The sequence below is a fragment of the Nicotiana tomentosiformis genome, chromosome 10, assembly GCF_000390325.3.
Source record: "Nicotiana tomentosiformis chromosome 10, ASM39032v3, whole genome shotgun sequence".
Lineage (NCBI taxonomy): Eukaryota > Viridiplantae > Streptophyta > Magnoliopsida > Solanales > Solanaceae > Nicotiana > Nicotiana tomentosiformis.
The window spans coordinates 76,308,523-76,371,457 of record NC_090821.1 but is presented as its reverse complement, the minus strand read 5'-3'; the positions used below and the strand labels follow the sequence as shown (position 1 = coordinate 76,371,457).

The 62,935-nt window shown below is 36.7% G+C and overlaps 6 protein-coding genes across 11 annotated transcripts; 5 read left to right on the top strand and 1 right to left on the bottom strand.

Annotated features, from left to right (window-relative positions):
- Positions 1 to 2,360: 2,360 nt before the first annotated feature.
- Positions 2,361 to 7,167, top strand: LOC104107837 (protein DETOXIFICATION 12-like). 3 transcript variants are annotated; one of them, XM_009616746.4, is made up of 6 exons: positions 2,361 to 2,804; positions 5,314 to 5,858; positions 5,955 to 6,041; positions 6,142 to 6,198; positions 6,279 to 6,517; positions 6,715 to 7,167. In XM_009616746.4, the coding sequence occupies exons 1-6, from the start codon at positions 2,553 to 2,555 to the stop codon at positions 6,984 to 6,986; spliced, it is 1,452 nt and encodes a 483-aa protein (XP_009615041.1). In that variant the 5' UTR covers positions 2,361 to 2,552; the 3' UTR covers positions 6,987 to 7,167. The 3 variants fall into 3 exon arrangements, with proteins under 3 accessions (XP_009615041.1, XP_009615044.1, XP_009615043.1); XM_009616749.4 differs by having other exon boundaries at positions 2,602 to 2,736; XM_009616748.4 differs by lacking the exon at positions 2,361 to 2,804 and adding an exon at positions 2,877 to 3,010.
- Positions 7,168 to 9,465: 2,298 nt separating this feature from the next.
- On the top strand, positions 9,466 to 15,525 carry LOC104107835 (uncharacterized). 2 transcript variants are annotated; one of them, XM_009616744.4, is made up of 4 exons: positions 9,466 to 9,621; positions 9,728 to 9,821; positions 11,633 to 11,842; positions 14,645 to 15,525. In XM_009616744.4, exons 1-4 carry the CDS (start codon positions 9,547 to 9,549, stop codon positions 15,355 to 15,357), a joined length of 1,092 nt encoding a protein of 363 aa, XP_009615039.1. In that variant the 5' UTR covers positions 9,466 to 9,546; the 3' UTR covers positions 15,358 to 15,525. The 2 variants fall into 2 exon arrangements, with proteins under 2 accessions (XP_009615039.1, XP_009615040.1); XM_009616745.4 differs by lacking the exons at positions 9,466 to 9,621; positions 9,728 to 9,821 and adding an exon at positions 11,248 to 11,409.
- Positions 15,526 to 15,802: 277 nt separating this feature from the next.
- Positions 15,803 to 20,847, bottom strand: LOC104107834 (sec-independent protein translocase protein TATC, chloroplastic). Its single transcript, XM_009616743.4, has 4 exons — positions 20,501 to 20,847; positions 18,289 to 18,596; positions 16,944 to 17,234; positions 15,803 to 16,302 (listed from the first exon to the last, which is right to left on the bottom strand). Exons 1-4 carry the CDS (start codon positions 20,745 to 20,747, stop codon positions 16,093 to 16,095), a joined length of 1,056 nt encoding a protein of 351 aa, XP_009615038.1. The 5' UTR covers positions 20,748 to 20,847; the 3' UTR covers positions 15,803 to 16,092.
- A 3,743-nt stretch (positions 20,848 to 24,590) lies between these two features.
- Positions 24,591 to 37,343, top strand: LOC104107833 (origin of replication complex subunit 4). Of its 3 annotated transcripts, XR_011411626.1 has the most exons (17): positions 24,591 to 24,787; positions 25,109 to 25,199; positions 25,316 to 25,372; positions 25,526 to 25,573; positions 27,397 to 27,447; positions 27,534 to 27,577; positions 27,780 to 27,843; positions 27,922 to 28,008; positions 28,344 to 28,435; positions 28,515 to 28,596; positions 29,032 to 29,117; positions 29,220 to 29,329; positions 29,834 to 29,926; positions 30,004 to 30,068; positions 30,165 to 30,308; positions 33,588 to 33,706; positions 33,796 to 34,255. XR_011411626.1 is itself a non-coding variant. In XM_070187556.1 (16 exons), the coding sequence occupies exons 1-16, from the start codon at positions 24,678 to 24,680 to the stop codon at positions 37,221 to 37,223; spliced, it is 1,260 nt and encodes a 419-aa protein (XP_070043657.1). In that variant the 5' UTR covers positions 24,591 to 24,677; the 3' UTR covers positions 37,224 to 37,343. The 3 variants fall into 3 exon arrangements, 2 of the variants coding, with proteins under 2 accessions (XP_070043657.1, XP_070043656.1); XM_070187556.1 differs by lacking the exons at positions 33,588 to 33,706; positions 33,796 to 34,255 and adding an exon at positions 37,188 to 37,343; XM_070187555.1 differs by lacking the exons at positions 24,591 to 24,787; positions 25,109 to 25,199; positions 25,316 to 25,372; ... (11 more) ...; positions 30,165 to 30,308; positions 33,796 to 34,255 and adding an exon at positions 30,822 to 33,500 and having other exon boundaries at positions 33,588 to 33,633.
- A 4,403-nt stretch (positions 37,344 to 41,746) lies between these two features.
- Positions 41,747 to 42,214, top strand: LOC138900418 (uncharacterized). Its single transcript, XM_070187161.1, has one exon. It carries the CDS (start codon positions 41,747 to 41,749, stop codon positions 42,212 to 42,214), a length of 468 nt encoding a protein of 155 aa, XP_070043262.1.
- A 496-nt stretch (positions 42,215 to 42,710) lies between these two features.
- Positions 42,711 to 43,175, top strand: LOC138900417 (uncharacterized). The gene has a single exon (XM_070187160.1). The coding sequence runs from the start codon at positions 42,711 to 42,713 to the stop codon at positions 43,173 to 43,175; it is 465 nt and encodes a 154-aa protein (XP_070043261.1).
- The last annotated feature ends 19,760 nt before the right edge of the window (positions 43,176 to 62,935 follow it).

Below are 62,935 nucleotides of genomic sequence, written 5' to 3'. Positions count from 1 at the left end.
TTACATGTTATTTGAATTATGTGCCTTAATTGTTATTTGACATTTAGCATAATAAATATTAAACTACCTATTTGCTCCATGATTTCCATAATAATTTGCTATTTGTCATTGTTTGCTTCATAATTAAACCATAATTATTGTATGCTTGTTGTCTTGTAATTTTATATTAATAATTATATTTATTGGGAAAATTTTTTCTATAAAAATTGGTAAATGAAAATGTTGGAGGAGCGGGTTGCACATTGCAACATAATTAATTATAATGAATATATTGGAGGATCAGGTTGCACACCGCAACAGACTTATTAAAAGTCTATATTGGAGGATCGGGTTGCACGTCGTAACAGACTTGTTAAAGAGTTAATATTAGAGGATCGGGTTGCACGCCGCAACAGACTTATTAAAAGTCAATATTGGAGGATCGGGTTGCACGCCGCAACAGATTTGTTAAAAAGTTAATATTGGAGGATCGGGTTGCACGCCGCAACAGACTTGATTAAAATGAATATATTGGAGGAGCAGGTTGCACGCCGCAACAAAACTGAATGTGGATATATTGTGAGAGCAGGTTGTACGCTGCAACAGAAATAATGGAAATGATAATTGGTTATGACTGTTGAGTTGCCTTCAGTTATTATAAATGAATTACCTGATTTATTCTTATTATTGTTGTTGTTACTAATATTACGTACATGTTAATGTAAGTGAACCGCCTTAGCCTCGTCACTACTTCGTCGAGGTTAGGCTCAGCACTTACCAGTACATGAGGTCGGTTGTACTGACACTACACTCTGCACTTCTTGTGCAGATTTTGGAGTTGGTCCCAGCGGCGTACCATAGACTTGCTCGGATTTCAGTTATCAGAGGAGACTTGAGGTATAACTGCATGGCAGTTCTGAAGTCCCTGTCTATTGTACTTTAGCTGTGTGTTTATTTTCAGACAGCTTTATTTTATTCAGACCTTTATTTGTATTTATTCTAGAAGCTCGTGCACTTGTGAAACCAATTCTGGGATGGTATTTAGACACCGTTATTACTATGGATTATTTCAAAATTGCTTCCGCATTTGCTTCCTTGTTATTAATAAATTTAAAAATTATTTTAAAAACGGTTAATATTATTCTAACGTTGGCTTGCCTAGCAAGTAAAATGTTAGGCGCCATCACAGTTCGAAGGTGGGAAATTCGGGTCGTGACAGGAGCAAACAACACACAATACAATCTATCCAAATGTTATAAATATCAAAACGATACAGTACAATACAATACCATACGATACATTATGAAACTATACATAACAACCATCCAAACAAGCTGTAACTTTTCCATACTGTACTAATAACGTAGAAACTTTATACATTATCATGTCATCTAAAAAATACTATCCGTAGCCATTGAAATTAGTGATCTGAAAAATGAGACAAATATCGTACGATAAAATATTAAAATACACTAAGGGGTCGTTTGGTAGGGTATATAAGAATAATGCGGAATACGGTGTATTAGTAATGCAGGAATTAGTAATGCATGTGTTAGTAATGCAAGCATTAGTTATGCAGATATTATTTCTTATAAACTGTTTGGTGTGGTGTATTAAAAATTATAATGCATTGCATAACTTTTTAGAAAAATAGTTGTTTACAAAAATGCCTTCCATATTCTCTAGCTTTAAGGGGCTTTAAGGATAATTTTGTCTTTAACTATACTAATGCATGCATTAATAGACTTGGTATTACTAATGACATAGTTTTCTATGCATTACTTATACATAGGCTAATACCTAGTATGATGAATAACTAATGCAAGTATTAGTTATACACAAATTAAAAAAATGTACCAAATAAGGTATTAGTAATGCACAGAGCTAATGCTTGCATTATTTTTTCTAATACTTCCCACCAAACGTTTCCTAATAGCTTAGATGAGACATGTTATACTATTACAATATAGTAAAATACACTGATTTGGCAAAAATAATTACACTATTCAAGCGTATCTTAGAGCCCGTTTGGCCATAATTTTTTTTCACTTTTTTTTCAAAATCCTTTTATTTTTTTTTGAAATTGTTAGGCCATAAAATTTTCAATTTTCAATTGAAAATAAATTTTGAAGTTTTTCGAAAATTTGAGAAACTCCAAAAAGTTGTTCTTCAAAATTTTCGCTCAAATCACAAAAATTCAAAAACAACCCAAAATTATATTAATATCCAAAAATAATTCTAATTATCAAATACCATTTTTACTTAATATTTCGTCCCCAAATTTTAGACCTTATGAACATCTTGGGAAGCACGTAAAAAAGACTACTGTATTATTTAGTTAGTATTAGTCAAATACCGCCAAATCACAACCCAAGACAGTCAGCAGAAGACAAACCAATACCCAACTCAAACAAACCATTAGCATCTTTTCTTTATCTTTGCTTAACAAATTCTCAAACTTTCCTGTCTCTCTCTCCGCACACCGCCCCAGTCCTACCTTTGTCCTCTCTTAAAAGAAATTCAAGATTTTCACAATCTTTTTTTACAAATTCAAGACCTTTTTTTTGTTTAAAATGGAGAATATAGAAGAGGGATTGTTATTGAAAGTAAAAGAAGATAAGGGTGTAGTTGAATTGAGATGGGAAGTAATTTGGGAAGAAGTGAAAGAAGTTGGTTATTTGGCTGGACCAATGATAGCAGTGACACTTTCACAGTATTTTTTACAAGTAATATCAATGATGATGGTTGGTCATTTAGGTGAACTTTCTCTTTCAAGTACTGCTATTGCTCTTTCTCTTGCTGGTGTCACTGGTTTCAGCTTTCTTGTAAGTACTTCTATCTATGATTATTTCTTGAATTTAAGTTATATATAGTGACAGTATTTCGAACCATGGAGTCAGCCATGTATGCTTGCATCAAGGTAGACTGCCTTGGACCCGGCGTAAACGTGAGATGATTCGTACAACCGGACTGTACTATTTTATAGTGACAGTATAAACAATGTTTAGTACAATTTAACTGGTTATACCAGGTTCTCGCACTATTTTTTTAGTTAGCTTGTAGTAATACTTAGTATGAAGAGTTACCTATAGTTGATAATTAATATGAAGAGGTCACACAACTTAAACTCTTTCTTCTTTATGTCACTTGTACTGTGGTAGGTTTACAATTTGGGGAACTTATAATGTTTAGATGTCTATGAGGTTGTAGTTCAATGTTTTTGCAGCAAAAGAAATGGTCTTTCTATGACAGTCTAAAGAATTTTCTATTGGTGCAATTTAGCTAGTTATAACAAGTTCTCGCTCATTTCAGGCTATTGTATTATACTTAATGCCTATAGTTGTAGGTCCGTTTTACCTGACTAATAATGTAAAAGAGTCAATACCTTATCCGTGGGTAGAACTTAAACTCTGTCTTCCTTATGTAACTTGTAATGTGTTAGGTTTACAATTTTGGCCCCCGAGAAGGATAAGATGCGGGAGTCGAGGTTGAGATGATTCGGGCATGTTTAAAGGAGAAGCACAGGAGCCCCTGTTCGAAGGCGTGAGAGGTTAGGGGTGGTTTTGAGAAGGGGTAGAGGTAGGCCAAAAAAGTCATGGGGGAAGTGATTAGGGGGGGACATGGCGCAACTGAAGCTTACTGAGGACATGACTCTTGATAAAAGGGTGTGGCGGTCAGGGATTAGGTTAGTAATTTAGTAGGTAGTCGAGCGTTCTCCATATGTCTACTCAGCTCGATAGCATTAGTGTTAGTATGGTATCTTTTTATTCTTAGATTGTTATTAGTACTTGGTGTTTACTTGCTTTCTTGGTTTTGGTCTCAATGGCAAGGTGTGCGTACACTCTACCCTCCCCAGACCCCACTAATGGGATTCTACTGGGTTGTTGTTGTTGTTGGTCTTCTTGTTTTGTCTTGTTGTTATTACTATTGCCGTTACTTTTTTTATTCTTTCTTTAGTCGAGGGTCTATCGGGAACAACCTCTATGTCCTTCTAGGGTAGGGGTAAGGTTGCGTACCCTCCCCGAACCCCATTCGTGGGAACTCATTGGATTGTTGTTGTTGTATAATGTTTAGATGTCTACGAGGTTGTAGTTCAATGTTTTTGTGGCAAAAGAAATGGTCTTTCTATGACACTCTAAAGAATTTTCTATTAGTGCAATTTAACTGGTTGTAGCAGATTCTCGCTCTATATTTCAGGTTATCATATCATACTTAATGCCTATAGTTGTAGGTCAGTTTTACCTGACTAAAAATGTAAAAAATCAATACATTATCTGTGGCTAGAACTTAAACTCTTTTTCCTTATGTAACTTGTAATGTGTTAGGTTTACAATTTTGGGAACTTATAATGTTTAGATGTCTATGAGGTTGTAGTTCAATGTTTTTGCGGCAAAAGAAATGGTCTTTCTATGACAGTCTAAAGAATTTTCTATTAATGCAATTTAACTGGTTGTAGCAGGTTCTCGCTCTATATCTCAGGTTATCATATCATACTTAATGCCTATAGTTGTAGGTCAGTTTTACCTGACTAAAAATGTAAAAAATCAATGCATTATCCGTGGCTAGAACTCAAGCACTTTCTTCCTTATGTAACTTGTAATGTGTTATGTTTACAAATTTGGGGGCTTATAAGTTCGACAAATTTGCTGTCGAACTTAATTCAGTGCTAACTTTCGCTTGTAAGCTCTTCTTTTAACTAAAGAATAAAGTTATGAATATTGTGAAGTAAAGATATTGAAAAATATGAGATGAAATGCATAAGGCGGAAAATTATGTTTCGAGAAACAGTGTATTATCGTCTTGAGAGTGTAGCGAAGAAATGGAATGTCATAGTTATTAGTATAGAAGCTCTTCGATTTCTTGTTTAACAATTCATCTTTGCAACCATCTATTAAGTGAACATTAATATTCTTGAACCTTCATTGCTTTTGATCATTTGAAGTTATCAGCTCGGTCAGTGGTCAAATATATCAAACTTAATACATACTTCCTTTCTTTGAATTAAAAGCTTTCGAGACAGAAAATAAATGGATAAAGATGAAAATGGTTTGAATGACTTGAAGACAGGGACTGAACTAGGTGGGTGGAAGGGGGTTCGTCCGAACCCCCTTTGCCTGAAAATTACTTTGTGTATATTATCGATTAGATGTGGAATCCCCTTAGCTTCTTCGTGTGTTTACTTTTTTTCTTTTTTAAATCCCTTTGGTGAAATTTCTTCTTCCAGCACTGGTTGAAGAGTGTTAAACTTTTTTAGATGGACTAATTGTTTAGGAACAACCTTTTTTTTTTTTTTTTTGGCATCTCCGCTGACAACTATTTATATATGCCTTGTAGTTAGGAATGGCCAGTGCACTAGAAACTCTTTGCGGGCAGGCTTTTGGAGCTAAGCAATACCAAAGACTTGGTACTCAAACATACACTGCCATTTTTTCTCTCTTCATTGTTTGCATTCCCCTCACAATCTTGTGGATGTATATGGGAAAATTGCTTACCTTCATCGGCCAAGATCCTCAGATTTCTCATGAAGCTGGAAAGTTCATTAAGTGGCTGATTCCTGCTCTCTTTGCTTATGCAAATCTTCATCCGCTTATTCGGTACTATCAAATGCAAAGTATGATTGCTCCCATGCTCGTAAGCTCCTGCGTAACAATATGCTTCCACATACCGCTGTCTTGGATGCTAGTGTTTTGCTCTGGCTTAGGTAATATTGGTGCGGCAATAGCTATTGGTATATCGATGTGGTTGAATGTCATAATCCTTGCTTCATACATGAGGTTGTCTCCCGCTTGTGCAAAAACCCGCGCACCAATGTCTTGGGAGATTGTCAAGGGAATGAGAGAGTTTTTTCAGTTTGCTATCCCTTCTGCAATCATGATTTGGTACTTCAACTCCCTCATCCACTCATTTTAAGAATTTAAATACACTTTTGGTTGTGTCTTTCTACGAAATTTATGCTACGTGTTGTATTTTTGTAGTCTTGAGTGGTGGTCATTTGAGCTGCTCATCTTGCTATCAGGCCTATTGCCAAATCCCCAACTTGAAGCTTCAGTTCTGTCTATATGGTATGTTTTGCATCTCGCTCTCGAATGAGTAAACTCAGTTAGTAATATGATCCATGAAATCCAAGATTTTGCTAATCTTTTGGGAATTTTTACAATGCAGCCTGAACACCATTTCTACGCTTTATGCAATACCATTTGGTCTCGCTGGTGCTGTAAGGTTTGTCTAAGTATTTAATCCAGCTTTCCACTTCCATGTGGTTTGTTTGTCAAATATAAGCATAACCTGTTTACTTTCAGCATAAGAGTTTCTAATCAATTAGGAGCTGGAAATCCTCAAGGAGCTCGCGTATCTGTGCTTTCTGCAATGCTCATGGCGACCACAGAGACAATACTCGTAAGCACAACTGTCTTTGCTTGTAGAAATGTATTTGGTTACATTTTCAGCAATGAGAAGGAAGTTGTGGACTATGTCGCAAACATGGCCCCTCTTCTATGTATATCGGTCATAACTGACAGCTTGCAAGGAACTCTTTCAGGTTAGACTTTTTCCACATCAAATTACTACACTTAAGGTAACAAATACCAGTGGCGAGGCCACATTTACCAAAAAGGGGGTTCAACTGAATCTCCTTTTGCTGGAAAATTGCACTACGTATATATTGTTGAATCCGCCACTATTAGATACATGACAAGAACGGGCGTATGACTAATTGCGGCTTTATGCACATTGTAGGTGTTGCGAGGGGATGTGGTTGGCAGCATATCGGAGCCTATGTCAATCTTGCTTCATTTTACCTTTGTGGAATTCCTATAGCTGCTTCATTGGCTTTTTGGCTCAACTTTAGGGGAAAAGGCCTGTGGATCGGCGTACTTTCTGGTGCTGCTGTGCAATCTATTCTACTCTCTGTGATAACATGCTGCACAGATTGGAAAAAACAAGCTGCAATGGCAAGGGAGAGGCTTCATGCTGATGAAAAATCATCTATTGATAACAGGTTGATGTAAATGAGAGGGCTATAAATGAATTGTACTTCTCTTATTGAAGTCTAGAACAAGTTACAGAATACTGAACTAATAAAAAATAGAGAGAGGATCCAATTTTCCCTTCTGTCCTCCAAAGTTTGTACTTTAATTTGTATGTCCTCTAAATCTGCAAAATCAAAGTTGAGTTCTTTTTCTTCTTTTATCACGTTGATTGATATGAGTTGAGCTTAAACGAAGAATTGAGGATTCATATAGCTGATCCTAACTTGTTTGTATTGAGGTTAGTTGTTGTTTATCACGCTGATGTAAATTTGGGCAATTTACTGTCAAGCATGAATGTCACATGAGGCATTAAACAATTGCTACACTTTAGTTAGGGGCAGCCAGGGGCGCAAGGTATCTTGCGTTCGCGCAGGGTACGAGGAAGGGTCGCGCCCTAAAGGCTGCGATTAGGTGCGGCAAACGGGCGGGCTGTGTCGGATATGGGTCGGTCAAGAATGAGTAGTGCAAAAACGGATAAATTATCCGACCCGATCCACATTTAATATGGATAGTTAAACCCATTATTGTTTATCTATTGTCTAAGTGAATAATATGGTTCTTATCCATATTGAACCCGTTTTTTAAAAGTTCATTATCCTACCAATTTTTATTTTTAATGGATAATATAGGTGGATAACTGTTTTATTTTAATCATTGCTACCACTAGATGTGATGTAGACAATCTACCCTAAAGTAAGTATTAATGGTTGCTTCTTTAGTTTGAACTTGTGACCTATAGGTCACACATAATTTTACCGTTACTCCAATGTTCCGCTTCAATTGCTACATTTTAGCTGGGACTTATAAATGTTTTGTTCCTTAAAAATTGTTAATTAGCTTGATTAGGACGATCATATTATTAAATGGATAATAATAGGCACACGTGATATTTTGTTATTAGCTACCAGTTTCAGATTTAAAAGATAATAGAGATATATTTTAATGGAACAAAAGTTTTTTTTATATAAAAATTAGAAGGGAAAACAATGCTAATACCTGAAGGAATAACTCATAATTGTGGGATTTTACGACAAAATAGAAACATACAGAAAAGAAGTAATTTAAACTTCAGCTAGAAAAGCAATTATCATAATATGGTGCAATTATAAATTTACAGTTTTCAAAAAATGTACACCAGTAATAAGGGGGGGATTTTATTTATTTTTCAATTAGGACAAGAAACGAGAAAATGACAAAAATAGTTCATTGTATTTAAAATACGGCAAATGGCCAAATATACCCCTTTACTTTCGAAAATGGTCTAAGAATACCCCTCGTTATACTATTGGGTTATCTATACCCATGCAGTCATACTTTGGATTTAAATATACCCCTCATTTAAACGGAGGGACACGTGTCATCATCCTGTTGGTCAATTCTAAATATCTCCTAATTAATTAAAAAGACCCATTACCCATACCCGAAAAATAATTTTTTAAAGCAATGGTTTTTTGTAAAAATTGGAAAAAACTAAAATTATTTTTACTAAAAACTGAAAAAATGATTTTTTTTTTTCCAGTTTTTACAAAAAAACTGCTTTAGAGAAAACTGAAACCTATTTTCTAAAATAATATTTTTATAAAAACTGAAAAAAAAAGGTGAAAATCAATTTTCTAAAGCAATGTTTTTATAAAAACTGGAAAAAACTGATTTTCTTTATTATTAAAAACTGAAAAAAACGAAAATATTTTTTTCAGTTTTTACAAAAACTACTTTAAAAAAAGCTGAAAAATATTTTCTAAAACAATATTTTTGTAAAAACTGAAAAGCAATTTTCTAAAGCAATATTTTTGTAAAAACTGAAAAAATAAATTATTTTTTTTCAGTTTTTAGTTAAAAATATTTCAGTTTTTAATTGCTTTAAAAAATTATTTTTCAGTTTTTTTTTCCAGTTTTTATAAAAATATTGTTTTAGAAATATTTTTCAGGTTTTTTAAAGCAGTTTTTTTGTAAAAATTGGGAAAAAAAATATTTTCATTTTTTTCAGTTTTTAGTTAAAACAAAATTAGTTTTTTCCAGTTTTTACCAAAAAAAAATTATTTTTTGTGTATGGATAATGAGTCTTTTTAATTAATTAGGAGACATTTAGAATTGACCAACAGGACGATGACACGTGTCCCTCCGTCTAAATAAGGGGTATATGTGAACCCAAAGTATGAGTGCAGGAATATAGATAACCCAATATTATAACGAGGAGTATACTTAGAACATTTTCGAAAGTAATATTTGACCATTTGCCGTTTAAAATAAGTTTAAGATAGTCCCTTATATTCATAAGCAATTTTGATCTTATAAGTTCGCTAAAAATATATTTTTGTGTTATTTTCTGTCAATTATATGTAACATGAAGTGAAAAACACAAAAATCAAAATCAAATCGCATTATCCTAATGCGACATATGCAAAGCAAATCGTGTTAACGACGTCGTGTAAATTTGCCAGCGATTGATAATAAAACCCAATCGTGTTCTTCCGCCTCAACTCTTCTGCAAATAGTGTAGCAGGTTTTGCCTTTTAAACTTTTAGGGGAGAGAAGAGAAATGGGGAAAGCAGCAAAAGAGCAATTGAATAGAGCTCTAAATGAACATCTCAACACCATTCATGAAACTCTTCAGGTTTAATTATATGACTCCTTTAATTTTCTTTTTCTTTTTTTGCATTCCTTATTATTTTTGTATCGCGTGATTTATGATTTTTTTTTTTTTTTTTTTTGCTTTATAGGTATTGAATCAAACACCATCATCGTCACTTGAAAGAGTAGGCTGGAAAGAAGTAATTCAAATGGGTGAACAGCTTTATAAACAAGCCACTATGGGTCAATCTTTTTTTTTCTCTCTCTTTTATGTATTTAATTTTTGCTTCTTAAAGTTCCAATTTTTATGCTTTATATATATATATATATATTCCATCTTTGTGCTTGTATTTGGTTTTGATGAAATGAGGTTATGTTTTTCTTTTAATTGAAATAATGCAATTTATGCTTAATTATTAGTATAAATGTAAGATGAAGGTTGATATTGAAAGTTCTCTTTCCTCCTTGAGCATTTTTTACTCCCTTGTAATGTTTTGATGAGCTTAATTTTACCTAATATCCTTTTCATTTTAGGTGATATTATAGAGTAAGGTTGGTTCTTATTACATAATTTTGGACATCAACACGATAGAGAAAGATATATGAAGGCTCAGTACGTTAGGCATAATGACTGGACTTAGATTGAAAATGAATAGAACAAGATACAAAGTAGTTCTAAATGAGTGGTTTCCAATCTATCATGTGGACTAAAAGAAAGGTAAGTGTTGCCGCCAGAGCTTTGATCTAGTGCTTAGAGTACAACTTCTGATGTGTGGGTTAGGCACACGTCACAACACACTGACAAATGCTGGGTATTTAAGTGGATAAGGGTAGAGGGGCGGGGCCATTATCTACCAAGTTTCGAATCGTGTGCCAGTGTCCCTCAGAGATTTCTCGGTTAGCTAAAAAAAAGGATCCACTAAAGTTAGGGCTGCAAAGATATCAACCCAACAAGATATGCCGCTAAGTGAGTTCTAGATCAAGTATCTTTACATGGTATCATTTTTTAGCATTCATAAGGACATAACCATAGCTACTAATCATGCAGTACGAGCTCTAGAATTTACTTCAGAGCCAATCCAACAAGAGCGATTACATATTTGTCTAAAGCCTTTAATAACTACCAGGAAGCAGTTTGTTCTGATAGTACTTCGTGAGCTTGAAGTAAAGTGTAGAACTAGAAAAAAGAACAGCGAGCTAAAAGAAAAGAGATAATGTGGTGCATGAGAAAGGAATTAAAGGATGGTTGAGAGAATTTATTAATGGCAGGAAGGATATATATATATATATATATATATATATATATAGAGAGAGAGAGAGAGAGAGAGAGAAAAGGATAGGTCTTTGTTTTACAATGCTAGGCATGGACATTATCTGTTTCCATATTAGAGAATCTATTTAAGTCATTGTCAATTCGATGTTGTGTGTTTATGTTTGATAGTGAAGCATCAGCAGTTATATGTTGTAGTTAAGCTAATATAGACTATCCATAAAAGAGGAAGTAAACATTGATTTGGTTATCAGAAACCTATACTACAAGAAGAATGGTGTGACTTAGATATTTAAACGCTTAGATGTGATTAAACAAAAGTATCATCTTTAAATGCTTAGATGTTTCAACTTTTGTCTGGGACGAGCGATGCATGTTTCATTTATACATTTAAGTGAATGTCATATGTTACATTTAATGAAGGGTCTTTTTGGAGTGGGGCATGATACAAGCTTTGCACCGTACCAGTTTAAAAGAATATTCATCAACTTTTTGTCATGCACCCGCCCCTATCCAATGAGAGTTCTTTGGCAACTTGGACCTGTGGTTGGCCGAGAATTGGTAAATTTGTTTGATTAAATCTAAAGCTGAAGTATATAGCTTCTGTGGTATTTCTTGCTAGCATAGAAATTCGTAGGTATTCATTCACCGGTTTTTTTTGTTTTTTTTTTTTTTTGGGGGGGGGGGGGTTGTCCAATTTTGATTAACTGGATAATGGTAAGTTTCAGGCATTTACCTAGGAGATAATGTTGGTAATTGACAATTATTTTTCTTTTTGGTGCAGTTGGAATGCTTTGGACTGGAGAGACTCCAGAGGTTAAAGCACTCGAGGAGAACATGGCTTCATATTTTAATATGCTGCAAGGGCTTCTTTTGCTCTCCCACTCAAGTACAGTGGGCGCAGGACCTACCCTGTGTTCTTGCATTCATGCATCCATTAAGCAAGTTGTTGATAGCAGTTTCTTGTTGATGAAAGAGTCTGTGTCCTCATATGGTACTCTCTCTCTCTCTATTTATTTATCGATTTATGCCCAGGCCAAGTCCATGAACATATGAAAAGCTTACAAGTACAGCATGTTAGGAAGTGTTAATGTATCTGAAATGGATAAAAGGTTCACTCATCATATTGCTTTGTGAAAGTGCTTATCTTTTCTGAGTTTATGCATATGTGGCGCATCAGCATTTATCATACAAACAAATTATCAACTTTAACATACCTTGAATACTTTCTTAAGCATACATGGGTTCCACATCCCAGTATAATCTCCCTTTTCTGTCGCTTGTTTGACGAGAAAATAGATAGAGAGCATAAAAGGCAGGACTAGCTAGTTTTATTTTTTACGCTATGATTGAGCCACTACACCTGTAAGTTACTTCTAGTGTTATTTTTAAACTTGGTATTTCCTTAAAAAGAATCATAGTGGTCTGCCTTTTTTAGGATAGCATGTTGGTAATTATGAGCCAAATTATCCAAGTTCAGCCAAAGAGCTTATTGCCCCAAAGGTACTAACAACTACCTAACAGTTGAACATCTATACTTGCGCGTCCAGATGCTTGCTGGCGTGCTTTGTCAAAATTTTAAAAATTGCATAAACATCACATGCTTGAAACACCTCCTCCCACAAAACATAGAAAAGGGACGCAGAAGGAAAATCAGATAATGGTATATCTTGCAAAAATAAATTGCAGAAAGGCTGAAAGGGAAGAAAGAACCCGTTCTGCCGATACCACCATTCCCCCCCCCCCCCCCCACCAAAAAAAAAAAAGAGATTGAGAAGTTTTGTAATGGTACCAAATGTGGAAAAGAAGTGGATAGCATTTCATATGCTAGGGTGTAAAAAATCCTGATGAAAATAAATTTTCTACAAAACTTTCTATGGAGAACAGTGGGGAGGAGAGTAAGTGATGTGCCAGGTGCAGAACACAGTAGTAAAACAGCAATGTTAAGTGTTAACCTATAAGCTAAGTATAGATTTACAGCCCTAAGTATGCAAGTTATTTTCTAAGTTGCTCGGACTCGGGTGCGGATCTAGAGGTCAGATCCTTCATGATCTAAATTTAAAGATTCGGGGGTACGGATCCAGGTACGGATACGGGTGTGGGGATTCAGCTAAAAACAATTCAATTATTTAAAAATAGAGTTATAAAAATATGTCTAAATTATGAGACATTATGTGGAAAACTTACAAGGTATTCCAAGAAGGAGAAAATATTGAACAAGAGTAGAATTTTAAAAGGAGATAAAAGGAAAAGGAGTGACATAGAAATTTATATATACAAGGTATTCCATTTTCTTCCATATCACCCTAGCTTTTGATTTGTTTTCAAAAATCATTGTATCTGTCCCAAATTTTTCCGTTGATTTTGGTCAAAGTACCCAAAATCGGTTGACCAGATCCGACACGGATCCCACACCCATATCCACACCCATATCCACACCCACGTCGTGTCGACACGGGTGCGGCACTGAAAGTGAAGAGTCCGAGCAACTTAGGGTTTTTTTAACTCTTGACAGCATTTAGCATCCAAAACATTGTATAGTTTGAGACAAAGTGACACTTGTAAAATAACTAAAGATTACGTCTCTGATTCTAAAGACATAAAATATGTTCCTTCACGAAATCACATTTTGGTCTTTGGTCGGCTTAAAGTGATAGAAATGTTCTCCGGGAAATATTTTGTACAAATGAAGGAAAATAGCTGAATTTCAAACAGATTAGTTATTTTCGACTACAATATATCTTTCATTCTGTTTTATGATTATTACCAAACTAGTTGTCAATTAAAGCTGACAAACTTCCACCTGAACGATAATATCAAGGCAAGTTCTATCCGTCCATAGATAAATATGCTCTTTGTAATTTGTAGAGGGATCCAAGGGTTATAGCAGGATCCCTCTACAAATTACAAAGAGCATATTTATCTATGGACATGATAGAACTTGCTCTAGTGGTGAGCACTCTCCACTTCCAACCAAGAGGTTGCGAGTTCGAGTCACCCCAAGAGTAAGGTGGGGAGTTCTTGGAGGGAGGGAGCCGAGGGTCTATCGGAAATAGCCTCTCTACCCCAGGGTAGAGGTAAGGTCTGCGTACACACTACCCTCCCCAGACCCCACTAGTGGGATTATACTGGGTTGTTGTTGTTGTTGTATCCAAGGGTTATAGCAGGTTCTCATTCTATCTTTCCAGTTTCTAAATCAGGCTTAATGCAAAGAGCTATCTATAGGTCAATTTTAGCTGATAGTGTAAAAAACAGATGACAGTGTTGGTGCGTCAGTGCACATAACTTAAATTCTTCTTCTTTGTATAACTTGTTATGTGTTATGTTTACAGTTTTGGAAACTTACAAAGTTATCTTTATATATATTTCACTCTGTTTTATGATTATTGCCAGATACTACCTCCCCCTCCCAAATGACCCGCATCTACTCTCCATCACTGTCACCTATCACCAACCTTGCGTCTCTCCCAGATACTGTAGGAAGATTTTGGCAATGGTTTTCTTTGATAAAACATCTGATGAAAACAATTTTTTACAGACAACATTTTTGCTTCTTACCAAGTGGACCCTATTCGGTTGATATGGTTTTCTCTGTGCTATTCAGTTAATTGTTTTGCTGTAGTTCCTGCAGTTCAATTGCACATCACATTTATCTTCTGCTTCTAGTTGTGGCATATTGCCTTTCAGGTTCATTCATCGCATGTATCTTCTGCATCTAGTTCTTGCATATTGATTCTCTTTAACAGCTGTTATAATTCATGACCAACCTTATTTGCTGCCCAAAATGGATGTGCAGGATCTAACAACAAAAAACAGAAATTATCGATCCCACAGTTGGTGGGCACTGTCTGGGAAGCTTGTTCTGCTCTTAAGAAGACTCCACCCACCAATATTACTGCTATAGGTCGAGCAATGACGCAACTTGCCGTTTCCATGAAGGATGTACTTCGCGAAATGAATGAACTGAAGCCAGCATCATCTGAAGTAGCAGATGAGTTTTCTGTTCAAGATTCTCCCGAAGGAGAAAGCAAATCCGATGATAGTGATGATTCATTTGGTGGTGATCTAGGCAATGATCTTTCTCCGGAGGAGATGAAAATTGCTCATTTAACTACTGACGTGGTGTCGGAAACACTTGTGGTCATTAAAGAACTTATTCGCTCCATTACTAGCTTGCTTAAGCAGGAAAGTTCCGTGGATAATGCTACTTTTGTAGCCTCTCTAGAGAGACTATTAAAACTTTCTCAGGAAATTGGATTGCAAGTTGATGAACTTGGAGCTTCTCTTTATCCTCCACAAGAAATTTCTGCATTGAGGGCTGCTACAAAGAAGATCTCAAGTACTATCGATGAAACACAGGTGGAGTTGGAAAAACTTAAAGGATGTTCAGAAGATTTTGTTAAAGCATGCACTGGTTTACGGAGTTCATTGAAACGGCTAGAAGATGAATTAGATCACTCAGATGCAACTGATCCAATGTCTAGGATGGAAAACCTTGTTATCGAGTAATGTTAGTAAAGAAAGGGTAAGGGAACGGGAAGGAGAAATAGATGCTCAATGAGCTTCTTAGTTTGTAGCTATGAGTATTGAGTAAAAAGTTTTAACAGTTCGTTGGATGTGTTTTTGGTTTTTGTGACATTTTGCCATTAAATGAATATATAGTTATTAAACCGTCAAGCTAATATAGAGTTGTAGATCGAAACTTGTAGCTTGATTCTTTACTCATTCCATACTGTGAAGAATTATAGGAAATTATTCGATAACACTTCTTTCTATTTATTTCTTAATGATATTCGACGATCAAGACAATTTTGTTTTAGCTGAATTTTGTAAGAGGATTGAATGATAAGTTGCACCAATGAGAAGTTCTAAACAAGATTATGCCATTCACGAATTGTTTTAACTCTATTTTGTTTGTACCCTTTGCATCATTTCTGTGGCCAGAAAGAGTATATAACGCGAAAACGATAGCCCATGACTTTTTTCATTCATATATTAGTGAAAAGATCCATCAAAACGACTTCGGAATGGAGTGTCAACTAAGCTCCTAATTATACACACTGGATAATTTTACATGGATTATGACAATAGTAAATGGTATTCAAAAAACAGATCATATATCCTCCACTCAAATGTCCTTTTTATGCTACATGACTTTTGGTCCTATGCATGATCATTCTACTAATACTTCTTGGTATATTGATGCAAAAGAACAGAAGTTTTGACCACATAACGGCGATCACTCTATCGACCAGAAAGCTTAACCATCCACGCTCCACCCAAGTAAAGTCCCAAAAGGGGGCCAGCTAGAAGCATTTGGGTAAGGGGATCAGTTGATGGTGTGAGTACTGCAGCAGCAACGACAGCACCTACCACCACGTATCTCCAAATCGACAGCATTTGATCTCCCGACACCAGACCAGTTTGTCCAAGAAGCAGTTGAATGACAGGAACCTGTAAAGGAGATGCATTATAAAATTGCCAATTGGATTAAAACAATTTGGATATCATGAGGATGCTGATCAACATCATACAATAGTATTTGCAGAGACAAATATATTCAAAGCTACCCTAGGTTGGAAACCATGGCCACATTCTTGACTGCTTCACCACTACGAATCATCATACTTACTTTTTTTTCAAAACGGTGGTGTTTGGGTCAGTTTACGCGCATCTGGACTAATTCACTAGGTACTTGCTACCTCCCACCAGCACATGTATCAGGAAACTCTGCTAATAAAGGCTTAGGTAGATGAGAAGATATCGCCTAGCCTTTTGTGTCTCTACTGTGATTTGAACCACAATCTCACATGGTTTTCACTCACTTCATCGACCACTAGGCCACACCTAAATCTGCTTAAAAAATCTAATATTCGCTTCTATTTTCAACCCGAAACACTGCTCAATTATGGCCAAGGTGGTTTTAAGCAAGAACTAGTTGTAAGTCAAGCCAACCAAGAACACAAAAGTGAAGTACGGTCAAAGATTTGAGCAGCTCGAGATTGAACAACTAAATTTACTTGCACTAAACTGTTTACCAGGGTGTTCTTATATACTCATGCAGAAAGGAAAATATGCACAAGCAAAAGATTTACCTGGAAAGACAATCCTGTGCTGAACATGAGTACGAGCACAAATTCAAAGTATTGATCAATGGACCAAAAGGATTCGACAGCCCCTTCTGCATAATTGACAAAGAAATTCAAGGCTGCTGGAGTGAGAACCAAGTGTGAGAAAACAATGCCGGTGTAGAAAAGTACTGAAGATCCAAGGACAATTGGTGCCAGGAATCTTCTTTCTGACATTGTTAAACCAGGAAGAACAAAAGCTATGATCTCGTAGAGAATCACGGGAGCCCCTAAAAGAAGGCCACTATATCCTGAGACCTACATCAAAAGTGTGAACAGAATAGTTACTACACTGAACTTGCCAAATTAGTATGAATGCCAATGTTCGATTTGATCCAAACAACACGAACATCATGACATCGTGATCAACTCCAATCTTATGTTTGAACTTTTTTTTTCTACTTGAGCATTTAGCACTACATCATCAGCTGTATGCTAGAAGTCGCATGAACAAGTATAGCTTGTAAACAATTATTCAAGGACAAGTCCCTCGCAAACAATTATAAGCACATTTTTAGGATACGTCAGAAGATGCCAACTTAATACTTCGGTAGCAGAAAATTTATACAAGAGAGAGAGAGAGAGAGAACAAAACAAAAACAAAAAAGCACTTCAGTACTACAAGTCCAGTGAGTTAAAGCATTCAATTAAGCAAGTTTAGCTTTCAGCCTATTGGATTTCTTTTCCAAACAGCCCCAGCTTTCCTTCACTTTAGTATTAGTATGCCAACTTCCCTATATCAAAAGTAGCAAAACACGTTGTTCAATAGCCTCCATTTCTTTGACGTATTCAGCACAAACTATCTGAATACACGTATCTATTTATAGGTACATTAAGACTACTTGCTTTTTGTATTTAATCACTTGTTTGACTCATAAATGGTTTTGAAGATGAAATGTAAGACAAGGAATAGTTTAAGGCAAGTGGATTGAGAATTCTAGATGTGGCCATGTGGGTTCAACTACTAGCTAGTTTCTTTTAATGTCAAGGCGTGTAAAAATCAAGGGCGATTGAACTTTTACAATCTATAAGTGGTAAGGTACTCGTTATCGAAATGTTAATTATTCTATAACGGCCTAAATAGAAATTATGACATTCAATCATAGAGGAGTGTATAATTAATTCAGTATATAATCACGATAATGAGCCAGATATCAGGCACTAAGGACAAACTTTTAACCCTTAAAAAGAACTCAAACACAAAAGAAAGATCCACCTAGTTCGCAAAATAAGGTTCAACAACTTCGCTGTAGTAATTAAATGGTCACTGGAATGAGTGACAAAGAAGATTAAATTAAAGATGCAGTCTAACCTTTAAAGTAGTGAAAAAGAACTCTCCTGGACCTAGTTGCAAAAATCGAACACCTTGTGCTAGAACAGGGGCTTCAAGAATCAAGATAAGTTCTTTTGAGAAGGCAAAACATCCCACTATAGCAGCACCAACGGCCAAAACAGACACAAAGAGTCTCTGACGCAACTCCTCCAAATGATCGAATAGAGTCATTTCTTTATCATCAGGTAGGAGCTCTTTACTAGGGTAAAGGAAATCATAAACAATACTCCCATCACTATCTGATTCATCATTCTTAAATACACTCTCGCTTGAGCCATCAGCAACATCTGAATTTCAAAAATAACATGCATTATTACGATAAAATTACACCTAAACTATTTTGCATTCATGGACAATCACCGGCTCACAGCACAATGAAGAAAGAGAATGAAAGAAAGGAACCATTTTATGTACGATAGGGGTGTTCTTCTGGAGAGTTGCATCATAGAGGTGTTGAATATTGCAAAAACAATTGTACAACCACAAAATAGGCAAAGTATGTATAAGAAAATAAACTAGTACGCAAACAATTTTGTGCAGATTAGAAGGAGAAGGGTAAGATATTGTTTTCAGTAAATACCATTAGACAGTTCAATTTGCTCCACTTTTTCCCCCTATGCACCATTATCACTTTGGCACATCGTAACACTTTTCTCTTTTCCAAAATGTATAACATGCATATATGCATATTACTATATTAAGGAAATTTACTTCTCGAAAACGATTAAAAAGATAAGCTTTTATATAAATGACAAAGAACATGTGCATTTTCTCACATTTTCTAGAAAAAAAAAATATGCATACTCACAAATTATTGACCCTTGGGCAAGGGCGAGCAATTTCAGTAACTTAAAAGGTGCATCGCGTTGCACTCAACCACAAACAGAAGTGTGTTTATTATCAGCAATCTAGTTAACCCTAATATGGGGAATGACCACTCAAGTGCTCACATGGACTACAATATATGGACGAATATCCCTGGAGCTATTCGGTGGACTGTGGGGTAGAAAGAAACAATAGGACTTTTGAAGGGAAAAAGGAAAACTTAATTAGACTACAAATGCCTTTTCAGCCTTCTGGTTTAACATAACTGATGTAGATGCAGCAGAAACCATGTCAGGCTTCCTCAGCTCATTACAAACACTATAATGAATCGAATTTTTGCAATCTGTAACTACACATCCAGCACTTTATTTATGCTGGGCAGTACATATTAAAAGTACTGATCTTACTTATCAAGAAAGAAAAGAAAAGGAAAAAAACATAGCTGAAGGAACTCTCAGAACCTCTAGAGGTTTGAGACCGAAAATCCTCTTTCTCCTTTCCTATTCTTGATAGTGATGGAAGCATTAAGCAGGATGCTGAATTTTACATAGACGCGAAATGGATTAAAAGTTTCAAGGTTAATAAAGTTAACAGGGAAGTCGTGAAGATTTCCATATACTATCAGCAAACGAGATCTTGGTGTTATATTATATGCAAAAACTCTGCTCAAACAACCTCAAAGCTCCTCTAATAAAACTTACAAGTTGCAATTAACAACCACAGATAACTAGTGAAATTATAGGTAGGATAAACTAAACAAATACAAGCATATGCCAAATTCTACTTGCTTAGAATACCCCAAAACCCAAATTTCTCCAAAATCACCATATTATAGTCTTACCAATCAGAGCAATCCTCTCTATGATACATAAGAATAATTAGATACATAACAATAGAAACCCATAAAACAAGCCCTTATAGAAATCACTTCAAGCAACAAAGAAACATAACATAATTTAGCTAAAGGTTACACCTTTATATAAAATACCATATCAAAAATTCAAGAAAACCATTAAAAGTTTAATAATTTACATAATAATCATCTGGGTATTTCTTTTTTTCTTCTTTTTTTAGTATCAAGAATTATATATGCATATCTTCAACAGCTAAACTAAGACTAGTAGCATTTGCACCAATAATATAACTTAGCTAAAGAACCAACTCAATTAAAAATTACACCTTTATACAAAATACACATAAAAAATTCAAGAAAATCATTAAAAGTTCAACTTAGCTAAAGGACCAACCCAACTAAAAATTACACCTTTATACAAAATACCCACGTCAAAAACTCAAGAACACAATAAAGAAAGTGCAATCTTTACATAATAATAATTATTTGGGTAATTCTTTTTTTTTTCCTTACCAGGCCTATCTTCAACAGCTGAACCAAGATTACTAGCATTTGCACCATTAATTTCTCTTTGCTTCTCTTTAGCATCTTCAACAGCTGAACAAACAAGTCTATTGAACCTTTTCAAGTCTTTTCTGTTAGAAAGATTCAATTTTGGTCTTTTGGGGTTAATATTTAGAGCAGTTCTTGAATTTATGCATTTGAAACAGTGAGTTTGAGTTAGGTGAAGATTTGAGATTAGAGCACTTGAACTTCCCATCTTTTTCTTTTTTTTTCCTTTTTCTGATTTGGTTTTATTTTGTGTGTGGTTTTGTTCAGAGGAAAATGATGAAAAAGGGTCTTTGAATAAGCTGAGGGGATGATTGGTTCTCACTTGTCTTTGCTAAAAGAATATCTTCAGATCCTGGCGTACTCTAGTGGTAGATTTGTATATACTCTAACGTGCGCCTTTCTGCAAATGTGCTTCAAATCAAAGGGTGTTTTATTTATTTTATTTCAAGAAAAATAATGTTCACGTGATTTTGGTACAGTCACAAAAAATTTCAAGGTATTCTTTAAATATTTATAGTTAATAAAACTCCTCCTAATCCATTTTAGTTTGTTCTGGAAAATAATATTTCATACAATAAAATAAAAAATTTAAATACAAAAAGTTAAATAATATATAGGATAATTGCCTCTTGCTCTCACCAGTACAAAAAATTACTCCCTTACTCAAATTTTATTTTGTCTCGAAAATATTTAAATGAACAAAATAATCCTTATGTATTAAATAGTAATTACTAATTTCTATACTACAATACTTGGATTATTATCCATGCATAACTTGTTGACAACATATTGAAGAGTTTGGAGCAAGTTTGTTTCAATATCCAAGATGGATAATAAGGTGAGAGAACCATGACGTCATAAATTCAAGTTTCGGTAAAAGCTAAAAGTACGAGGTAAAGTTTTAAGAAAATTTCACATAAGAACAACTGAGCTCCTTACTTTTCAAATTTATAGCCCACATTTTAATTTACAATCAACTAGCCCTAAAATAATAGGCTAAGATTCAACATACAACTCCAATAGGTTCTCGGAATTATTATTTAATTTTTAAAAAATATTGCTCAAACTTTTAAATTAATTTTCAAATCAGTAACTGTAACTCAAATATTAGTTCAACAAACCAAATCCATTTGGGTGGTAAAAATTAGATTTTTAATAGGAAAAATTTCACATACGAACAACTAGCTCCCTACTTTTCAATTTTATAGCCCACATTTCAATTTACAACTAATTAGCCCAAAAATAATAGGTTAAGATTCAACATTCAACTCCAATAGGTTCTCAAAATTACTATTTATTTTTTAAAAAATGTTGCTCAAGCTTTTAAATTAATTTTCAAATCAGTAACTGTAACTCAAATATTAGTTCAACAAACCAAACCCATTTGGGTGGTAAAAATTAGATTTTTAATAAGCTTGAATATATGGGTTTAAATTTCGAAGTTGTTTTGTGAGAAATTTGGAGCGAGTGTTATTTAGACTTGTTGGAAATAGTATAAGAAGGTTGTATATAAAATTTGAAGTCATTTAATGGAGATTTGGATTGGTTTTGAACAAGAATTGTAACTAAAAATTGTGGAAGATGTTCGTCTACAAACGCTTGTATAAAGGTATATAAAAGTGTATATTATTGTATAAGATGTGTTTATACACTCATATACACTATTATACAAGATTATACATAATTATATAAAAAACTGATTTCGTATTATTTCTTGCGTCTTTTCTGAAATTTAACTCAAATCTTGCTTAAATCTACTCCAAATCACTTCAATATTAAATTTTGAACTCATTTTGATATTTTCAATCAATTGGAACTACACCCAATCCAAATAACTAACAGACTCAAAAAATTCTATTTTCGAAAGGAAAGCTTTGAATGGCCTTCAATGGTGGATTTCTACTCTTCAATTTTCTTACATTGCAACGAGGTGACATAGGGGAGGGGGGAGCAGAAAATACACAAACCCTTGAAGTATATGTAGAAGACGAGAGAAGAAGGGAGAGTGAAAGCAATGGTTGTGAGAACACAAATTTAACTCCATAGCTTTTAGAATCAATGGTTGCAAGAACACATATTTTGAATTTGCTAATGGTTTCAAAATATGTACAATATGGACTAGGTCGGGTAAAACTTAAAAACATGAGTCATTTTTTATTATGGTGTAAAATCACGTGTATTTTCTTGTAATTCTTACTAAATTTTTCTTATTTGCTTGAACTTTGATGAAAAAGTTTCTCAACACTTGTGCTGCTAGAAGGTACCCGGTCGAAAAAGGGCTTTTAACATATTTATCCGGTCGGCTAAAATAACTATATTTGTTAGCTAAATATACAAAAAATATACACTAAGTATCCATAAAATATGTCTATCATATATATTAAAATATATATTAAAGAAAATCAAGAGAATTCTTATTTCGGGTTTCATTTTGCTTTGGACCTTTTCTTGGGGGAAGTGCACAGATAGCCACTGATTAGAGATGTCTTTACTTTTTAGTCACTATTTTAAATGTATTTACTCTTTAGCCAATGCTTAATAAATTTTTACCCGCCAGACAAAAATACCCTTGTGCTAGACATAGATGTAGTATAAATATTAAGGACATGGTGTCCTTAACTTCATGAATGTTGTGTAAATATTTAGGATAAAGTGTCCTGTATTTGCACCTTCTGCTGCTAAACTTTTAGATATTATGTTCTTAACTTCATATGTGCAGTGTAAATATTAAGGACCTGGTGTCCTTAACTTGCATGTGTGCAATATAAATGTTAAGGACATAGTGTCCTTAACTTCATGAGTGATGATTAGAGATATCTTTACTTTTTAGCCACTATTTTAAATGTATTTACTTTTTAGCCAGTGCTTAATAAATATTTATCCGTCGGACAAAAATACCCCTGTGCTAGACATAGATGTTGTGTAAATATTAAGAATATGGTATCCTTAACTTCATGAATGTTGTGTAAATATTTAGGACAAAGTGTCCTGTATTTGCATCTTCTGCTGCTAAACTTTAGGACATAGTATCCTTAATTTCATGTGTGCAATGTAAATGTTAATGACATAATATTATTAACTAGTATTTGCAACTTCTGTTGTTAAACTTTAGGACATCATGTCCTTAACTTCATATGTATAATGTAAATGTTAAGGACATGGTGTCCTCAGCTTCATGTATGCAATGTAAATGTTAAAGACATAATGTCCTTAATTTGTATTTGCACCTCTTGTTATTAAACTTTAGGACATCATGTCCTTAACTTCATATGTGCAGTATAAATGTTAAGGACGCAGTGTCCTTAACTTCATGTGTTCATTGTAAATGTTAAGGACATAATGTCCTTAACTTCATGAGTGATGTGTAAATATTAACGACAAAGTATCCTATATTTGCACCTTTTGCTGATAAACTTTAGGACATCATGTCCTTAACTTCATATGTGCAGTGTAAATGTTAAGGATATGGTGTCCTTTTCATGTGTGTAATATAAATGTTAAGGACATAATATCATTAACTTGTATTTGCAATTTCTGTTGTTAAACTTTAGGATATCATGTCCTTAACTTCATATGTGCAATATAAATATTAAGGACATGGTGTCCTTAACTTCATATGTGCAGTGTAAATATTAAAGTCATAGTGTCCTTAACTTCATGTGTGCAATGTAAATGTTAAGGACATAATATCATTAACTTGTATTTGCAACTTCTGTTGTTAAACTTTAGGACATCATGTCATTAACTTCATATGTGCATTGTAAATGTTAAAGACACGGTGTCCTTAACTTCATGTGTGCAATATAAATGTTAAGGACATAGTATCCTTAATATTTTACACATCACTCATGAAGTTAAGGACATCATATCCTTAATATTTACACATCACTCATGAAGAAAGGGTAAAAAAGACTTTTCGTATTAATTTTAATAGAGTAGTGGCTAGTTTTGCTCAACATTAAAAATACTGGCTAAAAAATAAATACCACTTAAAAAAGTGGCTATACCACGCCATTTTTACCCTTTTCTACACAGAAGGCCCAGTCCAGGGGCCTTCACTCTCAATGCCCTCATTCCCGCCAAGTTTATTTCTCCACAACTTTCTCTCCCAAATTCTCTTTGTAAAAATTCCATTAAAATGGGTGTTGAAAATCCAGCAGAGCAAGCTCAGGTTCTGCTCAGAACCAGGATTTGCAATCCCAATTTCATTTTTACCCTTTTCTCTGATTCCCCTGATAGCAATTACAGGTACAAAAAGTTCCCATTTTTATTCTCATTTTTTTCAAGATTTTTCCCACTATAAATTGAAAACATACAAAAGAAAAATGGCCGAAGTAGTTTTTGAAGAACTTATTCAATACCCTTTATGTGTAATTGTGTTTAGCTCTTCTTTCTTTCAGCAAATTGAAGTATATAATGACAAGTTCTGTAAAAAACTCCTTTTTTTTTATTTTCATTTTTTCTAGATTTTTACTCTCCAAATTGAGTACTTATTTTGTTTTTCGGTCTTTTTAAGAATTTATTGAAGACCCTTTATTTGTAATTGCGTTTAGCTCTTGTTTGTTTCAGCAAATTAAAGTATATAATGTCAAGTTCAGTAACTGAAGCATGTAACAACTCAGTTCTACTTCTTGGCCCTCGTGGTTGTGGAAAAGTTCCGGTCAGTAGACATTTTAATTCTTTTGGTTGATCTTTTGTACAAAATATAATTTTGTGCTGTGAAATTTGATAAATATGTAAACTTGATTAAAAAAAAATTATTATTATTTATGTCAGATTTTGGAGCTGGTTATCAAGGATTTGCTGCAAGAATATCCTGATACGATCTGTGTGGTATTGATTTAGTTTAATGAATTATCTTTATTATATCTTCACTTTTTGGATTTTGCATTCTTTTGTGAAAATTGGCAGTGACATACTTCTGTACAAAAATAAATGTCTTTAGACTTATGGTTTTGTTGTAATTAATCGCTATCTTGATTACAGATTAAACTGAATGGACTCTTGCACAGTGACGATAATTGTGCTTTGAAGGTGTGCATACAAATTCCCTTTTTTTAGCTAATTGTTTTTTGGTACAGGTTGGATTTCTGCTCAATATAAGTTGTATAACAAATTTAAAATAGGGAATATTATCAGTGAGGATTCATATAGTTGACCCCAACTTGTTTGGGGCCGAGGGGTATAGTAGTAGTAGTAGTTGTTGTTGTATAACAAAGAGTCTTGTTTATGTTGTTGTGTTACAAAGCACAAGCTTGAACAAAATAAACGCAGGTAGGACTTGACGAGCTATGGCAGGTCGAGAAGGGGAATGTTGGTTCAGCGGTCTAAACCTAGAAGTCCATCTTATAGGATAGAATTGTTACTAAGAAAGGAATTGTAGTTCTTCGTTCATTGATCTGATTAGAATATACAAGGCTATTAATGGACAAATTGGATGTTAATCTTAAGAGCTGACGTATGTGCAAATGCAGCTAAAACTCCTTCTGACTTTTCTAGACTTCAAATAACTAATCTAACTGTTTATTGATTCTAAGAGGTTTTGTAACTAACTTCTAACTTAGCTTCTTGCAGCTACATTCTTACATCTAAATCAAGTTAAGTTTGCACCTCATGTTCATATTCTCAGCTACTTTCATGCCTTGTTCTAAACCAACCTTCAGCTCATATATCCTTTGAGTTTATTGCCAATTTTACCTGTATCAGTTCCTTCCCATTGAGATCACCCTTGTTAAGGTGAAATATGGACTAGAAGTTCTAACTCCTCCAGGATCAAAGAGAACTGCAAGAAATTATTCAAGATCAGCAAGCTAGCCTCCTTTCACCCAATAGCAGGGAACAGCTCTTGTCTATTTGATCTGAAGCTTTTCTCCCAATACATTAGCATTCTGCATTTTGACTCAACTCGTAAGGCACAGTTACATTGTGAACAAAGATGGTATTAAAACTTAACAAGTCTTGGTTGATCATATTATTCCCTCCTTCATAACGATAGTATCGTGTACCAAGAGTAAGACTATGGAGATCTTTTTTGACTCCTTAGGAGCAGTAACCCTACTCCATTGGCAGCAATTGGTAATTTTGTGTTTGAAAATAACCCATCAAAGTAATCTAAATCATTTTTCCAAAGGAAAGATGCAACTAAAGGCTTCTTAATGAATTTAACGATGGATCCTATGTTTGGAAAGAAGAAAGGACGACAAAGTGCATCCATCTCAAAAAAAAAAGAAAAGGGAGGGAGTGCCAAATCACTCCAATTTCTTTTTTAATTTTTTTTTAAAAAAAGTGCACATTTACCTATTATGCTTGTTGTACTGTCTTTATTTCATATGTCATTGTGCATGTATATATAAAGCATAATGGAGATCAGAATTATTTTTATTGTGGAATGGAGATATGGGAACAATAAAATTTCTTGATTTCTCAATTACAGGCAGAAGACTATATTGCAGCAGAATGCAGTTTGCTGAGTTTATAAGAGAATTATCAGGAAGGTTTCAATAAAAAGGGTTAACTATTAAGTAAAGAGAAACCATTATCGGTTAAAAGTTTCGTGCTTAAATTGATACTAAATTTGTATTCCTTACAAATTGATAGCTAAAAATTGATTGAGCAAGAGTTAGTTTCAAATGGAATATGTAGGGTATCATAGAAAAATTTTCTTTATTTTTTTAATATATCGCAATATTCAAATATGAAGTGCGCAAGTAATATACGGGATTCACCTGCATCTTCTTCTACTTCTGGTTTAACTGCTTTATCTTCCTAAATCTTTAACCCCTTTGAACAAAGTGTTACATCTTTGTCCTTGTTATATTTGTCCGTAATGTTGTTGCTGATATTATTTCATCTTGCAGGAGATTGCAAGGCAATTATGTATGGAACATCACTTGATGTTCTCAAAAATGGTACTGTCCATTCTGGTTATGATATCCGTTTTACATTTTAACGAAAGGCATCAACCAGTCATCGTGTTTTCCTTTTCCTTTAACAGGCATCATTTGATGATAACTCCCAGTTTGTATTATCCATGTTAAGGTGAGTCTATATGGCTTGTATTTTCCTTCTTTGCTTTACTGCCAAAAGAGAATAGGCTCTTTTCAAAGTGCCTGAGAATGTTGAAATTAGATTCTTTTCCTTTTGAAAATGAATGTTCAAGTTAGTTAATCTTCAAAGATAACGTGTACTCGTTTTTTCTTCTCCTGGTGGATTTGCTCATTCTACTGTAATATTTCATCAGGGAGTGCGGGTTGGCACATAAAACCATTATCTTTGTGTTGGACGAGTTTGACCTTTTTACACAGGTAAGATTCTCATATAGTGAAGAAAAATATGAGAAAGTATGTCGAGTTTTCAAGGATGGATGTCTCTGTAATTTGCAGGGTAAACAACGATTACTCTATAGCTTGCTAGATGCAATGCAGTCTGTTACGTCGCAAGCTGTTGTCATTGGTGTGAGTTGCAGATTGGTATGTTCCTTAGTTTTAGCATTATTATTTTTTGTTGCAAGTTCTATTTCTCTATGAACCATACATTCCTCAACATCATTATGTCCAGATGTTTTTGTTTTTTTGGGACTTAAAAATCAAATGTGCATGCTCGTTTTCATTTTTTCTTTTTTCCTTTTAAAAAAAAAAAAATATTGAGTATCTTGTTTTGAGTTGCTGATGAGCAAGATCAAATTTGATTGAAATAGTTGCCTCGTCATTAATGCACATTTGAGTCATTTACTACATATAGCTACCACAGGAGAACTTTTTGAAGTAATGAGTAAATTAAGAGTGGTGAAACTTGTGTTGTGCAGGATGCCGATCAACTCTTAGAGAAGAGAGTAAGGTCTCGTTTCTCACATAGAAAGCTGTTGTTTCTACCCCCTTCGCAGGAAGACTTGCAAAAGTAACTTCTCATTGCATGCCTTGGTTCCTCATTTACTGTTTGCAAGATATTTTATTAATACTGACAATCTGTATATCAGAATTTTGCAGTACGCTTTACTACTGCCAACAGAGTCAGAACTTCCTCCTCAATATGTAACTGCCTATAACACAAAGCTTCTTGTATCCTTTTCACTCGTTACACTTTTCATTGTCAAGGAATGAATTAAAGTTAAATGATACACACAATACCAGGAAAAATTGAAGAGAGAGAGAGAGAGAGAGAGAGAGAGAGAGAGAGAGAGAGAGAGAGAGAGAGAGAGAGAGAGAGAGAGAGAGAGAGAGAGCAATCGACAAGATGTAAGTAGAGTGAGGCTCAAAAATGCTCAGCTAAGTATAGGGTATCCTATAGAACAGCGGAAACAACTCATTTGTGCTATAAGCCTAGATACTCCAAATACTTGTCCTCTTGTAAGCCAAGGTTTAAAATAGTTCATTTCCTTTTGGAAACCCCTCTTTTAGGTTAGACATAAAAACAAGCATCAAATTTGCTATAATTTTACGCATCGCAATCAGTATTTTGCTAGCAGATATTAAATTATCCTTAATATTTATTAGAATACTTTGTCGGATGACAAATTCAAAGACATCATTACGTCATTATGCGATTCTGATTCAACTTTGAACCATCTATTGAGATTTCTGTAAGTCTACCTATCGTTCAACTACCTATTTGCTGCATTCACAGCGCTTTATCAAACATCTGTTCTTTTAATGAAAACTCATTGTGTGATGATTTTCATTAGGTTTGCTGCTGTGTGCCATATGGATGCAAAATCTGGATTTTTATCACTTGATAACTTTAAGACAGCACTCTCAAGTATTCAACGGCAACCCAAGTTGGAAGCCTTGAAAGGTATGTCATTATGTATTCTGTGTTGAGTGATGAATGTTGGCTAGCTTCTTCTGGAAAGTTTAGGGGTAGAGCTAAAATAGTTCGGACTCCTCACCTTCTTTTCCACGTCACTTCCTCTTAACTTTCCTTCGACACTCGACTTCTTCAGCTATTCCCATATCTTCTCTCACTCTTCTTCTCTTCTGTGACAGAATAGTCGTAAACTTGCGTGGAAATTTGATTAGGCCCCAATAGTACATACTGTTGGAGATATGGTGTGAGTCGCTCACAAATAATAGTTTAGGTTTTTCATATGATGTCCTCTTATATATAGACAATAATCGAACGGAGTTCTTTTGTAGAACTTCGCCCCTGTTCTCATTAAATATTTTTTCTTTTGCGACCTTTTTATATACGGTGTGAGTCACTCACAAACCATTTTATAATATTGATACTCTCCACAGCTAGGCCACTACCGAGAAGAATCAAACTGAAAACAATGTGATTTTCTATTTGTTGATGCAGATTGCTCCATTTTAGAGCTATATATTCTTGTTTGCTTGAGGAGGTTGGAAGTCAAAGAGCAAGAGACGACCAACTTCAATTCAGTAATGAAAGGTTTGACTATTACATGCTCCCTTCTTATGTTAAGAGTGTGAATGTTATGCGACTGACCATGTTATCATGCCTTCCAGAGTACAAAAGCGTACATGATTCGTTCCAAACAAGTGATTATTATGCACGGAATGTATGCCTCCGGGTGTGTATAGCAAGGACTTAAATACAAATATTTTTTGTCTAATGTTCAACTTTGGATCTTTAAAGTTATACTGACAGATATTTACTTTCTTTCCAGGCATTTGAACATCTTTTACAGCGCCAATTGATCTCTTTGGTTGACAACAGAGGGCACGGCCAATCTGTTGAGTTTCGTCCAGTGAGGCTTTTGATCTCATCATATGAACTACATCAGGGACTAAAATCATACCGTTCATGTCCGGTAAGTTACTCTCGAGAACAATTGTATTCTTTTAGTCTGAAGTATACTAGGGTGGTTGCGGATGTCAATCTCATTATGGAAACAAGCACACATGTCAGTCAGTCAGTACAAGCAAGAACAACAACAACAGACCTAGTGAAGTCCTACAAGTGGAGTCTGAGGAGGGTAGTGTCTACGACCTTACCCCTACCCTGGGAGAATAGAGATGTTTTTGATAGACACTCGGCTCAAGAAAGATGGAAAGAAATAGTAGAAACAAGCGATATCAACAACAAGGGTCAGAAAGTTAGTAACAGCAAATTAACAGCCAGAAAATAGATGGAAGGAAGCAGTAGCAACAAGTAGAGAAAATTTGTCCTTGTCACGACCCAAACTAACCTCTGTCGTGATGGCGCCTATCATGGAACTAGGCAAGCCGACTCATTTCCAAAACAAACCGATATTTCCATTTCAAAGATAATTTCAAAGTTATTTAACATAAAACCTCTATTTAAAGAGTTCAAATCAAAGAAAAACAGAAGTGCGGAAAAGAAAAGCCCGACATCGGGGTGTCACTAGTCATGAGCATATACTACAATCTGTCTAACAATATCAAGGCTAACTCAGCCCGAAAAATAGCTAAATACAACTAGAGGAAGATAAGAAGGAGAAGAGCAGGGGCTGCGTTCGCCAAACAGCTACCTTGCTATCTTCAAGAAAATCTGCAACCAGAACACTCAATAACCGCTACCGTGTCCAGCTACACCTGGATCTGCACACAAGGTGCATGGAGTAACGTGAGTACGCCAACTCAGTAAGTAACAACAATAAATAAAGATTGAGCAGTAGTGACGAGCAGTGTTTAAAAAAGTGCTCGCTTCATCGCTTTAAGCGAGAAGCGAGGCGAAGCGTGAAAGGCAGCGCTTCAGCTTGCTGAAGCGACCCAGGTCAGTAAAAGCGACCGCTTCTCTGTAAAAAGCGAGAAGCGGGGAAAGCGAAGCGAAGAGAAGAAGCGTCCGCTTCTCTGTATTAAAATACCCAACCATATTTTATTAAAAACAAGTTTTTTGGATTAAACACTGATCTTCAACAACAGCGACTAGTATTCTTCAACTTCCAACAGCAGCGACTTCTTCTTCATCTACTTTTGATTTCTGAAAGAATCTCAAATCATCAACTAGGGTTCTTCTTCTTCTTCTTCTTCTTCTTCTTCTTCTTCTTCAACAGGTATGTTCTGAACTTCTGATTTCCATTCTTCTTCTTCTTCTTCTTCTTCTTTTTCTTTCTAAACGTCCAAAAAGCAGTAAAATGCTGGCGAATTTTTTCCAGAATTTTACTGCCCAATTTTTCCAGAATTTTACTGCCCAATTTTTCCGGTTATTATCAGAGAATTCCTATGATTTTTTATATCATTTATAGTTTATTCTTAGTTCTTATTGCCTTTCTTATGTGTTATGTAGTTGTTCTTTTAATGGCACCAAAAGAAGATAGGAAAGATCCGGCTTGGGCTTACTCTGAAAGAGTTTGCGAGACCAACAAGATGGCAATTAGATGTCTTTTTTGTGACAAGATTTCAAGTGGAGGAATCTATCGTCAAAAAGCGCATCTAATCGGCGGTGATCCAAATGTCGCATCTTGTCCTAAAGTTCCGTCGCATGTGAAGGAAGATTTGAAAGCATTCCTTCATAAAAAGAGAGAGTTAAAGACTCAACTGATTCATGAACAAGAACTGTATAATCTTGATGACGATGATGAAACAGAAGAAGGTGACGATGCTTCGTCGCTTCCACCAAAATCACAAAAGCGGGGAAGGATGCAACCAATGTCTTCTAGTTGTGGATCTACTGGCAAGACCAAAGGTCCTATGGATTGTTACTTCTCGCAAAAATCTGGAGATAAGGAAGGAAAAGGTGGTAATCCTCAAATTGATGCCAAAACGATTTTGAGGGATCGTGCAATTACAATGTTTGCGCGGTGGATGTATGATGCAGGTCTTCCTTTTAATTGTGTTAATTATACTGACACTTTTTCTGCTTTTATTGAGGCCGTAGGCCAATATGGTCCAGGAATGAAGCCTCGAACATATCATGAAGTTAGATGGCCATATCTAAAAAAAGAGGTGGCGGAGGTGAACAAAATCGTGGAGGAGCACAAAGTAAAATGGAACAAGTTTGGTTGTTCCATTATGATGGATAAGTGGACGGCGAGAAATGGAAAAATGATCATCAATATCTTAGTGAATTCTCCTAAGGGAAGCCTGTTTCTTGAGTCCATTGATGCAAGCGACTCTTCGACTGATTCAACCAAAATGTACTCTTTGTTCAAGAGTATAATAGACTCTATTGGAGCAGAAAATGTTGTTCAAGTTGTCACGGACAACGCCAGTGAAAATGTTAAAGCTGACGATTTGATGTCTGCTGGGTACCCGCATATTTATTGGACTCCGTGTGCAGTACATTCCATTAATTTGATCTTTGGTGACATTTTCCAGGAAAGACCCTTTAGTTCAATCTTTAATCAGGCAATTAGAGTGCATTCCTATATTGTTCAAAGGCCTTTGTTATTGAATATGATGAAGAGATTCACTAAACAAAGAAGCTTGGTGAAACCCGCAAAGACAAAATTTGCTACTGCTTTCTTGACTTTGCATAGGATGTATGAGCAAAAAAGCAATTTGAAGAAGTTGTTTGTTTCAGATGAGTACACTAACAGTGCCTATGGAAGGGAAGCTCGAGGGAGAGAATCTGCAGATATTATACTTTCTCCTTCATTCTGGAACAATGTGGTTCATGCATTGAAGATTGGTGGTCCTTTAGTTAAATTGCTTCGTTTGGTGGATGGGGAGCAAAGGCCACCAATGGGCTACCTGTACGAAGCAATAGATAGGGCAAATGAGGCTATTCAAGTCTTGTTTAGTGATCAAAGAAAATACAAAAGAGTCTTTGAGATCATAGATAAAAGGTGGGATAGTAAGCTTCATAGCCCTTTGCATGCAACTGGACTTGTTTTGAACCCGAAACTGTTTTATGACAATGAAGAAAGGATTCTAGGAGATGAACCTTTGTGGAATGGATACTATGAATGTATTGAGAAGTTGATACCTGAAAAATCCGTGCAAGATAAAATAACAGAGCAATTTAGTATTTATAGGAACGCTGAACAACTTTTTGGAAAAAAACATGGCGATTAGACAAAGAAAGACGAAGTCACCAGGTGAGCGAGTGCTTATATGTTGTTTTATAATTAATAAGTTATTTCTTTATCAATATTATGTTTTGAAAATTTGTTCTACTTCTACAGTTGAATGGTGGAAGCAATATGGCCATTCCACTCCGGATTTACAAAAGTTTTCCATCAAAGTTCTAAGTCTAACATGTAGCTCATCCGGGTGTGAAAGGAATTGGAGCGTGTTTGAACATGTAAGAACTAAGAAGAAAGATTTAGTATATTGAGATAATTAAATTATATCTCAATTGTCCTAAACTTACTAATTACTTATTATTTGCAGATTCATACCAAAAAAAGGAACAAACTAACCTTGAAGCGTCTCAATGATCTAGTATTCATTAAGTACAATAGAACATTGAGGCGTCGTTACAACGCTCGCAATGTAATTGATCCAATTAGTTTGGACAACATCGATGATTCTAATGAATGGCTAACTGGAGTCCCGGAAGATCATGCAGATGAAGAAGTATTTGAGGAAACTTCTGATTTCACTTGGGGTGATGTTGCGGAGGCGCGTGGAATTTGGGAGAGGATTTATGGTTTGAGAGGGAGTACCTCAACTTCAAGTTCACAGAGGAAGGGAAAAGAGGCAGCTACTTTGTCCCTAGTTGATGAAGAAGAAGAAGTTGAAGAAGATGACGAGCAATATAATAATGATAGTGGAATACAAGAATTTGACAATCTTGTAGAAGAATAGGATGCTCATTTTGTGCTTTAATTGATGCTACTATTTAGTTTTTATATTGAAGTATTGAACATTTGCTTCAATTACATGTGTTGTCTATGCAATATATATATATTTTTTAAAATTTCGCTTCACTTCAAAAAAGCGAGCCCTTCGCTTCTCGCTTCTCGCTTTAAGCGAAATGGGGTTTGTCGCTTTTTCTCGCTTCACGCTCTTCACAACACTGGTGACGAGCAATAAAGCATAAAACGTTCATATCAGGAAATCTCAGTAAAATACCACATGCTTTTAAAATCAGGATTTAAATCAAACATCTCGTTTAAACCCAGTTCCAGTAAAAAAAAAAAATCATTTAAAGACATTTTTCCAACAGTTTTTCAAACAAAGGCTCAATGCAAAGGTGAGCAAAAATGATGAAATCATAAACAACCCCTCGGGTAAAACATCACTCATATACAGCCCCTCGGGCAAACCTCACAGTCACTCGTGCCACTCGGGCATACCTCACAATTACTCTTGCCACTCGGGCATACCTCACAATCACTCTTGCCTCCCAGTCACTCAGCACTCGGCACTCGCACTCAGTAGGTACCTGCGCTCACTGGGGGTGTGTACAGACTCCGGAGGGACTCCTTCAGCCCAAGCGCTATAATCTGCACGGACAACTCACGTGCGATAATAATAAAGTATGCTGCAGGCGGGCAGCTCCGATCCACACTCATCCTCACCAATCAGGCCCTCGGCCTCACTCAGTCATAAGTATGCTGCAGGCGGGCAACCCCGATCCACACTCATCCTCACCAATCAGGCCCTCGGCCTCACTCAATCATAAGTAACTCAAGCCTCTCGGGCATTTCAGTAAAACAGGGCATTCGGCCCAAAACATTTATATGCATCAAAATAGAGTCATAAAATTGAGTTATGCGGTAAACAAGTATAAACATGACTGAGTATAGATTTTCAATCGAAAACAATGAGAGGATGGCAAGAAACAGCCCCTAAGGGTCCAAACAGCTTTGGCGCAAGGCCCAAACATGGCATTCAGCCCAATTTACAGAAGTTCTTTCTAAAACATATAAGTATCAAATGGTTTCAACAAAGTATGCAACTTTACAATTGCTACGGGACGGACCAAGTCACAAATCCCCAACAGTGCACGCCCACACGCCCGTCACCTAGCATGTGCGTCACTAAAAAATAGTAGAATGATACAAAATTCGGGGTTTCATACCCTCAGGACTAGATTTACAATCGTTACTTACCTCAAACCAGTCAAATCTCTAGCCTGCAATGATCTTGCCTCCGGACTCGGCCTCTAAATGCTCCGAATCTATTCACAATCAGTACAATACCATCAATACGCGCTAATGGGATGAATTCCACAAGAAAAACTACAAAATTAGACCAAAACCCGAAATTGGCTCAAACCCGCCCCCCCGGGCCCACACCTCGAAATCTGACAAAATTTACAAAACTAGAAAGCTCATTCACTCACGAGTCTATCCATACCAATTTTACCAAAATCCGACCTCAACTCGACCCTCAAATCTATAAATCTTATTTCCAAATTTCTAAGTTCCAATCTCCGATTTACACCTCAAAATCATGTAATCTAGCCGGATTATTCGATGATAATTCAATATTATGGAGTAGAAATGATCACAAGGGACTTACCTCAAGTTTTCCTTGAAAATATATCAAAAATCGCCTCTCCTCAAGCTCTAATTTGTCAAAAATGGCAAATGGGACGAAGTCCCTGTTTTTTATAATTCTGCCTAGACATCCTCGGTTCTGCCTCGATCTTGGCCTTCGATCGAGGTCCTCGGTCCTGTCCCTCGATCCTGGCCCTCGATTATGTCTTCGACCCGGCCTACGACCGTGACCCACTACCCTGGGCTCGATCATGCCTTCGATCGTGGCCCTCGACTCTGGGCTCGATCATGGCTTCGATCGTGGCCCTCGACTCTGGGCTCGATCATGGCTTCAATTGTGGGCCTCGACCCTGAGCTCGATCTGGGCTCACATCTGGGCTCGATTTCTGGGCAGAAGCAAATTTCCAACAGAAGGAAATTGTAGCAGCTGTTCTAGTTCAATTTTTGATCCGTTAACCATCCGAAACTCACCCGAGGCCCTCGGGACCTCAACCAAATATACCAACAAGTCCTAAAATATCATACGAACTTAGTCGAATCCTCAAATCACCTCAAACAACGCTAAAACCATGAATTACACCCTAATTCAAGCCTAATGAACTTTGAAATTTCTAATTTCTACAAACAACTCCGGAACCTATCAAATCACGTCCGATTGACCTCAAATTTTGCACACAAGTCCTAAATGACATAACAGAGGTATTCCAATTTCAGAATCGAATTCCGACCCCGATATCAAAAAACTCAATCCCCCGGTCAAACTTCTCAAAAATAAAACTTTCGGCATTTCAAGCCTAATTCCTCTACGGACTTCCAAATAATATTCCGGACACGCTCCAAAGCCCAAAATCACCATACGGAGTTATTGGAATCATCAAAATTCAAATCCGAGGTCGTTTACACATAAGTCCATATCCGGTCCACTTTTCTAACTTAAAATTTTCAATTATGAGACTAGTGTCTCATTTCACTCCGAGTTCCTTCCGGACTCGAACCAACTAACCCGATATAACATAATATAGCTGAATAACACAAAAAGAAGTAGGAATGGGGAAACCGGGTTTATAGCTCTCGAAACAACCGGTCGGGTCGTTACACCTTAATATCCATCTTCATATCCGATGACGCATAAATCTTAATCAACTTTTAAATGCATATGCATAAAAAGGTCTACTAGTTCCTGGCTTGTTGATTAAAACATTTGAAAAGTCATTTGTTTCTCCCTTTTACTTGATCGTTTCTTCGAGTTATTATTATTATTCAAATAAGCCTTCAAATTATTTGGTGCTTTTGACAACCAGTACTAATTAGCATGTTGATTTTCCTCATTTGCAGGCAATTCTTCATAAACTAATTGACCGTGGAGTTTGAAGTGTAACCATCCCTATATGCTGTATATCAGAGAATTTCTGTAAAATGTAGTACACAGAATGGTTGTTTAATATGCAAAGATTATACAACTTTCAATAATTATGCCACATTTTTCTTTTTCCTTTTTTCCTTCCTACTTTCGTTCCTCTAATTTTTGTTGTCGTCTTTTCATTTTTCAATGTTAAATTTTACTTCATCTTTTGGAGTTGTTATTTTTGGGCCACAATAGAGGTCACTGGAATTGAACTCGTAATATTACAGTTTGAATTGTGACATATCGTCGACCAATTTTTTTAATGTTAAGTTAGTGAAATTGTCACAATGTTTTAAAATTTTCTTTCTACTAGTTGCCTTATCTTAATATATATATATATATATATATATATATATATATATATATATATATATATATATATATATTAGTCTGTCTAAAATTGAGAAGTTTCTACTGATAATAATATTGAATTGATAATTATGCCCGTTTATCATGAAAATACTGCAAACTCATTCACTCCTTTACACGCATAAAATAATGTAAGTTCAAAGCCCTTCTCCTGTTCCATTTCTCTCTTATTCTCAACTCATTTCAATTATTTTCATATCTTAAATCACGACATGATTTTCGATTAATCGTAAAATAGCACGCTTAGGGGTCGTTAACAATTCAAGATTTAAAATGGATTCTAAGTGGGTTTGTTCGTATAAATTTGAAATCTTGAAAATGCACGCAATTACTATCTCAGTTTTAAGAGTTGGAAGATGAGCCACGTATTAAATCGGAGCTCTCAATAATTGGAGCGAAAGTCCTAAGGTATCAGTTCAAATTTGGAAAAAATTCAATATGAAATTATAATAACTAATTTGGGGATTACAAAATCCTAATCTCCACTAATCATGATATTTTGATCGTAAATCATACATTTTTGGCTCTGATACCACATATTAGATAATTAACATAAAGAGTTCCTAGATCGAATGTGATAATAGGACACAAAATATACAAAGGTTAGCACATTCGAATAGCGTACTTGTTTGAATGGATATAAGAGACACACGACTTTAAAGCACACGGTATTTTGGCACATGGTTTTAGAAAATGGGTCGAATATATTCTAACCGCAAAATTAATTTTCTTTCTAGATTATCTTGTAACAGCCCTGCTTCTCCTTCTCTCTCTAGCTCCTTTCCTCTCTCTCTCTCTCTCTCTCTCTCTCTCTCTCTCTCTCTCTCTCTTTCTCTTTGTTTTTGCCCCGAATATTGGGCTTATGTAATACCCGTTATTTTTTTAGACTAATATAACCTAAAATAGAGCTTATGGATGGAATAACCAAACTTTTGTTTGACTTGGAGATCAAAAACGTGGCTGACAGTATATGAGGCTATCAATAGCCTTGTAAATACTATTTACTTGATTAAGAGTATATATTGGACCAAACTTTAGATTAAAGGAGGAAATAAGTGGGTCAACCCCACTTCTTAATGTTCCTTACTTTGTAGAGCCTTAGAATGGATTAAGGAAAAAAAATTTAAACCTTATTAGCTTTGGAATCAAATTAAGAAAAAGAAGTTGCGGAAGACTTACTTGTGCCTGACGGTCACGTTAAGGATTAACAAAGAAGAACAATTGTTTGATCTGTTGCTTGAGTCACTATTGGTTGAGGAGTTTGAGGATACATAATTAGCGTGAGCAGAGAACTAGAAAGCTTGGAAATTTTTCTTGTGCAATTTAATAAACAATCAGGTATGTAGATATATAATCTTATCCTTATAGCGTGCCTTGGATTACATTGGGATCGATGTGGATATCAAATTCTTTAGAATGATGATAAAAAGTAAATTGAAAGCAATTTGATAAATCTAAACTCATTTGAGTTGCTGCCATGTTTTTGAGATTGAGAACATGATTAGAAATATTAAATAATGGAGGAATTATTTTTATCTAGCAATGGACAAAGCTTTAAGGGTAAAGTGAGGATCAGATTTGAACGTTGCTAGAGTATTTGGATTATTATTATGGTCATAGGTTTTGGATGGTATTATTTAAGTATGGACATATAATATTTTTGATATTAACATATGTTTCTTCCTCTCCATATACCAAGTGGTCAAGGATATTGTAGCAGTAATCTTGACAAAGAAATACAAATATTTATTTTTCCTCACATTATGCACTGATTATATTGAGTAATTCATGACTTAGAAATTAGTTCAATTGGTGGTGAGTTGAACTTGTTGAGTATGTCTTGATGATCCTAGCTCAAATATTTGTAGATCGTGAGTTGTTGAACTCCCAGGAAGTTTGAAAGGATGAATTGGAGCTAAGACTTGAGGTGAGTTGATGTTTACTTTCCTAGTAGGGAATTCCATTAGAACCCTTGTGCTCCATATGCTAGATAAAGCTAAGTCATGTATTCTCGTGACCAATACTCAGTTCACTTATTCTTATTCAATACGACATTATATGTGACATGAATACATGCTTATGTGTAGTACCAATTGTTATGTGCCTTTATTTGTGATATTTACATTCAGTTAAGTATTCAGTTTCAACATTAATTCATGCATCAACGTGATCACATTCAGTAGGGAGAAGTGGCCAACCTCCCCCATCATGAGTGCCATGATGTCAGGGTTACCTACCCCATGCTCGCATGTGCCAACTATTTATTGGGGAGATAGGCCGACACTCCCCCGTACGTGTTCCAAGATGCTCACGTACGCAGGGCCATTTTGCGTAACAATGTTTTGCAAAGTTATGTCTTTTATATATATATATATATATATATATATATAAAACTCAGTTTCTATTTCAGATATCAGTTATGGACTCAATTTTTACGTTAAGTTTCAGTTTCAGCTTACAGTTTAGCGTATAGTTTCAATTTCCAGCTTATGACTTGATTGTAAAAGTTATATGATTTTTCCGTATATGCGTTTTCTTTCTTATTTTTCCGAGAAGATGTTTCTCCGCCTTTTTAGGAGGTAGCCTATGAGACTTATTGGGTATCCTTTGGTGGTACTTAGCCCGTTTGGGCCTGCTACGTCGTGTGGTAGGTATTGAGGACGCAAGTAACGAGGCACGTGGCTAGAAGAGATATTCTAGATTCAGTTTTCAAACTCCGCTGATTCATCCTAGCGGTAGCGGACCCTTTTCAGACTATTATTTATATTTTAATTTTTTTACGTTTATTTTATTTTTGGGGGATGCCCCCGTAGGCTATGTATTTTTTTATTTATTTATTCTAGAGACTCATGACTTATTAGTGGGTCAGTATTAAAATATTTTGGGATTTATCCTTTATTTATTATATTTTATCAGTCAACTTAAGATTACAATTTGATTAGACTTAATATTTAAGCACGTTAATTTTTTTGTTGTTGAACTTAAAGTTTGATACAAATAGTACAGGGTTTACTCAACGAGTGGTAAGGGTTGAGTGCCAATCACGTCCCACCCCAGTTTGGGGGCGTGACAAGTTGGTATCAGAGCATCCAGGTTTAGGGAGTCCTAGTGAGTCATGAGCCATGTCTAGCAGATTCTCAATTATGGGTATGTTGTGCACCATACTTATATTTGGGAGGCTGTAGGGCATGTTAGAAATTATTTTTTTTGATTCTCATATCGTGCGTTAGAGCTAAACGTTTCAAAATTCTAACACTCATTTATCTCTCGTTTTAATGAACAAAATGGTCAGAACAAGATCTACTTCATCCTCTGCTGCTAATAATATTGGGATACCAACTGCTATTCATCAAGAAGCAGCACCATAGGTGCAGGCCGCACCAATAGCACCATCTGCAGTTAGAGGTCGTGATAGAGGTAGAGGTAGAGGTAGAGGTCAAAATTCTAGGGGTAGAGGTGAAAATGCCAGAGGTAATCAGGCTCGTGGTAGGGACACTAGACAGGCACAGGCTCCACCTAAGCGGGTTGTTAATGATCAGGTTGAAATCACACCCCCTCCCAACCCACTCAGGGCGAATCAATCACATCAGCAGGATGATCAAATTGACAGAATTTTGGACTTTCTGGAGTCCTTAGCCCCTCCGGCTAGTGGTAGGGCTGCACCCGTTCATACTCCTCCTCAGGACCCTCATGATTCAGATGAAGAGGTTATAGGAGATGATTTTCAAGCTCCACTAGAGGTACCACCACTAGTTCTCCCTGCAAATATTGCCCATCCAGTGCAGTTACCAACATGAAGAATTGATCCACATGCCTTTATGAGATTGCAACCTCCTACTTATAATGGTACATATAAACTAAATGAACCAATGTTATTTTTGGAAGAGATAAAGGAAAGTCTATTTCTTTGGGTTGTCTTGAAACACAAACCACAGAGTTGATTGGGTTTCGATTGAAGGTTGCAACATGACAATGGTGGAGAGGTTATAAGAAGGACAAAGATTCTACATTACCGCCCCTAACTTGGCCACAGTTTAAAGAAGCTTTCAGGGCCAAGTTTTTTCCTAGCAGTCAGATGGATGAGCTCCGACGTCAGTTCGAACATCTTAAATAGGGTACCATGTTAGTGACTGAATATGAGATGGAATTTACAAATTTGGTAGAGTATGCACCTAATTTGATACCGACAGAGAGAGAAAAAGTGAGAAAGTTCATTAAAGGCTTAAATCCACATATGGAAAAAGATATGACTTTATATCAGGATGACAAGACTTATCTTCAGGTTGTCAATATCGCTATGCATAAGGAGTCTTTTGATAAAATCGCCAGGAAAGCTAGAGATAACAGCAAGAAGGCTAGAACAATATGTAGTTATAGTGGATTTTCATTTGGGGGTAAGAACATGAATCATTCAGCTCACATTCAATCAATGGCTCACTCATTTCCTTATCCAGCTCCACTCAGACATGGCCAACAGAGTAAGGGCCAGGCCCCTCAGGGGCAAAGTTCAACTAGCCAGGGCCAACCTCAGTTCTCCTACCCTATATGTTCTTCGTGCAGCAAAAGACATCTAGGAAATGCCTTTTGAGTCAGAAAGGTTGTTTCCACTGCCACGATTCGAGTTATATTAAGAGAGATTGTCCACGGCTTAGACAAGCTCCGGGGAAAGCTCCAGCCACTCAGGCAACATTCACGGGTAATTCTATAGTTGCACCTCCTCTAGTTCGGGCACCTAATACTCAGACTGGGTGTGGTGCCAATAGAGGCGGAGCTCAGGGAGGAGGCGGAGCAACCATATTCTATGCAATACTAGACATGCAGAATGCTGAGGTGCCTAACAGAGTTATTAAATATATTCTCTCAGTTTGTGGTCACCTTGCTTATGTATTAGTTGATCCCGATTCAACTTTCTCCTATGTGTCTCCTTATTTTTGTGTCGAGTTTGGAAACACACCAGAAAAATTAGGGTTCCGTTTGAGGTTTCCACACATATAGGGTAATTTGTTAAAGTTGAGTATATATTCAGAAATTGCATCATCACAGTTCAGGGCCGAGAAACATTAGCTGATTTGAACTTGTTAGATATGGTAGACTTTGACATCATAGCTGGCATGGATTGGTTATATTCTTGTCATGCTACAGTTGATTGCCACGCAAAGACGATTAAATTATCATTTATTGGGAAAGATCCAGTTATAATTAGAGGTGAAGTGGTTACGCATGTGGGTAGGTTTATTTCTTACCTTAAGGCTAGAAAACTAGTGAGCAACAAATGTTTAGCGTATCTAGCACATGTATGGGATATGAAAGTCGACTCCCCAGTGCTTGAATCAGTACCGATTGTGAATAAGTTTTTAGACGTGCTCCCAGATGATCTCCCAAGGATACCACTAGATAGGGAGATTGAGTTTGGTATAGACACATTGCCAGGAACTCAACCAATCTCGATTCCTCCTTACAAAATGGCTCCAGCTGAGCTAAATGAACTCAAGAAGCAGTTACAAGACCTCTTAGATAAGGGTTTTATTCGACCTAGTGTTTCACCCTGAGGTGCTCCAGTGTTGTTCGTGAAGAAAAAAGATGGTTCCCTACGGATGTGTATAGATTACCGCCAGCTGAATAAGATTACTATCAAAAATAAATATCCACTGCCCAGGATAGATGACTTATTTGATCAGTTGCAGGGTGCTAAGTATTTCTCAAAATTAGATCTGAGATCGGGATACCATCAGTTAAAAATCAAAGTAGCAGACATCCCAAAAATAGCTTTCAGGACTCGGTATGCTCACTATAAATTTTTAGTGATGTCCTTTGGGTTGACCAATGCACCAACATCTTTTATGAATTTAATGAACAGAGTCTTCAAGCCTTTCTTAGATACCTTTGTTATAGTATTTATCGATGATATTTTGGTGTATTCTCGTAGCCGAAAATAGCATGAGAATCATTTGAGAACATTTCTTCAAATACTCAAGGAGCGTCAGCTTTATGCCAAACTTTTCAAATGTGAATTTTGGCTCGATACATTTATATTTTTGGGACACGTGGTCTCGAAAGAAGGCATTAGAGTAGACCCGTAGAAAATAGAAGCAGTTAAGAGTTAGCCTAGGCCGACGACCCCTACAGAAATTCGCAGTTTTTTAGGATTGGCAGGTTACTGCCGTCGTTTTATAGAAGGGTTCTCTTCAGTAGTTGCCCCGTTGACAAAGTTAACTCAGAAAAATGTGAAGTTCCAATGGTCTGAACCTTGTGAGAAATGTTTTGAAGAACTCAAGAACAAGTTGACTACAACCCCAATCCTGACTCTACCTAGCCCTATAGGTAAATTTGTGATCTATTGTGATGCTTCCAGAGTAGGGTTAGGATGTGTTCTTATGTAGAATGACAAGGTAATTGCTTATGCTTCCAGGCAATTAAAGAATCATGAAAGAAATTATCCTACCCACGATCTTGAGCTAGCGTCAGTTATTTTTGCTCTAAAAATATGGCGTCGCTACCTTTATAGAGAACAATGTGATATTAATACAGATCACAAAAGTTTGCAATATATATTCCAGCAGAAAGAGTTGAATATGAGACAACGCAGGTGGTTGGGGTTGCTTAAAGATTATGATTGTAATATCCTTTACCATTTCGGCAAAGCGAATATGGTTGGTGATGCTCTGAGCAGAAGATCCACGGGGAGTTTGACCAGGTTGCTTGTGGTCGAACGTCCAATAGTTAAGGAAGCCCAACCAAATAGCTAGCCAAAGGGTTCGTCTCGATGAGAAGTATGATGGAAGGTTGATAGCAAGTATGGGTGCTACATATACTTTAGTAGAGCAGTTAAAGCCAAACAATTTGAAGACTCTAGCTTGCTTAAGCTCAAGGAAGGTGTCCTCAGTGGTAAGATTAAGAATTTTTGCACTTGATGAGAATGGTGTGATGAGACTTAATGGACGCTTATGCATGCCTAATGTAGATGATCTTCGAAGGAAAATTATGGTAGAAGCTCATAGCTCCAGATATTCAATACACCCAGGTTCTACTAAAATGTATCATGATTTGAGAGATATTTATTGGTGGAATAATATGAAGCGATATATTGTAGATTATGTATCACGGTACCTTAACTGTCAGCAAGTAAAAGCTGAACACCAAAGGCCAGGTGGCTTAGCTTAAGTCATTGAAATACCAGAATGGAAATGTGAACGAATAAATATGGATTTTGTGGTTGGCTTGCCGCGAGCTTTTAAGAAATATGACTCAATTTGGGTCATAGTAGACCGACTCACTAAGTCAGCTCACTTTTTGCTAGTCAAAACAACCTACACGGCACCCCAGTATGCAACATTATACATAAAGGAGATTTTTCGGTTGCATGGTTCTCCCATGTCTTTTATTTCTGACAGAGGTGCACAGTTTATTGCCCAATTCTGGCAGAGTTTTCAGGAAGGTCTCGGTACCCAAGTTAATCTAAGTACATCTTTTCACCCTCAAACGGACGAGCAGGCCGAGAGGACAATTCAGACCTTGGAAGATATGTTACGAGTATGTGTTCTTGATTTTAAAGGAAACTGGGATGATCATCTACCTTTGATTGAGTTTGCATATAATAACAGTTATCAAGCAAGTATTCATATGGGCCCATTCGAGGCCTTATATGGGGGGTAATGTCATTCACCTATAGGGTGGTTTGAGATAGGCAAAACGAAGCTTATTGGGCCAAACATAGTACAAGATGCCTTGAAAAAGGTGAAACTTATTCAGGAAAGACTTAAAACAGCTCAAAGCCGACAAAAGTCATACTCAGATATAAGACGCCGCGATCTTGAGTTCAAAGAGGGTGACCATATGTTTATAAAGGTATCTCCAATGAAGGGAATCATGAGGTTTGTTAGAAAAGGAAAGCTTAGCCCGAGGTATATATGGCCTTATCCAATTCTTGAAAGGATTGGGCTTGTGGCGTATCGATTAGCTCTACCTCCAGAGTTATCTTTAGTACATCTAGTTTTTCATGTGTCCATGCTAAAACAATAATTTCACGACCCGAGTCATGTGATTGATAGGCATGAGATAGAGGCTGATGATTCTCTGTCCTATGAGGAGGTCCCCATAGCTATACTAGACAGACAAGTTCGTAGGCTTTGAACTAAGAATGTCGCTTCGGTAAAAGTAATGTGGAGAAATCACTCAGTTAAAGAAGCTACTTGGAAGTCTGAATACGCTATGATGACAAAGTATCTCTATTTGTCCGAGATTTCAGGTATGTAACTCATTTGAAACTTTTTAAAGATATAAATTGTGGAGTTATGTGATATTAATGCTTATAGTTGCATGTAGTAGCATAAATGTATAAATTTGAGTATCATATTATTTTATGTCATTGGAGTAGGTAGCTGGAAGAACGAATTATTGTTATTGGATTATTGGACAGATCGAAAATTTATGGATAGCTCCAGTTACAGGGGAGACTCTGCCGAAATTTTTAGAAATTTGGAGAGTTAATGAAAAATCCGAGTCCTTAAGGTTCTAAGAATGCAAGATGCCAAAAAAAATATTTCAATCCTTAAGAATGACTACGGTTCCACGTTCAAGGACGAACGATATTAAAGGGGGAAAGAATGTAATACCCCGTTATTTGTTTTTGGACTAATTTAACTTGAAATAGAGCTTATGGATGGAATAACCAAATTTCTGTTTGACTTGGAGGCCAAAAACGTGGCTGACAGTATATGAGGCCATCAATAGCCTTGTAAATACCATTTACTTGATTAAGAATATATATTGGGCCAAATTTTAGATTAAAAGAGGAAATAAGTGGGCCAACCCCACTTCTTAGTGTTCCTTAATTTGCAGAGCCTTAGAATGGCTTAAGGAAAAAAAATTAAACCTTATTAGCTTTGGAATCAAATTAAGAAAAAGAAGCTGCGGAAGACTTACATGTGCCTGACGGTCGCGTTAAGGATTAACAAAGAAGAACAATTGATCTGTTGCTTGGGTCATTATTGTTTGAGGAGTTTGAGGATACATAATTGGCGTGAGCAGAGAACTAGAAAGCTTGAAATTTTTTTTTGTACAATTTAACAAACAATCAGGTATGTAGATATATAATCTTATCCTTACAGCATGCCTTGGATTACATTAGGATTGATGTGGATATCAAATTCTTTAGAATGATGACAAGAAGTAAATTGAAAGCAATTTGATAAATTCTAAACTCATTTGAGTTGCTGCCAAGTTTTTGAGATTGGGAACATGATTAGAAATATTAAATAATGGAGAAATTATTTTTATCTAGCAATGGACACAACTTTAAGGGTAAAGTGAGGATCAGATTTGAACGTTGCTAGAGTATTTGGATTATTATTATGGTCATAGGTTTTGGATGGTGTTATTTAAGTATGGACATATATTATTTTTGATATTAACATATGTTTCTCCCTCTCCATATACCAAGTGGTCAAGGATATTGTAGCAGTAAGCTTTTTATTTTTATTTTTTTTATAGCAAATATACCATTAGGCTGGCTGCCTAGTGGCTAGTATATAAATAATAATAAAAAACAAAGATCCAATGTGTATAAATTATCCTGAAAAATGATAAACTAACGCTAATGACAAGATTAATCTTAAGTATTACACATGATCTTATAACCAACTCACCGCATATGATGGTGCGTGAATCCACAAGCCAAGTGCAAAATCTCAATATAGCACCTCTAATGTTCTCACCAGGCGCCAAGTTTTGTGTTCCGAAGGATAAGAAAAATGTAAATCTCCAAATACAACCATAAAATACTGAAGCTGAATAGTCCAGATAAAGTACCAATGCAAAGAGAGACTTAGTACTTGTATCCAATCCAAGACAATTTGCAATGTAGGTTGTAACCTGCAATTGAAATGTCATGCCTGCTTTGCCATGTCTCCTCCACAATGAAGACATGACATTACAAGGCATACAATCATCAGCTGTTATTCCATATAATACCATTGGATCCCTGCTTTTTCTTCTCACAATAACCTGCATAACTGGAGGGTAGTGAGATACTATGCACTCATTATCGTCAAACTCATATATGACTGTGCAAAGCACAGTCCAACATGTTACAATCATACACTGCCAGTTAACATAAAAACAATAGCGTATTGCCTGCCTTACAAACCAATCCCACGTCCTGCCATAACATCTCTTAGGTGGGTATGTAATCACGCCAATACCACAGGACAATACCATAACAGTACATAGGTCATCAACATTAAATAATAAACAACTGCTTGATTTCTGTGTGACTGCACCATTTGAATCTTTTGAGAACTGTGTTAGTGAAGTATAAGAGTCAAGCTGGAAGCATGACTAATCTCCCAGCTTATCACACCCTATATACCTGTCATTTTGATTAGGGACTATGACTCTTTGTGTTCTCATTTGAATAAAAATTAGCTGCTTGCTTTGAAGAAATGTTCCATACATTCCTAGTTCACTACCATATTGAGCATGATAACATGTTGATACCACTGGAAAGTGTCCTAGTAATAGATAGAAACAGACACCAACTAGACAATACGTAGCAGCTGCCAATGTACTAGCATAACTATGCATCAATCTGGGGCTTTCCGTTTAGCAACCCTTACCCTAAGATAAAGGGACTTGTGATTTGTCAAGGTTGATTAGTCTCCTCCCTGCACTACGCAGTTCAGAGAATGAATAAAAATGTAGTGTACCTGCAAAAGAAAATACAAGGTTAGCTAAAATATCTGCCATAATGTTGCTCTCCCTTAACACATGATGGAATATCACATTGAAATGCTCCTTCATCTCCTTATTCTCATTCACTTCAGCCACTACACACCATGGAGGATACTATTCCCCATCTATGATCTTCCTCATCACAAGTGACTCAGTCTCCATAATAAGAGGGCGTAGCCGCGTAGGTCATGTTCCACACAGTAATGTAGTCCATCTCTGATTGCCTTAGCCTTAGCTACTATATTAGTTGTGTCTTCCAATTATTGTGCCTTAGCATACACCAAATCCCCTGCACTGTCCCTTACACAAAACCCTATATAACTAGGACTAGGGTTACCTCTAGAAGCCCATCTATGTTGCATTTGTACCAGCCATTGTATGGCGGCTGCCAAGTTACTCATTTAGTCACTATAATTGGCTTGTATCCTCCAAGTGTCTGATTATATCCGGCCAAAGAAAAGGCATGTGAGGTAGCCAATTGTACCTAGTCTTTGCCAAGAAATGTAGCAGTAAGCTTGACAGAGAAATACAAATATTTTTTTTCTCACATTATGCACTGATTATATTGAGTAATTCATGACTTAGAAATTAGTTCAATTGATATTGAATTGAACTTGTTGAGTATGTCTTGATGATTCTAGCTCAAATATTTGTAGATCGTGAGTTATTGAACTCCCAGGAAGTTTGAAAGGATGAATTGGAGCTAAGGCTTGAGGTGAGTTGAGGTTTACTTTCCTAGTAGGGAATTCCATTAAAACCCTTGTGCTCCATATGCTAGATAAAGTTAAGTCATGTATTCTCATTACCAATACTCAGTTCATTTATTTTTATTCAATACGACATTATATGTGATATGAATACATGCTTATGTGTATTACCAATTGTTATGTGCCTTTATTTGTGATATTCACATTCAGTTAAATATTCCGTTTCAACATTAATTCATACATCAATGTGATCACATTCAGTAGGGAGAAGTGGTCAACCTCCCCCAGCGTGAGTGCCATGATGTCAGGGTTACCTACCCCATGCTCGCAGGTGCCAACTATTTATTGGGGAGATAGGCCGACACTCCCCCGTACGTGTTCCTAGATGCTCACGTACGCAGGGCCATTATGCTCTCTCTCTCTCTCTCTCTCTCTCTCTCTCTCTCTATATATATATATATATATATATATATATATATATAAAACTCTGTTTTTATTTCAGATATCAGTTATGGACTCAATTTTTACGTTAAGTTTCAGTTTCAGCTTACAGTTTAGCGTATAGTTTCAGTTTCCAGCTTATGACCTGGTTGTAAAATTTATATGATTTTTTCGTATATGCGTTTTCTTTCTTATTTTTCCCAGAAGGTCTCGCTCTACCTTTTTAGGAGGTAGCCTATGAGACTTACTGGGTATCCTTTGGTGGTACTTAGCCCGTTTGGGCATGCTACGTCGTGTGGTAGGTATTGAGGACGCAGGTAACGAGGCACGTGGCTAGAGGAGATATTCTAGATTCAGTTTACAGACTCCGTTGATTCATCCCAGCGGTAGCGGACCCTTTTCAGACTATTATTTATATTTTAATTTTTTTTACGTTTATTTTATTTTCGGGGGATGCCCCCGTAGGCTATGTATTGTTTAATTTATTTATTCTAGAGGCTCATCACCTGTTAGTGGGTCAGTATTAAAGTATTTTGGGATTTATACTTTATTTATTATATTTTATCAGTCAGCTTAAGAACTGCAATTTGATTAGAATTAATATTTAAGCACGTTAGTTTCTTTGCTATTGAACTTAAAGTTTGATACAAATAGTACAGGGTTCATTCAACGAGTGGTAAGGGTTGAGTGCCAATCACGTCCCCCCCAGTTTGGGGGCGTGACAACTTAGCCGAACATCGTTAGATTTTTATGTTATTTTTTTCTTCTTTATTTACTTTGTTTTTGATTGTATTTTTGTTAACCCACGATCTTCCACTACAATTTCTTTGAGGACCAAAATTTGTTAAGAGCTTACCCTTTTTTTTTGTTAATAGAAGCAAATTTAATTAATGAGGACTAATGTGAATCATTACAAGTCAGTACGAAAGTTAAAATCCAAAATTCATCCCCTAAACATATGATATAAATATTTATAAGCATTATTTGGTATTTCATATCTTATTGTGTTGTGGAGATTATAATACGAAAACTAATAATCACTGAATTATTTCGTGCATAGAATATTAAATATAACATGTTCAAGGTTCAGGGTATTAGACCAAAATTAGTTGAGAGTATTAAAAATATTTTGTTCCATCAGCGAATATAACTTAAATATATTGTTAGCATCTTTCATCTTGTTACGTTAACATAGGAAATGCACCTCGTAATATCACAGATATAATTAATCAATAACCATACTTCTTAATAGTTACTCATTCTCCAATCTGGGATAGAACTTAGAAGTTTTCAAAAGTTTCATAACTAGTCATGTGATAAATGTTGGAAGATGTAATGTAGAAATTGTGTGTGACAGATATTTCAAAGTCCATGGTATGTATTGTCTGTTTTAATCCAAAAGACTTCATGTATTTATCACTGGGGCTACGCTATCATTGAGCCTAAAAATACGTATACTATGTGAACTTCTGCCATATATTACTTTACGTTCCTCACTAATTGGGGGAAGTGCACAAATACCCAATTTTGGGAATACTGTTTAAACTGTACCCTAAGTTTTTTTTTTTAATTTAGAATTTATCCACTTCGGACACAACTTCAGACATATGTAGTCGAAGTAGCAAAATTCGCTTCTAAAGTTACAAATTTATCTGAAGTTGGGAAGTCACAATATATGACTGAAGTGCACCCATTTTGGCCTGCACATGATGCACTTAAGACGTGTGTGTCTGAATTTCACATGTTTAGCTGAATTGTTTTATGCCCATAAACAAGAATTTGTTCTTCGAACACGATTCAACACTCAAATCTACTCCAAATAAGCTCAATTTTTTTTTAAAAAAGTTTCAAGTATCACAATGAACAAATTCTAATCATCAATTTATCAAAAAAATAACAAATTTAACAAATTTAATTTGCAAAAGTGATGATTTGTTATGGCAGAAAGGAGTTTGCTTGAAATGAAGAGGGGTGTGAAGATTTGATTATCATTTTAGGTGCAATATGACTTGAGTTTGGAAGGTATTGTTGAACTTTCAGTTGACGTCAATGGGGAAGGAACAAACTTGTACAGCTGGTGGACAAGCATGGGATTAGGAGAGTTTACTGATTACATGGTAGTTGTACCCAATGCAGCGTCGTTGGAGGATGTCGGTAAGGAATTCCACAGGTGCGTTATCTCCTGTGAGGATGTTAGCGGTTGCGTGATGTTGATGAAGCTTCTGCGAAGAATACTACTTGCTACCCGGTATGAGGTCGAATATTTGATTGTGACTGATTATTTAGAATATTCATGAAAGGCTTAACAAAAGACTTTGAGAAATTTGGCGGGTTAACGTTACGGGATCATGGTAAATGAGAAGGAGGAATCATTGTGGGCTCTACATTATGTGATGGTAGCTTAAAGCTAAGTGGGGGAGCCCCACTGTCTACGATTGGATCGCGTGGTTGTCTGCTTGTGCGGTTTCTAGTTATCGGTGTATTGGTGGATTATTTATGACTAAGGAAAAGGAAATGTCAGGAATTAAGTCGAACAAGGAACTCGATGAATGTGTGCTATACTTCGCCTTATCGATTGAGGTGCATGATTTGGGAAGACTCCGAATCTATGCTTCTTATGGATGTAATGTACAAGGAAAATAATTCAGCTAGTTGCTTCATTGAGAGTGTGTTCATGTGCTAGCAGAGCGTTGCACGCCGTAATAGTATCATGTCGGATCGGGTTGCACGCCACAACAACGAGATGTTGAGCATAGTTCCTTACACTTATTTTGTATGCCTTGTTTTCATCCCTGAGGTCGGTTCACAACATCTATTCGGCCATTTTAGTCGTTACGCGGGATGGGTAATCTTTCTCCAGGGTTCGTTCTTCCTTATGTATCACATTCGAGTTGTAGCTTATTGGCGCATTGTGGGCGTCATATAAGATTTTTGGTAGTGTCTGAGACGGCTTATTGCCTGAGCAGCTTGTACTGGGTGAGACAAGATTTTTGGACTTGAAATTAGTGCAATCAGATTTATATAAGGTACATTAAAGAGAAAATATCGTTATTTAGTTCAGAATGAGGTAATGGTTCTTGTCAGGAGAAGAGACTCCATGAATTATTGATTCTGCAGATGGTTATGAGTTTCTACACGTCTTTTTCGTTGTGGCAGTATTGCGAGAGTTGGAACAGGATTTATATGCGTCATGAGATGTATGGCAGGAATCGGATTCGTCAAATTACAACTATTGTGGTCGGAGTATGTTATTATGGGCAACCGACTTATGTGGTGCATGGTGTGATTTCAGCATAGGTGCATGATCATGTTTTGGTACAGTGCGTGGTGATTGGTACGATGTTCATATGTTAGAATATGGACCTGTAGAAACATTCGGAGGTTGGAATTTGGTCCTAAGGTTTATTGACTAAATAAAAGGGAGTATCTTCTGTCTGACTCGAGCTAATATGTCCAACTGGATTGTGGTGGCACGGGTAGGTGCACGAGGTGTTAAACAGTGATTTTGGACAACTCCGGAACAGTTCGTAGCATGTTCGAGGACAAACGTATGTTTAAGTGGGGGAGAATGTAACGACCCGACTGGTCATTTTGAGCTCTAGCGCATCGTTCGGCAGTTTGAGGCCTTGAGTAGCATCACTTCGGGTATTATGACTTGTACATGTGGTCGGAACTGAACTTCAGGAAGTTCGGAGTTGATTTGGAAAGAAAATTCTAATTTCGAAAGCTTTAAGTTGGAAGAATTGGCTAAGGTTTGACTTTTTGAGTAAACGATCTCATAATCGGGATTTAAAGATTCCAACAGGTTTGTATGATGATTTCGGACTTGGGCGTATGTTCGTGTTGAGTATCGCATCACCCGGGAGCATTTCAGCACTTATTATGGAAGGTTGGCATTTTAAAGGTTTAAGAATTTCATAAGTTTGGTTTGAAGTGGATTTTGATGTTATCGATGTCCGTTTGGGGTTCCTAGCCTTGGAATAGCTTAGTTATGTCATTTATGACTCATGTGCGAAATTTGAAGTCATTCCAGATTGATTTGATATATTTCGACGCAAGTTATAGAATTTGGAAATTTGAAAATTTATAAGTTTGATTCGAGGCGCGATTCATGATTTTGATGTTGTTTGACGTGGTTTAAGACTTCGACTAAGTTCGTATTGTATTTTGTGACGTGTTGTTATATTTGGTTAAGGTCCCGAGGGCCTCGGGTGGATTCCGAATGGTTAATGAATCAATGTTTTGACTTAAGAAAATGCTGGAAAATTTATGCTGCTGGTGCGATCGCTTATGCGGAAGTTTGGTCGCAGAAGCGACCTCGCAGAAGGGTGATAGGCTTCGCAGAAGTGGCCAGGCAAGACTGAGGCTGGGATCGCAGAAGTGGGAAGGTGGACTGCAGAAGCGAAGTCTCACCTGCGGATGGGAGATCGCAGAAGCAGAATTGGCCAAGAAGGCCTGGGGCCACTGGAGCGGACTTTGTCACGCAGGTGCGTAAGCGCATAAGCGCTAGTTGTCCGCATAAGCGGAAGCGCAGAAGCACATAAGCGCTATGTGGGATGCAAAATGGGAGGCTGCTAGCTTGAGCTGAAGCCACACCTGCGATGGTTTTTCCACAGGTGCGAAGCTGCAGAAACGGCTATTTGACCGCAGATGCGAAAGATCGTCTGGGCAGAGGTGTTCTTTTAAAAGCGGGATTTGACCCATTTTCTCACTTTTACTCGGTTGGGGCGATTTTGGAGAGCTTCAAGGGGAGATTTTTATCAAGCAATACAAGGTAAGTGATTTTCACCTATTATAAGTTAAATACATGGTTTATATATAGATTTAAACATGGAAATTAGTAGAAATTTGAGATTTTGATAGAAAATCTAGAATTTGGTATTTTTGGATTTTGACCACGAAATTGGACATGGAAATGAGAATAAATTTTATTTTTGAGTTCGTGGTGTTATGAGTAAGTAAGTTGATAGATCACCGTTGGCTTACCTGACGGCGGTGTTAGGCATCATCACGACCTTTAGCGGATTTTGGATCGTGACAAGAAAGGAGAAAAAGAAGGCAGAGGAGAGGTAGAAGAGGAGGCAAGATACTTCGTCTGAAGTTTATTAAAATTAGGTATAGGTTAAATAATTTTAAAGAAGTAAGTACAGGTTAAATAGTAGTGTACAAATAGGGTGTAACGTGAAATATTTACTCTCTCATTTCAATGTGAGATTCGCCTAAGATATTACGTGCACTATTTCTTCATAAGCTTACTAATCTAGAAGCTTGTCAGTCCATCTTATTGACCCGCCCTCATCGGTCCCTCCTCGTTCATGAACGTCACATCGTGCTTCCGAGTTGCCCAAATAAAATAAAATTAGTTTTCCTGATTTTAAGCCTCTTTTTTCTCGTATGCATGTGAGAATCATTATATAGCATTTTGCAATTCTATATTGAACATAAACTAGTTCACTTTGTTTAAAGGAAACTGTACAAAAGATGTAATCGTATATATTCTCATGAGCCTAATTAGGTATTAGATTTTACAATATAATTTTTTATTGAATTTCATGATAAATTCAAATGAATAAAATATATATTTCTACAGATTAGTCGGTTTATCCATTTATGAATTTATCAATCAACACTGAAATAACTAGATAGATTTAAAAATATTATGTTAAGTATTTATGAAGTCACACGTGAGTACTTAACCAAATTTCTTGTAACGACCCAATCGGTCGTTTTGCCTTCTAGAACCCTATTCCCCTAAATAAGACTCCCCGTATTTACTTTTACTATTTTATGACTTACGAGGATGGTTAGTTCAGGAATTTGAAGGGTTCGGGTTGAAATCGGAACACTTGGTTCCTTAGTTTGGCTTTAAAAGGGTAAGTTTGACTTCGGTCAACATTTTGAGTAAACGACCCCGGAATTGGAATTTGACGGTTCTAATAGGTTCGTATGATGATTTTGAACTAGGGCGTATGTTCGAATCAGGTTTTGGACGACCCGGGAGCATTTCGACGCTTAATAGTGAAAGTTGGCTATTTGAAGGTTTAAAGTTCTTCAAATTTGGTTTGGAGTAGGTTTTGGAGTAATCGAGGTCCGTTTGGAATTTCGAGTCCGGGAATAGTTCTGTATGGTGATTTAAGACGTGCACGCAAAATTTGATATCATTTTGAGTTGTTTAAGTATGTTTCGACACGTTCGGAGTAAGCTTGAAGAACTTGAAGTTTCTAAGTTGAATCAATTTAGTTTGGGGTATGATTCTTAGTTTTAATGTTGTTTTATGCATTCCGAGAGTTCGAGCGAGTCCGTTTTATGATTTCAAACTTGTTGGTATATTCTGACGGGGCCCCGAGGGCCTCGGGTGTTAATTCGACGAGGCTCGGACCAAGTTTGGACTTAGGAGCAACAGTTGAAGCTTCCAGCTTCTGGTGCAATCGCACCAGCGAGCTCGCAGAAGCGAGCCACAAGCCGTAGAAGCGGACCAGCCAGGGGCAGCCCAGGGATCACAGGAGTGGAGTGATTGGCACACCTGCGAGCGTGCAAGTGCGAAGGAAGAGAGCGCAGAAGTGGTAAGGGCCGCAGGTGCGGGGGAAGAGAGCGCAGAAGCGGCATGGGCCGCAGGTGCGGAAGAAGCATCGCAGAAGCGATCCTTAGGTCCGAAGGTGCGGAGTTTGGCCAGCTGGGGAGGACCGCACATGCGAGAATTTTTCCGCAGAAGCGGAACTGCAGGTGCGGCAGTGGCTTCGCAGGTGCGAAAGACCTGTTGGGCAGAATGTCTTATAACGGGGCTCAGTCAAATTTGAGCTCATTTTCTCCATTCTTGGGCGATTTTGGAGCTTCTTGAGAGGGGTATTCACCTAGCAACTTGGAGGTAAGTTAATTCGACCTATTGTGAGTTAAATATATAGACTATGGGTAGATTTTAACAAGTAAATTGTGAAAATCAAGGGTTTAGATGAAAAACCTAAGTTTTAATAAAATCGAGATTTTGACCACAAAAATGGTTATGGAATGGGATGAAAATTGTATACTTGAGTTCTTTTAGGTTATGGGTAATGATTTTCTCCGAAAATTTCTGGAATCTGGGCAGGTGGGCCCGGGGTGAATGTTAGCAATTTTTCCAAATTGGGTTGGATAATTAATCTGATAGATAAATTATGAAATTTTGAGCATGTATTGATTAATTATATAACATTTGGCTAGTTGTGAATTTTTCGGTACCAAATTGAGGTTTTAAATCTTGCTACAATTTGTGGGAGCTACGTACGTACGAGGTGACGAGAGTCCGTGCGTAGCTACTAATTATGCTTATGTCCGGGTAGTTTTAGGACCCAATGCATGAACCATTTGGAATTTTTGCACCATATTTGTTAATTTAAAATGCCTAAATTATATTAGGATTTATTAGAAAAATTGTGAAAGATCGCTAATGAAATTCGTATTGTTTTAGTATAAATCCTTAATAATGTTTAAGTTAAATGCTTATAAAGTATCCTTCTCTTCTTATGGAGCGGGCCGAATGCCTCGGCAGTAGATAAATGCATCTATGGTTCATGCCGCTCGACCCTCGGCAGTGTACACATTATTTCAGATCGGGCCGTAAGACCTCGGCATAAATCGTGCTTAATAATAATACTTGGTGTCTTGATATTTTGTTGTGGCTTGTAAGATTATAGCCTTTAAAAGGAATGGCTTATTTGGAAATTATATAATTGTGAAAGAATTATTTGCTCCTGCTTGTTGAGAAGATTTGAATTTATTTACACACCTAGTATTTATTTAAGATTTTATCTGAATAATTATTGACCCATAATGAGTGTTGAAGTCGACCTCTCGTCACTACTTCTTCGAGATTAGACTTGATACTTACTGGATACACGTTGTTTACGTACGCATGTTACATTTGCTGCACTTTTTGTGCAGGTTCTGATAGAGTAGCATTAGGCGGTCCTACCGGTGTGCATCCCCGATATTCCGAGGCCTAGTGGTGAGCTGCTTTCTTGAGCCGTTCCGCAACACCTAGTGTCTCTCTTCATATTCGTATTCTGTCTATTTTATGTCCAGACAATATTTAGAATTTTGTATAATCTACTAGATACTCATACACTTGTGGTACCAGGTCTTGGTACACACACTAGTAGAATTGTGATTTTGAACTATTAATTTGTTTTATTTATTTAAATCTTTTATTTTCTTAAATCTTGCAAATAAGGAAAGTTTAATTACTCAAAAACTTATTAAAAGAGAAATAACTTGTCTAATTCACTAGTTGGCTTGCGTAGCGGTGATTCTGGGCGCCATCACGACCTATAAGTGAAGTTGGGTCGTGACAACATGGTATCGGAGCACTAGGTTCACGTAGGTCTCACAAGTTATGAGTAGGCCTAATAGAGTCTTGCGGATCGGTGCAGATACGTCTGTACTTATCTTCGAGAGGCTATAGGGCATTAGGAAACTACCTTTCTTCATCTCCTATTGTGCAGTTGATGTGGTACTAAATATCTTTCTCTTATTCTCTCACAGATGGTGAGAACGCGCTCTACGGAGGTTCTAGACCAGGGAAGAGCTGCTCCCCCTATTGCTAGAGGCCGAGGCAGAGGCCGGGGGAGGGCTCCAGCCCATGGAATGGGATGAGGATGTCCCAAAGTTGCTCCAGCCATGCCACCAGTGGATCCAGTAGAGGATCCCATTATTGAGGAGCAGGGCGAGGTGCCTGCGGCAGAGCCAGCTCCGGTGGATTTCACAACTGCTCCGGGATTTTAGCAGGTCATGGACCAGGCTTCATCCTCCTTCTTTTGGAGGTGAGAGACATGAGGACCCCAGGATTTTATTGATCGATGCAGGGACAGACTGCACAACATGAGGATACTAGAATCCCACGGGGTAGACTTCACTACCTTTCAGCTGGAGGGTAGGGCCCGTAGGTGGTGGCAGTCACATCTTCTCGGCAGACTAGCAGGTTCTCCTTCCATGACTTGGGAACAGTTCACACGCCTCTTCTTGGACAGATACATTCCACCCTCTCAGAGGGAAGAGTTGCGGTTCCAGTTCGAGCAGCTCCAACAGGGTCAGATGTCAGTGACCGACTATGAGGCGAGGTTCTCTGAGTTGTCTCACCATGCACTTATGATACTACCTACCGATGCAGAGAGAGTGCAGAGGTTTGTCACCGGATTGCACTCTGGTATTCAGGCCACCATGGATCGAGAGGTGGAGATGGAGACTTCTTACGAGTTAGTTGTGGAGATAGCTCGGAGGATCGAGGGTATCTGTCAGTGGATCCGAGAGCAGGCGGCGAGGGACAAGTGGTTTCGATATAGGGAGAGTTCAATGGTGACCCGGCTGGGGGCAGAGGTCAGCTCGTGAAGGGTCAGTCCAGCAGGCCCCCTTACCCAGCACTTCCACCTCCTCGGGGTGCTCCAGTGCGACCTTATTTCAGTGCTATGCGAGAGAGTTCATACCGCCCACCAGCTATTCAGGGTTCCTCCAGTGGGTATTCAGGTTATCAGGGTCAGACTTCAGGTCAGTAGTCCACTGTACTGAGGGGTTGTTTCGAGTGCGGGGATTTAAGTCACGTACGGAGATTTTGCCCCAGCCTTCGGGGCAAGGCAGTACAGCAGGGTCAGCAACCTATGATTACAACACCAGTTGTTCCACTTACCATCCGGCCGCCCAGAGGCGGAGGGCAGGTGGGTAGGGTCCGTCCTAGATGTGGAGGCCAGTCAGATGGCGCTCCAGCTAGGTTCTATGCGTTTCCGGCTAGACCAGATGCAGTGGCCTCAGATGCCGTGATCACATGTATTATTTTTATCTGCGGTAGAGTTGCCTCAGTATTTTTTGATACAGGGTCTACGTATTTATATGTATCATCTCTATTTGCTCATTTCTTGGGTGTTTCTCGTGAGTCCTCGGGTACTCCTATTTATGTATCCACTCATGTGGGCGATTCTGTTGTTGTGGATTGAGTTTACCGATCCTGCATTGTTACATTCTGTGGTTACGAAACTAGAGGAGATCTTCTGATGCTTGATATGACCGACTTTGAGATCATCCTAGGCATGGACTGGTTATCTCCATATCATGCCATCCTAGACTGCCATGCCAAGACTGTTACCTTGGCGAAGCCAGAGTTGCCTAGATTGGAATGGAAGGATTCGTCTGTCAGTGCATCTAGTCGGGTTATTTCCTTTATGAAGGCTCGACACATGGTCGAGAAGGGTTGTTTGGCTTATTTGGCCTATGTTCGGGACACTATGGCAGAGACTCCGACGATTGATTTAGTGCCCGTAGTCTGAGAGTTCTCCGATGTATTTCCTTCTGATCTTTCAGGCATGCCACCAGATCGTGATATTGATTTCTATATTGATTTGGCCCCAGATACCCAGCCTATATCTATCCCACCGTACCGTATGGCTCCAAAAGAGTTGGTGGAACAACTTGAGGAGTTGTTAGCAAAGGGGTTCGTCAGGCTGAGTGTGTTGCTTTGGGGTGCACCAGTATTATTTGTGAAGAAGAAGGATGGGATTATACAGATGTGTATTGATTATCGCCAATTGAACAAAGTCACTATTAAGAACAAGTACCCGTTGCCGCGTATTGATGATTTGTTTGACCAGTTGCAGGGTGCCAGAGTGTTCTCAAAAATTGACTTGAGATCGGGTTACCATCAATTGAAGATTTGGGATTCATATGTTCTGAAGACTGCTTTCCGAACAAGATATGGCCATTATGAGTTTCTAGTAATGTCCTTTGGTTTGACTTACGCCCCGACGTCGTTTATGGATCTGATTAAGGGTATTTAACGGGCGGGCTAGGACGGGCTAGACACAAAAAAAATCAGCCCGTCCGTATAACGTTGCGGGTTGTTAGCGGGCTGTAATTTTTCGGATTTTTTTTGTCCGTCCGGGTTCGGGCTTAGCGGGTTGTTAGCGGGCTGTTAGCGGGTTGTTAGCGGTCCGTAGATTTTTTTTGTTTTTTAAAGTAAATTTTATTTTTCTTATTCAATGTTATTAATACTCAAGTATTTGCAAACTTTTAAGGCTTAGAATTAAACTTTGAAGTTTAAAATTTAAAATTTAAAATTTAAAATTTGAATTTTATAATGTTAAAATTAAAATTTGAAAGTAAGTGGCTACAAAAAATTATTTAATAAGACCTATATGTAAAGATCAAGCTCCGAAAACTTTCATTTGATATTTTTATTGAATAATATATAATACTTCAAATTAAGTTGCAAGTTCTTTTTTGATTTTGTTATTTTTGAACTTGCAAATTACAAGTTTATAACAATTATAAAATACAAATAGTACATCACATGTTTTGCATCATTTTTGTAAGTTCATCCATGTCAACATGAGGTTCTTGGTTTCTGACATTGGTTGAATCAGAACCATAAACCATCATATCTCCAATTTTTTGGTCCTCTGCTTCATCTACCTCGTCACGCCCTTGATTTCGTCGTTCTGATCTTATCCAATCTCTGAAGCACACTAGAATTTCCAAAGCGTTGCTACCCAATGAATGATGGGTATCTCCTAGTTGCTGCCTTGCTTGGCTAAATGCGCTCTCTGATACGACTGTTGAAATCAACACATTTAGCACGTCTCGAGTCATGGCCGAAAGAACAGGAAATTGATTTGAGTTGCTCCTCCACCAACCCAGTGGTAGAAATTTCTTTGTGCGGGGCTCTGCTGACTTTTGCAAGTAGAATTGAAGTTCATCAATATTCCTGCTACTGGTTTGTTGATGCTCCCCTATTGTAGACCAAATCAAATTATCTTCAACACCATCATTATCATCCAAAGCACTGGTCCCAGATGTTGAAACTGAACTTGAAGGAATATTTGCATCTACAGCAGAAGAAGCATCAACAATGTTAGCATAATAATTATATAATATTTCTAAATGTTTGTGTAGATCAGAAATACAAGTGTCAATATCAGGAGTTTCAGTTGGTCCAATATCCATATAAGAATATAAAGCAGTGATTAAATGGCGACAAGTGGCCATTTTGATAGAAGGGTTTAAAATAGTACCAATTAGGTAAATAGGGGAAATTGGGTAAAAATATTTTTTAAACTTATCTAGCATAGATTCAACAACATAAGTATATCCTTCTTTCTTCTTCAAATTATGTAGTAAAAGAGAAATTTCGGCAATATGAACTAAACCATTTGCAATAGTAGGATAATAAGCTCCAGAAAACTCAAGTGTAGCCATATAAAATTTTTGTAAAAACTTTACAACATCTTCAATGACATCCCAAGTTCTAGATGTTAACAAATGGCTAGGATCGGTACAATGAGAATTAGTAACTTCAGTTATATGCATTCTATATTTATAACAATATTTTAAGAATAAATAAGTATAATTTCACCTAGTAACTATTTCTTCAGGCATGAGTCTTGGTTTTAGTCCATAGTGTAGACATTTTTCTTTAAATGCATTTAATCTAACACTTCTATTATTTCTTTGAATTACACCAACATCTCTTCTAACTAAAATGATATCATCTCTAAATAATTCAAGGCCACTCTTCACAATCAAATTATAAATATGACATGCACATCTAACATGAAATATTTCAGGAAGTGGTGGGTGTAGATACAATTTTAATATTGTAATAGCAGCAGTGTTGTTAGAAGAATTATCAAATGACACACACAAAACTTTTTGTGCAAGATTATAAAATATAGCAACTTCATGGATAGTATTACCTATAAATGCACCAATATGACTTTGATCTTCATCATATTTAAAAGCAATAATACGTTTTTGCATACAAAAATTACCATCTATCCAATGACATGTAACAGTCAAATAATCATTACCATTTACAGCACGACCAATATCAGAAGTAAGAGAAATTCTACAAGAAAGACTGGCGAACAAATAACGTATATATGTCTGATATTGTCTAAAAAGCCTAAAGATATCAGCTCTACAAGTACTTCTAGGAATACCTTTAAACAAAGGGTTATAAATTCTTTGAATATAAGTAACAAGATATGGTGAAGCAGCAAAACTAAAAGATAAATAACCTAAAACAATCATTTTAGCTAATTCTTCCCGATCTTTCTTAATATCGTATTTACCCATTAACCCTCCAGTACCCGGGTTAAGTTTTTGTTACCCATCTTCCTCATCTACTTCCCAATCAAGAGGGTGGTTGTCTACCATGTGCCTATGAAGTTGACCCGTTCCCCCTCCCTTACCGGTCTCATGTTTATAAATATCCTTACAAATTCTACATCTTACATAATTTTTATCTTCTTCTAGTCTGTCAAAAAAATTCCAACACTTACTTCTTAATCTTCGATTCTTCTTAATAGGGAGGGGAGGCCTACTTGTATTACCACGACTTTCACCCCTAATATTTTGAGTTTGACTAGCATTACCAGGTGTAGCTGGTAGTGTTTCAAGATTATCAGGTGATGAAA

Bases quoted from the DNA above. Each gene is read 5' to 3' on its own strand.
- LOC104107837 (XM_009616746.4), top strand. From the start codon at position 2,553: ATGGAGAATATAGAAGAGGGATTGTTATTGAAAGTAAAAGAAGATAAG. The intron at 2,805-5,313 runs GTAAGTACTTCT...TATGCCTTGTAG, and splicing joins TCACTGGTTTCAGCTTTCTT to TTAGGAATGGCCAGTGCACT. The intron at 6,518-6,714 runs GTTAGACTTTTT...TGCACATTGTAG, and splicing joins CTTGCAAGGAACTCTTTCAG to GTGTTGCGAGGGGATGTGGT.
- LOC104107835 (XM_009616744.4), top strand. From the start codon at position 9,547: ATGGGGAAAGCAGCAAAAGAGCAATTGAATAGAGCTCTAAATGAACAT. The intron at 9,622-9,727 runs GTTTAATTATAT...TTTGCTTTATAG, and splicing joins CCATTCATGAAACTCTTCAG to GTATTGAATCAAACACCATC. The intron at 11,843-14,644 runs GTACTCTCTCTC...ATGGATGTGCAG, and splicing joins AGAGTCTGTGTCCTCATATG to GATCTAACAACAAAAAACAG.
- LOC104107834 (XM_009616743.4), bottom strand. From the start codon at position 20,747: ATGGGAAGTTCAAGTGCTCTAATCTCAAATCTTCACCTAACTCAAACT. The intron at 18,597-20,500 runs GTAAGGAAAAAA...TTTGAAATTCAG, and splicing joins AGCTGTTGAAGATAGGCCTG to ATGTTGCTGATGGCTCAAGC. The intron at 17,235-18,288 runs GTTAGACTGCAT...CTTTTGATGTAG, and splicing joins TCTTTTTCACTACTTTAAAG to GTCTCAGGATATAGTGGCCT.
- LOC104107833 (XM_070187555.1), top strand. From the start codon at position 31,684: ATGATTTTTTATATCATTTATAGTTTATTCTTAGTTCTTATTGCCTTT.
- LOC138900418 (XM_070187161.1), top strand. From the start codon at position 41,747: ATGTTAGTGACTGAATATGAGATGGAATTTACAAATTTGGTAGAGTAT.
- LOC138900417 (XM_070187160.1), top strand. From the start codon at position 42,711: ATGGTAGACTTTGACATCATAGCTGGCATGGATTGGTTATATTCTTGT.